The sequence below is a fragment of the Phragmites australis genome, chromosome 6 (genome assembly GCF_958298935.1).
Source record: "Phragmites australis chromosome 6, lpPhrAust1.1, whole genome shotgun sequence".
Classification (NCBI taxonomy): domain Eukaryota; kingdom Viridiplantae; phylum Streptophyta; class Magnoliopsida; order Poales; family Poaceae; genus Phragmites; species Phragmites australis.
In genome coordinates, this window is record NC_084926.1 from 24,323,865 (window position 1) to 24,395,953 (window position 72,089).

Below are 72,089 nucleotides of genomic sequence, written 5' to 3' on the forward strand. Positions count from 1 at the left end.
AGGGGATGAGAAGGTCATGGCCAATTACCTCTCCACATCCCTTGAATGGTCGTCTAGAACCTGGCTGACCAACCTACAGCCAGGCACAATCTACCCGTGGGAGCAGCTTTATGACCTATTCCGGACAATCTTCCAAGGTACATACGTTCGTCCTGGCAAGAAGAACGACCTTTTCAGACAGAGAAGGAGATTCTGAACAAGTTCGTTCAATGCTTCAGCAACACCTAGAACACCATCTCGAAGATAACTGATGCTGATGTCATCCCGGCATTTCCTCGAGGGGCCAAGAGTCGTTGGTGTGTTGAAGACGTCGCTACGGTCGATCCTCAAATGGTCTAAGAGCTGATGGACTTAGCCGACCAAACAACTAATGCATGAACAATCACATTGTCCTTACCATTCTTATGCTTTATCATATAAGGAAATGACTCGATAAATACTACCCATTTAGCTTGTCATTTATTCAGTTCAGCTTGACTCCTAATATGTTTCAGAGATTCATGATCAGAATGTATAACAAACTCTTTGGGCCATGAATAATGTTACCAAGTTTCAAGTATTCGAACTAAAGCATACAATTCTTTATCATAGGTAGAATAATTCAGACTTGATGCACTTAACTTCTCACTGAAATAAACAACTGGTTTACCTTCTTGAATTTAACACACCTCCAATTTCAATCCCACTAGCATCACATTCTAGTTCAAAGGTCTTACCAAAATCCGAAAGTTGGAGCAATGGAGTGTGGGTAAGATTCTCTTTCAACAACTTAAATGCTTTTTCTTGTGAGGGTTCCCATTTGAAAGTCACTCATTTCTTTTTCAACTCATTCAATGGAGCAGCAGTAGTGCTAAAATTCCTCACAAAACGCCGATAGAACCCTGCAAGACCATGAAAGCTTCTCACCTGTGTGATAGTCTTAGGAGTCGGTCAGGTCTTTATGGCTTCAATTTTTGCTTCATCCATCTCTATTCGTTGTGGAGTAACAACATAACTAAGAAAAAAAAGACTTGACTGGTGCAAAAGGTGCACTTTTTGAGGTTACCAAACAAAAGTCCATCTCTCAAAGCATTAAAAACAGCACAAGATGATTAAATGTAGTTCATGTGACTAGCTATAAATCAAGATATCATCAAAATATACCACCACAAATCTTCAAATGAAAGCATGTAAAACTTCGTTCATCAATTGCATGAAAGTACTTGGTGCATTAGTTAACCCAAAAGGCATAACTAACCACTCATACAAACCAAGCTTAGTTTTAATTATAGTTTTCCATTCATCTCCAAGTTTCATTCTAATCTAGTGGTATCCACTTCACAAATCAATTTTAGTGAAAATTATAGAACCACTTAACTCATCAAGCATATCATCTAGCCTAGATATAGAATGACAATATCTTATAGTAATATTATTGATGGCTCTGTAATCAACACACCAACTACCATATTCCTTAGGAACCAAAAGAACAGAAACAACATAAGGACTAAGGCTTTGTCGTATATACCCGCGGTCCAAAAGGTCTTGGACTTGTCGCTAAATTTCCTTAGTCTCTTCTAGGTTGGCCTTATATGCAACACGGTTTGGCAAGGGCGCTCCTGGAATCAAATCAATTTAATGTTCTATCCCTCGAATAGGTGGTAATCCTGGGGGTACTTCAGTTGGAAATACATCAATATACTCCTACAAAAGATTAGTCACAGCAGGAGGCAAAGAGCTAGATATGTCCTTGAGTGAAACTAAGGTATCTTTGCATATCAAAGCATAGCATTGCAGCTTATTGTCATAAATTGTAGCAAGATCAGATTTGGTAGTAACCATAACAAAACCTTTCAACTTTATTCCATCAGACTTAGAGTGTCTCATTGCTTTGTCCCTTTTAGGTGGGTTAACATGTTTTACTACTTGCTGATTTTCAGATTCAAGTTCAAGCTCTTTCTCTTATTTTCAGTTATATCTTTTTCACATTTCACAATTTCAGCAAGGGTTAAAGGTAGAAAGGTTATTTTCTTTCCTTTATGCATAAGGGTGTACTTATTACTTTGACCATAATATGTTGCATCAGTATCAAACTCCCATGGTCGACCTAACAAAAGAGAGCATGCTTGCATGGGCACTACATCAAAATCAGCACAATCATGGTATGAACCAATAGAAAAATGCACCCTAGCTATTTGCATTACCTTCACCTTACCACTGTTGTTGAACCATTGAATATGGTAGGGGTGAGGATAGGTCCTTGTTGGCAAAGCAAGCTTATGGATCAAATTTGAACTTACCAAGTTGTTGCAGCTCCCTCCATCAATAATGAATCAAAAACGGTAATCCTTGACTATGAGGAACATCTGAAATAAATTGTGCCATTATAGCTATTCTATTTGATCTATTTGAGTGCTTAACACTCATTGCACCATGAGGGTCCGATAATCCTACGTGACAACAACATCGAACACTTCCTCGTGTTTGATGTCTGGCTCATGTTCATCCTCATCACCTACATGGTTAACTGCAAGAGCATATTCATCTTCAACATCACTAGAACTTACATATCCATCGTCTTTTGGTTGCAATGTACGCTCACTGACTTGGGCAATCCTTCATGACATAGTCCATTCCCTTACATCGGTGGCAAATAATCCCAATCATCCGACTAGTCAAAACAACCAAAAAAGCTCTTGGCTGGGGCCTGTACACTTGCAGATTTACTTACCTTAGAAGCGTGTGATGGTGTCGAAGGTGCTACTGAACACGCCATACTCGAGAAGGGGATAGCATACCCTGTATCTAAATGTGGGGCTGTTTTTACTAATCTCGACGTTGATTTTGAAGTAATCGAGCTTCCAAAATTATTCCTTAACCTCTGTTGTCATCCCTGCAATTCTTTTTCTACCAAACATGCAAGTTGGAACAATCTAGGAACACTATTATATTCCTTGTAATCAACTATGTTCTGAATTTCACCCATTAACCCTCCATAAAAGCGTGTCATTGCAGCCTCTTCATCCTCAATAATATCACAACGCAATATACTAATTTGTATCTCATGATAATATTCTTCTACAGATCTATCACCTTAGTTAAGCGCTGCAATTTCTTACACAAATCATATTTGAAAGAGGGTGGAACAAATCTATTTCGCATCGCAACCTTTAAGCTATTTGATGTAGTAGGCGCTAATCCATCGATGCATACTCTATTCCACCAGATGATTGTAAAATCTTTATATTCACTACTGGCTTGCCTAACTCTATGCACTTCAGGAACTAAATGAGCATTAAACTGCTGTTCTACTGTCATCTCCTAATATAAATAAATTTCAGCATCATAAGTGCCCACAAAAGATGGTATAGTAAACTTAACCCTAGCAAATGGATCATCATCAACATGTGGGTTATGTTGCTAAAAATTAGTACCTCTCATACCTTGACGGTTTAAGTTCAATCGGTTCTGTTGTCGTGCACCAAAGGCTTCTTGTTCTTACCTCAAAATTTCATCATCCACGACGTACTCCTCATGCTCATGGGCTGCATTATGAGGATCCACTCGACCATTGTTGCGTAGTTGATTGACCAACCGACCAAAGAGTGTATTAAGCATTGGAATGCTATCGTTAAGCCATTGTAACACCCTGGTTTTTAGAATTTGCAACTCTTTTTAAAATTTTCCAACATTAGTAAGTAGCTTCATCAATAGAATAGGTTTAAAACCTATTTTCATAAACAATCAATCAATATAGTTTACTATTTTGTGTGCATTGCATGCTGAATTTTGCTAGGAGCCAGGTAAATGCATTAGAGTTCTTTTTCTTTTTCTTTCTATTTGGTGTTTTGAGTGAAAAATTTTTTGAAAAGGTTTTTTACAAAACTCAGTAGTAAATTTTTTAAGGACCTTAATGGTTGGAATTCAAAATCCTTGAATTAATCATCTATTCAATCTTTGATCATACCTGATTCTCTAGTTCAATTCAAATATTCTCCAAATCCTTGTTTAAAGCCAATCTCTCCTCTTTCTCAAATTCTACCCAAATCCAAATTCAAATTCCTTATCTACTCCCATTCTTGTTCAACCTCATTTTTTTGTTTCTCTCAAATTCACTCCAAACTCAATTCAAATTCAAACCCTATTCAAATTTCTCTGCAAAAGTTTTTTTTTCTAAAACCCTAGATATGCCTAATGTGTCATTGGACCCAATCCTATCCAAGCCCAAGCCATTGGTCGGCGCACAAGTCATCTAGAATGCCCAACACAAAAGATCCACGAAATCTGTGGATATTCGCGGAGTCCTGTATAACCTCATCTTCCCATGCAGTTTCAGAGTTCAAGATGACCTCAAATGTAAATCATAACAATACCAAAATTGTAGGTCTCGTAGAGAGCGTCGATTTAAACCTATGGATGTCCCCTTTTGGATAATGCAGCTAGGAGTTATAGCTCCCGAAATCAGTGCTACACAGATAAGTCTCAGTTCAAACAGTTTATCTTGTGACACATTTTTGGAAATTGAAATGATGTTTTCAGAAGTTCCAATGAATACAAAAGTTGTATATATTTTTGAGTGCTACAATTTAGGGTCCAGAAACTTCAAATTTGGAGTCCTATCAGTGGAAATATCATCCTCGGAATAGAGAGCTACAAAAAAGTAAATCCTAACCGACTCGAACTCGAATCCGAATCGTGTCCGGCTTGGACTCCAACCCAACCAGCTGCACCTAGCCCTATAAATAGGTGTTCAACATCCTCCCCTACCCCATTTACATCCCTCCATGCCCTGGCCACCACAGCAGCCCTGCTAGTGCGCCGCTGTTTGTCAGTGTCGCCGCCGTCGCCACCCGTGTAATGCTACGTCATCATCTCCGCGAATCCTCCTTCCCCGATCATCAAAGCAAGGTGAGGCCCCCTCCTTATCCTTACTTACCCCTGATTTACCATCATACTAAGTCCCTAGTCAAGCTCTAGCCCCGGCCAAAGCCCGATATATGCTGCCATGGTCATCGCCATCGTGGACAGCCGCACTGTCACCGATTGGCATCGATGTTTCTAGCTGATCAGAGGTCAAATCGCCATGCCCTTTCACCAGTGGATGACCCATGATGTTATCAACACTCTTACAAACCAGGTCGTCCATTAGATCAGCCAAACCACCAGGATCAAGGTTGGCATGCCTGCTGTCCGGTTTCTAAATGCGTTCTACATGAGCACCGAGTTTCCTGTCTCATTCCCCATCAATCCGGAAGCCATATTGATGTGTTATCTGTGTCACAGCATGTCCCATGAAGTCTTCTACGTGACACTAGGTGGTTTTCACCTGTTGTGCAGCAACTCCACCAGAACGTGTTTGCCAACCGCAGCATATCGCAACTGCCACCCATCTTATCTCTGTTGTTCATTCTTCCACTTAGGGGATTATATGCTCAAACGCATGTTGTAGTATTGTGTTCCTGGTATATATGAATGTCTCTTTTCAAATGGTTTTTCAAATTTCATAGACAATCTCCTTAAACACGAGCGTCTTCATTGCTACGTCTGTTCACGATCACCACCAAACCTAGTAGCAGTCATTGCTGTTTTGCCGCTACCTCGGATGACCCCTTCCAAAACTAACCATACCTTTGAGTTAGGCTTTCTGCGTTCTACGCTGTGGTTCCCTAGTTTTGGTGAAACACCACTAAAGCCCAACATCAATGTCAGTTGCCACGTGCCCGATCGTCATCCCCAACGAAACCCAAGCTGCTACCGCTACACAGAGTCATTGGCAGTATCTTTAGCCCAGAAGCGCAACCTCCAGCCTTTTTGATCCATCATAGGTGGTCGAGATTGGACCTCAGCGTACCTTTTCTTTAATCCAAATCGATGATTGCATAGCATGCTAAGTTAGCACCACATCATCCTCCTTAGCCTAGTTAGCCCTATACTTATTGAACCTTACATAAGGACGTTGTCAAGCCTGACGCAATGATTGCGTGATAATGCCTATTCCCATAGGAAGATAACTCCAGTAAACCAACCTTTCCTTTTCAACCTAATCCATCTTCCAAAAGTTCATTCTCTTTCATTCTAACTCTGATTTAGGCAATTCTTGCCTCTAAATTCTTTTAAAATCATGCTTATCCAACCATAGTATTTTTAAAGTATTTTAATAATGTTTGGTGTACTATTCTTAGTTAGTTTTGGTTGTGAATTCTTCTGGTGTGTTTCGAGAGCAGACAAAGAGTAGTTCGAGAATCTCCAAGACCAAGTCTTTGAAGAGTCTGAGCAGCAAGTTAGTAAAGGCAAGTGTCCTTGAACATTCTGATCCCAGTTTTTCAAATGCGTTCTTTATTTCAAACATGTATGTTGTTAATTCTGAATCCTATTTACTTATAGTACCATGTTCCATATATTCCTTGTCAGCTAGTTGTTAGTAATGGATGGGTAGTTATGCTTAGCTTCGCACAAGGGTATGGATGAGTAGTTAGTTAATCATGACTAATGAACTATGCAACTATGAGTTAGAAAATTTTGGTAATGATATAGCAACATGGAACCTTAGGCCTTGAGCAAAGAGGTGTTGATGATGATCATAGTTATGTTGTTGGTTTAGTGTTTGCTCAAGTGACCTAAGTGACGACCGGTTCCTGGAGCGACAACCCAAGAAATATCATACCAACCACGAGACCTAGTATGGGACAGGCTTGGCCTATTAATTAGTGGATTTCAGTTTTTATGCATGCCAAATGAAAGAGTGGATGTGTGGGGATAGCTAAGGCCAGAACCATTTGGTTAATAGTATGAGATATATAGTAGAAGGGAAGGGTGAAAACTTGCTGCAAACTTTGTAACGGCTTTGTAGTGATCTCCGGGTGACACACCATAGGCGTGTGTTATGTGCATGGCCGGCACGGCAACAAGGAAATCATGACTTATTGGGAAAGCTAGACAACCTCTGCAGAGTGTAAAATCTGATATATCAGTCATGTGAGGATCCAAGTCTCTCATAACCATGAGCATAGCTATTATAACAGTTTTTACACTCTGCAGAGGTTGTACAACTTTCCCAAGAGTCGTGATTTCATCACCTGCAAGCAGATGACTAAAGTCTCCATGTTGCAATGCTGGCCAAGAACTATACACACGCCAGTGGTGTGTTGCTAGGAGATCACTATGAAGCCTTTACAAAGAATCCACCCAGTATGTGTCACCAACACTCCAGGTTTCACTGCTAAGTGCTGCCACCTAGAAGCCCCCTCTTGTGCCATGTGGTTTCTTAGAATTAACTTCCCTCATCCACGCCTCCCATTTGGCCCACACAACACTGGAAGAACCCTAATTAATTGGCTAAGCCTACCCATATAAGTCTCGTGTTTGTACGGAACATCTCGGGTTGTCGCTCCACGAATCGGTCCTTACTTAGGTTACTTGAGCAAACACTAAACCAACATCATAACCATGACCACTATTACCAACATCCCTATACTCAAGGCCTAAGGTTCCATGTTGCTAGACCATTAAAAATTTAACCACCATTGTTGCATATGTTCATTAATCAAGCTTATGACACTTCCTAGTATCTCAAAGCATGGCTAAGCAATCTACCCAACAAAAATACCTAACGATAAACCATCTAGGTTCCAAGGGATGATAAGGGAAAATCTAGGGAAAACCCTAACATAGGTGATTACCCATCATATTGACAGACATTGCATGCAATTTGTAAAATAAAAATTTAATTACATAGGTTCAAGATGATCAAGGACACTTGCCTTTTACCCAATGCTGCTCAGTTTTGTTAAAATCTTGGTCTTGAAGTCCCTCGAACTGCTCTGGAATGTTATCGACTAATCGTGAGAACTACCGACAAACAACACAAAGAAAAACATTAAGAATAACATACAAAACATCATCAAAACACTTTAAAAATACTATGGTTGGATAGGGATGATTTTAGAAACATTTATACGCAAGAATCGCCTAAATCAGAGTTAAGATGAAAAGAGAACAGCTTTCGAGAGATGGATTAGACTGAAAAGGAAATGTTGATTTTCCAGAACTATCTTCCTATGGGAAAGGATTTATTGCACAATCATTGTGTCAGGCTTGACAACATTATTGCGCAAGATTCAAGAAGTATAGGGCAGACCAGACTTCACTGACTAGGCTAAGGAGAATGATGTGGCGCTGACTTGACATGCTATGCAAGTACCATCTTGGATTAAAGAGGGGATATACAGAGATCTAGTCTCGACCACCTATGATGGATCAAAAAGGCCAAAGGTTATGCTTCTAGGTTAAGGATACTACTGGTGACTCTATGTAGCGGTGGTGGTTCGGGTTTCGTCGGAGATGGCGATCGGGTGCGTGGCCACAGACATTGATGTTGGGCTTCAGTGGTGTGTCAGTGAAACGAGTGAAGCATAGCGTAGAACATGAAAAGAATAACTCATTGGTATGATTGGTTTTGGAAGGGGTCATCCAAGGTAGCAGCAAAACATCGATGACTGCTGCTAGGTTTGGTAGTGACCGCGAATAAATACAGGAACAAAAACACTCGTGTTCTCAGAGATTGGCTATGAAATTTGAGAAATCATTTGAACAGAGATGTTCGTATATCCTGGGAACACAATTGTACAGCATAGTTTTGGGTAGATCATCCACTAAGAGGAAGAACGATCAGCAGAGATGAGACGGGTGATGGCTGCGACGTGCTATGGTTGGCAATGGCGTCCTGGTCGTGTCGCTGCACAAACGGGGATGGGATCCTAGGGTCACATAGCAGACTCGATGGGACACGTTGTGACATGGTTGGTGCATCCATACGGCTTTCGGATTGATGGGGAACATGAATGCAAATCCGGTGCGCGAGCAGAACGCGTCCAGAAATCGGATAGCGGGTATGTCGACCTTGATTATGGTGGTTTGGCTACTCTATTGGCCGACCTAGTTGGTGAGGGCATGGGGAAGATCATGGGACATGCACCGGTGAAAGGGCTTGGCAAATGGTGCACTAGTTGTTCGGGAACGTCGATGCCAATCGACTATAGCGCAGCTGCCTGCGATGGCGAGACCATGGCAACGTAGATCGGGCTTTGGCCGAGGCTAGGGCTTGGCTAGGGACTTAGTATGATACTAGAACAATAGTAAGGGAGGAGAAGAAGGGGTCCTCACCTTGCTTTGATGGTCGAGGAAGGAGGATTCGCAGAGAAGACGACGAGGTAGCGCATCATGGGCGGCGGCGACGGTGGCTCCGGTGGGGCACGGACAGGGTAGTAGTGACTTCTAGGGTTTGGTGGCATGGAATAGGGGAAGGAGAGGGCGTGCAACTTATATTTATAGGGATAGGGACGGCTGATTGAGGTGGAGTTCAAGCCGAGCACGAATCGAATTCGAGTTTGAGTCGGTTACAGTTTCCTTTTTCGCAGTTCTCTATTCCGAGGATGATATCTTCATCGTCCGGACTCTAAATTGGATGCTTCTTGACTCTAAATTGTATTACTCGAAATGATATACAACTTTGGTATTTATTGGAACTTCTGAAAATGCCATCTTAATTTCCAAAAATGCACCACAATATAAATTGTTTGAACTCGAACTTATCTGCGGAGCGCTGATTCGGGGGCCATAACTCCTAGCTCCATTATCTGAAAGGGGACTTACATAGGTTCAAATTGAAATTCTCGATGAGACCTACAACTTTGGTATTTTCAAGATTTGCATTTGAGGCCGTTTTGAACTCCGAAACTTCATGGGAAGATGAGGTTGTCTAGGACTCCGTAAAAAATTACAGATTTCGTGGATCCTTTGTTGGGCCATCTAGAAGACTTGGCTAAGGGTTTGGACTTGAGCAAGATTGAGCCCAAAGACACTTTAGGTATATCTAGGGTTTAGACAAGAAAGTTTTGCAGAGAAATTTGAATAGAGTTTGAATTTGAATTGAGCTTGGAGTGAATTTAAGGGAAACAAAAAATGAGGTTGAACAAGAATAGGAGTAGATACGGAATTTGAATTTGGATTTGGGTAGAATTTGAGAATGAGAGATTGGCTTTAAACAAGAATTTGGATAAGATTTGAATTGAATTGGAGAAGGATCAGGTATGATCAAGGATTGAATAGATTATGAATTCAAATATTTTGAATTACAACCATTAAGATCCTTAACTTATTCACTACTGAGTTTTGTAAAAACCTTTTCAAAATATTTTTCACTCAAAACACCAAAGAGAAAGAAAAAAGAGAAAGAACTCTAATGCATTTACCTGGCTCCTAACAAAACTCAGCATGCAATGCACACAAAATAATAACCTATATTGATTGATTGATTAAGAAAATAGGTTTTAAACCTACACTACTATTGAAGCTATGCAATAATCTTGAAAAAATTTAAAAATTATAAATTCTAAAAATCAGGGTGTTACAAATCTACCCCCCTTAAAGGAATCTCACCCTCAAGATTCGGGCAGATTGGAAAAGAGGCAGGGGAACTTGGTCTTCAAAAATTTCTTCATGCTTTCCAAATTGCTTTTTTCTTCTGGGTGGTGACCTCATTGCGCTGACATGCTCTGATTACTTTTGCTGTCTAGCTATTTCAAAGATTGGGTAGAAAGTCTACCCCCTTAAATAGATTGGATCTATTTCACTTACTTTTCCAGTTCTTAAGAAGTAGACAACTAAGCGATAGAGCAGAGGAATATTAATGATTCTCAGGTAGAATGAGGGGCAACAAAACTTTCATTCAAGTCTTCACACAGATTGTACTTAAGCAACATGTTTTGATGATACAAAGAGATGACATTGGATCCACATTATTACAGGGTTGCATCGGACATGCATTAGAGTGATCATCCACTGAAAGGAAGAACGATCAGCAGAGATGAGACGGGTGATGGCTGCAACGTGCTGTGGTTGGCAATGGCGTCCTGGTTGTGTCGCTGCACAAATGGGTATGGGCTCCTAGGGTCACGTTGAAGACTCAGTGGGACACGCCGTGACGCGGTTGGTGCATCCATACGGCTTTCGGATTGACGAGGAACGTGAATGCAAATTCGGTGCGCGCACAAAACGCGTCCAGAAACCGCACAACGGGTATGTCGACCTTGATTACGGTGGTTTGGCTACTCTATTGGCCGACCTGGTTGGTGAGGGCGTGGGGAACATCATGGGACATGCATCGTGAAGGGCTTAGCGAACGGTGCACTAGTTGGCCGGGAACGTCGATGCCAATCGGCTACAGCGTAGCTGTCCGCGATGGCGATGACCGTGGCGGCATAGATCGGGCTTTGGTCGAGGCTAGGGATTGGCTAGGGACTTAGTATGATGCTAAAAAAATAGTAAGGGAGGAGAATAAGGGGTCCTCACCTTGCTTTGATGGTCGAGGAAGGTGGATTCGCGGAGAAGACGATGAGGTAGCGCTTCACAGGCGGCGGTGACGGCGGCTCCAGCGAACGGCGGCTCACGGATAGGGCAGCAGCGACTTCTAGGCTTTGGCGGCATGGAATAGGGGTAGGAGAGGGTGTGTAACTCATATTTATAGGGCTAGGGGCGGCTGATTGAGGTGGAGTCCAAGCCGAACACGAATCGGATTCGAGTTCGAGTGGGTTATAGTTTCCTTTTTTGCAGCTCTCTGTTCGTCTGAACTCCAAATTGGACGTTTATTGATTCTAAATTGTAGTACTCAAAAAGATCTACAACTTTGGTTTTCATTTGAACCTCTGAAAATGACATCTTGATTTCCAAAAATGCACCACAAGGTAAACTATTTGAACTCAGACTTATCTGTGCAGTGCTGATTTTGGGGCCATAACTCCTAACTCTATTATCCAAACGGAGACTTCCATATGTTCAAATTGAAGCTCTTGACGAGACCTACAACTTTGGTATATTCACGATTTGCATTTGAGACCGCTTTGAACTCCAAAACTTTATGGGAAAAAGAGGCTGTCTAGGACTCCGCAAAAATTTACAGATTTCATGGATCCTTTGTTGGGCCATCTTGAAGACTTGGCTAAGGGTTTGTACTTGAGCAAGATTGAGCCCAAAGACACTTTTGGTATATCTGAGGCGTTGTTGTCTAACCCTGTAAATACCAGCAAAGCACACAAACAACCACACTAATAACAGTACACAAAATAATCAAACAACAAGGTAAAACCTATCTAGAAAGATAGAGCTTTGAAAAATTAATCAAATGGTGCAAGAATCATCGAAAAATGAGTTAAAATGAAAAGGTTATAAGCTTTTTTACTAGATAGGGGGTTTCTGCAAAATTACACAAATTTAAGAGATTATTGTATTTATTTTTATACTAGAAAAAACATATTTCTTACACAAATGCCGATGTCATCATGGCTACTATTTGGTGGACTGGGTCTGTACCTGCAGACCAGGTGCTGACCTCGAGTCCATGGTCCATGATGGACCACCATAACCTGAAGGGGTATGTATCTAATCCTAGCTGTGGGCTTTGGATCTAACGGCTAGAAAAGTGGGGGTGGCTGGAGAGATGTGGAAGGGCTCGGGCATGGTGGGCCTTCACTGGAACTCACCGGATCAACGTCCCGGCTCGCCGACGGTGACGGTGAGCGGTGGAACACGGGAGGAGAGCTCGGTGATCTTACCTAGAGCATCGGTGACTTTGGGGAGGCCACAAGCTGGGCTAGCAGCGAAAGGGCGGTGAAGGCTCTCAGAACCTCATCGACGGTGGTGCTCTGGTAGCCAGGAAGGGAAGACGGGGGCACCAACGTGTTCGACGGTTGTAGATGAACCTCGAGGGTGGGTTGGTGATGGCAATGCGATGCTAGGGCTATGGATTGGCTAGCTAAACTGAGATGTGGCAATGGCAGATCGACATTGGGACATGGCGCTACAGAGTTGCTATTGCGTTGACTAGTTGGGGAAAAAGATTAGGGTGCTCTAGGGAGGGATTAAGGGCGGATATTTATAGGCGGAGTGGTGAGAGGAGGCCTGGCCGAGTTCGGTTAGGATTCAGCGATGGTGGGCTCAAATCCGACCTCGATTTCCTTGTTTAAACTTGGATTGGTTGGAGATAAGGCCGACAAATGTCATAGGGCTCACAGGGATTTGATAATGCGATCTTCCAGAGGATTTCCTGTCTAAATTGGGTGTTGATTGCACAATGGCACTCAGGCTTGAGTTAGACTCAGTGGTGCAGTAGTCTTCAGGTCGGAGCCAAATTCGACAAGCGGGGTCCACTTGGCAGCAGTGCAAAGCGGAGGTGAAATGACGCAGGGCGCGTTCGGCTGTAGGAGGCAGAAGCGGCTGGCAGGGCTAGTTGAGCTGGGCTAGGGTGCTACCCAGGCACAGAGAGGGCGGAGGGTAGGCCGCCTCGGGCTAGGCCAGGCCAAGGTGGGATATGTCGGGGTTAGGTTTGTATTTTTCTTTTATTTATTCTTTTCTTTTTCCGGGTTTTTCAATAAACCAAAACAAATCCAAATGAAAGCCATTGAATTCAAATAAAATCTAGAAAAATTAGAATAAATCCAACAACTCAAATAGAACCCTAAATGCCTATTTTTAGCATGAATGCATTTCTACCAAGGTATAACCTATGTCAAATGAAACTTGGATTTAGAAAATAGGCTTTATCTTATTCTATTTATTTAAACCCTTATTAAATTCTAGAAAATTTTAGGGAATCATAAAATTTAAAACCAGGGTGTTACAAACCTACCCCCTTGGAATAAATCTAGTCCTTGAGATTTAGACAGATCGGAAAAGAGGTGAGAAAACTCTGTATTTAGATCTTCTTCTCTTCCCTATGTCGCTGCATCTTCTATGTGATGACTCCATTGCACTATGCATATTGGTATTACTTTGGTTCTAATCACTATTTATGATCTTCCATCTTCCATAGGCGTCAACCGGTGGCACTCCAGTCTAGAACAGCAACTCTGGGTCGAAGTCGTCTTAAGCAAAGGTTGTAGCTTCATTGGTGGCTTCTGAACAATGGTAGAATGCAAGAGAAGGGGTAATGGGTGTGAATACAAAAATGTACTCCTTAAGTAAAGAGAAAACTTGCAATAGGGCTTAAGTCAAGGAAATGTTAGACACAGTTAACTACACTGAGCAAACTTTAACCTAATGACTCCAACAACAGGTATCCTATTTGCTAAGTGTGAAGACATCACTTAACAAAAAGGTTGACTCATCGGATTCCATCCGACTACAAAGACTCACTAGGTAATTCCATTACCCGGCTACCCAGCAAACCATACCTACCCTTATCCCATCTAATCCTGAAGAAGTCTAATTCTACTCTTGTCCATGAGCACGGTTGATCAACCAGATTGATACTCTGTAGAGTTTGCACATCTTTCCCCATGAGTCATGATTCCCATGCTGCTTCACACTTCCGGGGTGTGGAGTCAGGGCCTCACTACAAGGCCTTTACAAAGCTCCTGCCAACTTGCAGGCACACACTGAGGTTTTACCGCTAACAGATGATTACATCGCTGCAGAAGCCCCCTCTTGTGCCACTCAACCGTCCAACGGTGCCCATAGAGTGAGAGGGGTGGCTAATTAGTTGGCCAGGTAGTACCCATATAGGCCTCGTGGTTGTGCGGATTCACTTGGTTACATGTTCAAGAACCGGTCCTTAGTACCCCACACAAGAACAAACATAAGCCTATTGTATAGCACCACCTCAAACCAACTATCCTGTTAGGATCCCTATACCATATTTCTACAAAAGATTACCACTCCCGATTTATGTTGCATAGGCATTAATCAAGATTAACATTTTCCCCAACTATGACTGCACTAGCATATACTACCCATTTTAACCCATGGTTAAACAACGGTGCCAAGGAATAATCATACAAAGCTAGTAAACCCTAACATAGAATTCCAATTTAGACAAGCATGCATAGAAGGAATAAAACAGCTACACATGATTCCTAAAACAGGGGCAAAATATTCAAGGACACTTACCTTCAGCGGAGGATTGCTCAAAGTCTCCGAAAACTTGATCTTGTAGATTCCCGAACGGATCACCTTCTAAACGACACACCGAAAAGGCACACAAAGGAAACTACTAAGAATAGTACACTAAACAGTACTAAAACTAGGTAAAAATCGTATAAAAAGATTCTACACGTTGCTACGAACATTTGAGCGTGAAAATCGCCCAAATCGGAGATACAAGCAAAAAATTTATAAGCTTTTGAAGTTCCAAGGGCTTTTCTGCAAAAGTTTACTTAATTTCAGAGATTTTCTAGATTTATTTTAATTTTGAAAATCCTTTTTATTGCACCAGCTGACACCATAAATCGAAATTGAATTATTTTTATGCTAAAAGAGGAAAAAGGGATGGACCAGGTCCACGAGCTATGAGCCGAAGGGGAGGAGCTTGGTCCACCGGTCCACAATGGACCGAAGGCGCTGGTGGGCTTAGAACAGCGGGGGTGGCTGGAGAGCGGCCGGAATGGTGCTCTGGTGTCCGGCCTTTGCCGATGAGCAGTGGAAAACAGAGAGGAGCACACGGGGGTTCTCACTGTGGGGTTCTCAAAGGCGGAGAGGCTTGGAGGACGATAGGCGACGGCGAGGTAAGGTCGACGGAGCTCGGGCATGGCAGAGGGCAGTTTTCGGCGGTAGAGAGAGGTCGATGACCGATGCAACTGGGTCCTCGAGCACCTGCGCACACGATGATGGGATCGCCTTGGTCAAAGAAGGCTCGCTGGTGGAGAATTAGCGCGGTGGAGCTACTCACTAGAGGCAGAGAAGGTGATGGTGCCAGTGACATTTTGAGCGAGAATAGGAGCGACTGCATTTGGTATCCAGACTAACTCGGAGACTTCGGGCTCAGAAATAAGGCGAAACCGAGACTCTCTCTCGGAGTCTCACTTAGAGGCTCCGGAACACTTGCACAGTTTGGAGTATCCAGGCTATCCTGGAGACTCCGGGCTCAAAATAAAAGCCAAACCGAGAGCTCTTCTCGGAGTCTCACTCGGAGACTCCGAGGCACCTAACAGAGTCCGGAGTTTCCAGACCAACCCAAAGACTTTGGAACCAGACAACTCTGCCCTATTTTCCCGTTGTTCATGAGTGATGGTGTCTCTCAAAAATTGGTTTTCACAAAATACTTTGAGAACTGAGACACTACCAAGACTGCAAAAAGCATCCCTCTTTATAGTACGACATTCCTAAAACTCAAATTCAAAATTAAAAGGAATTGAACTCTATGAGTTTCTTCATGCCGCTTGTCCTTTCTTTTTGAGCGACATTGACTTCTTTTAACCTTTTTCAACAGGACTAAAACTTGTTCATACACTTGATAAACCCATTAGTCCCTTAATCTTTTGTCATCAATTAGCCAAAACCCACAAGGGGCCTAGATGCACTTTCAATCTCCCCTTTTTTGGTTATTGATGACAACCCGATTAAAGCTTATAAAAGATAATAGAATTTAAAGGTTTTGAATTTTAAGATATTTGGTGAGCTCTCCCTAAATGTGTGCATTGTCTTAAATAAGAAATTTAGATCAAATGCACATATTTAAAGAAAATTTTGCGAGAGCTCCCCCTATATCTTAGAATTCGTGGGGTGAAAAATGAGTGAACATTTATATACGTGATGCATATGAATTGATATTTCACAAAATCTAAGAATGAGAGAAACAAACATTACATCAACTAACTCATTGCATGACACTAGCACAAATATAGTCTTATGAATTTAAAAGGTTCTACTACAAGCACACCATATAGTTCATTATAATATTACATATGTCTCAATTAACCCACAGAAACGATGAAGGATTTAAGAAAGAAGATAGACATGACACATCGGATTTCTTTCCTCCTTTGGCATCAAGCACCAAAAAGAAAGAGAAGCAGAATAAAGAATTAGCTGCTGTCCTCTTGATAGTCATCATCATCACTATCATCGGATCCGTCTTCATTGCCATTTTCCCAAGAGCTTGCTTCGGCTTCTTCTATCTCCTCGTTGTTGTCGGTCTCCTCATCATCTTGAGCATGGGAGGGACCCTCAGGAGCTGTTTGGGCTTCATCATGCCAAGCCCAAGGGTTCTCAAATTATGGCTCACTAGCTTCTTCTTCATTGATAATTGGAGAGCAAGGTGGCTGAATACCAAGGTGAGTATGAATTTCCTTATGTCTTGCTTCAATTTTCTTCATTCTAATTTTGGTCTCTCGAATCTGAGTGGTATTGTGAGTGCAAACTCGAAATATTGCCTTGAGTGTACTCTTAATAAAAGATTGAGAGCCACGAGAGGATGGAACACGCTGAGGAGCCATTCGTTGTGCACTGGGAATTGCAGGTGAAGATCCTTTTGTGTTTCTTCCTCCTCACTGGATCTTCACCTGTTGAGAGTCACTTTTGTGTTTCTTCCTCCTCTCATACCCATATCCCTTGTTTCTATCCATCTCAAAAGTCCCGAGGAATACATGAAAGATATATAAGAGAAGGCACAAGGGTTGGTTGAGAAAGAATTTGGAATTGAAAGAATGCTGAAAAATTCTGACAGACCCGGAGTATCCAGGCCAACCCAGATACTCCTGGTAGCCCGACTTCGGGGCAAGAATTTGGGGATTGCGTGATTCTTCTTCCACATTGCAAAAACCCTTCTAGGGATTGATTCTAGGGACCATAAGGAACATCTTCACCTAAGGAATTTGATTCTAGACAAAGCTATTTAGAGATCGGGTGAAAAGTACCTTTTAGATTTAGATGAAGCATGGAGATTCAATCCGGAGGGAGGGTCGGAGATTCCGAGCTAGGGATGATGAAGAATCCAAGAACTTCACCAAAAATCCTTGACAAGTCTTGAAATCACTGGAGCTCTCTTCTCGTGGTGAGGGGAAGGAAAAAAGGAGTGAAAGGATGGAAGAGAAAGGAAAACTGATGGGGGTCTCTGTATAAGCTGGGTAACCCAGAGACTCCGGCCTGACCCGGAGACTTCGGGTGGAATTTGAAGTCCGAACTGAAAGCTTTTCCCGAAGGGTGACCCGGACCCTCCGAGTTGAGTGATAGAATATGGATACTCCTGGTGGACCCGAAGACTCCAGGTTCTGTCAACTCAACAGAACCAGAGGTTCACGAAACAGTGTCAGATTCGGGATACTCCGGCATAGTCTGGACATTCTGGGGTCTGTAGATTTTGCATATTGAACTAGGAGCTGAGATTCGATGGGGAGAAGATTATTGGACAATTGAGACATATTTTTGCCACTTGTGATCAGCCAACAAACAACATTACATAACTATGATCACAAGTAGCAAATTATGATCCAAAGATCAAAGAGTCAAAATTTTCAAATATTGCACACAAGAGTTTTGAAAACCTATATCTATAAAAACTATAAATCTAAAACAATCAATTGTAAGAAATATATCAAGCCACGTTGCGAGAATCTAGGATATTAAGCTCACATCTCAAATCGCAAAACCGTCGCTTATCTAAAGGCTTTTTGAGGATATCGGCTAGTTGTTACTCGGTTCTCACATGGCGAATATTGATATCCCCTTTGGTTGAGTGGTCCCTTAAGAAGTGGTGACGTATATCTATGTGTTTAGTTCTTGAGTGTTGTACGGAGTTTTTGGCAATTTTGACGGCACTCTCATTGTCACACAAAAGTGGGACTTTGGTCATGTTGTAGCCGTAATCTCTCAAGGTTTGCCTCATCCAAAGTAGTTGAGCACGACAATCGCCCGCAGCAACATACTCGGCTTCAGCGGTGGATAGGACTACAGAATTTTGTTTCTTTGATGACCAAGACACCACGGACCTACCCAAGAATTGGTAAGTCCTGGATGTACTCTTTCTATTCACTTTACAACCAGCATAATCGGAGTTCGCATAGCCGATAAGTTTGAAGGATGAACCTTTGGGGTACCATAAGCCAAGGTATAGAGTATGAACTAAATATCTAAGAATTCTCTTAACAGCCATTAAATGGCACTCTTTTGGAGAGGCTTGAAATCTTGCATACATGTACACACTAAGCATTATATCGGGCCTAGATGCACAAAGGTAAAGTAAAGAACCAATCATGAAACGATATACCTTTTGATCTACGGCCTTGCCTTCTTCATTTAGGTCGAGATGCCCATTTGATTGCATTGGAGTCTTGATGGGCTTTGCATTCTCCATATCAAACTTCTTAAGCATATCCTTGATATACTTCGTTTGACAAATACAAGTTTCTTTCTTTAGTTGTTTGATTTAAAATCCTAGGAAGAACTTTAATTCACCCATCATTGACATCTCGAACATCTTGGTCATAATCCTACTAAACTCTTCACAAAATATCTTGTTAGTAGAACCAAATATAATGTCATCGACATATATTTTGCAACAAATAAATCATTATCAATATTTTTAGTGAAAAAGGTAGAATCGGCTTTGCCTATTTTAAAGCCTTTCTTGATGAGAAAATCCCTAAGGCATTCATACCATGCTCTAGGTGCTTGCTTAAGCCCATAGAGCATCTTATGGAGTTTATACACATGATGAGGACATTTGGGATCTTCAAATCCGGGAGGTTGCTCTACGTACACCAATTCGGAGATTGGTCCATTTAGAAAAATGCTCTTCACGTCCATTTGATATAGCTTGAAATCATAGTGAGTAGAATAGGCAAGCAATATATGAATTGATTCAAGCTTAGCTACGGGAGCATAAGTTTCACCAAAATCCAAACCTTCTATTTGCGTGAAGCCTTGAGCAACCAACCTTGCTTTGTTTCTTGTCACGATCCCTTTATCATCTTGTTTGTTGCGGAAGACCCATGTGGTGCCAACTACATTTTGGTTTGGTCTTTCCACCAATATCCAAACTTCATTCCTCTTGAAATTATTCAATTCTTCTTGCATAGCCATCACCCAATCCGGGTCTCCAAGTGTGTCCTCCACCTTCAATGGTTCCAATGAGGAAACAAAAAAGTAACAATCACAAAAATTTGTAATTCTAGAATGAGTGGTTGCCCCATTTTGTATATCACCAAGTATGTTGTCCACGGGGTGATCTCTTTGGATGCTTTGATGAACTCTTGGGTGTGGCATTTGAGATTGGGGTTGAATGTCTTCTCCCTCATCATCAAGAAACTTGTTGTAATCATCATGAGCTTGATCTTGACCTTGTTCTTGATTTTGATCTTTCATAGGAGTTGATGTCGATGGATCTACTTGAATTGATGAAGATGGTTGACTTGGGTCATTATTAGCAAAATGTTGCTCTTGTGATTCTTGAGGCTTGATTTCTCCAATTGCCATCTTCTTAATTGTTTCGCTTGGAATTTCTTCATCACCTAGAACATGAGGATCAACTTGCTCTACTTGGGAGCCGTTAGATTTATCAAATGTCACGTCCCGTACAATTTCAACACAACCGAAGGTTTTGTTGGAAACACGATAGGTGTTGGCATTTGATCCATAACCAAGCATAAAACCTTCATCTACTTTAGGGGCAAATTTAAAATTTTTTTTCTTCTTATTAAGAATAAAACATTTGCTACCAAAGACTCTAAAGTAGAATACGTTTGGTTTGTTACCGGTTAGGAGTTTTAGGCAGTCTTCTTCAAGATCTTGTGGAGATACAATCAGTTGATTGCATGGCAAGCAGTATTGACGGCCTCCGCCCAAAATTGATCCGATATCTTGTATTCATCAAACATGGTTCTTGCCGACTCTATGAGAGTTCTATTCTTCCTCTTGATAACTCCATTTTGTTGAGGGGAGTAGGGTGCCGAGAATTCATGCTTTATTCCTTCTTTATCAAGAAATTCTTCAATTAAGTGTTCTTGAATTCGCTTCCATTGTCACTTCTCACTCTCTTGATCTTCACATCGAAATCATTTTGAGCTCTCCTCACAAACTTCTTGAATATGGCTTTTGTTTCACTTTTGTCATGCAAAAAGAATACCCAAGTGAAATAAGAATAATCATCAACAATTACTAAGCCATATTTATTACCGTCAATGCTTATGTAGACGGTTGGTCCAAATAGATCCATGTGAAGGAGTTCCAATGGCCTTGTTGTCGTCATCACATTTTTAGTGGGGTGAGGAGATCCAATTTGTTTTCCCGCTTGAAAAGCACTACAAATTCTATCTTCCTCAAAAGAAACATTTGTTAGTCCTAGGATGTGCTCCCCTCTAGGAGTTTAAACAAATTCTTCATGCCAACATGTGCTAGTTGGCGATGCCATAGCCAACCCATGCTAGACTTAGCAATCAAGCAAGTTTTAGGCCTCATTTCATCCGTTGAAAAATCAACAAGATAAAGTTTACCCTTCAACTTACCCGTAAAAGCTATTGAGGCGTCCTTCCTTCTAAAGATGGTCACACCCTCATTAGTAAAAAGACAATTGTAACCCATCTCATATAATTGTGACACGGATAACAAATTGTAACTAAGAGATTTAACTAACAAAACATTAGAGATAGAATGATCATTTGAGATAGCAATTTTACCTAGACCTATTACCTCTCCTTTTCCATCATCACCAAAAATGATTTAATGTTAGTAGCACAAGCATTTATATCTATGTTATAGCACCGAGAACAACCATTGCTTGTGAAAACACTAGAGACCAAGATTGCATTATTAGAGTGGGATGAGCTATTTTTGAGGATATTAATTTGTGCTTCAAGAGTTTTATAACTCTCATCTTAACTTGACAATTTTTCTTGAAGCATAGAATTATCATTCTCAAAACTAGCAATTGACCTATTGGCCAAATTTAGGTCTTTGGTCAATTTCTCAACCTTCTCCTTTCTTTAGCAAGAAGTTCCTCGAGTTTCAGGTTTCTCTCCTTTTCAAGGATGAGCACATCTTCTTGCTTCTCGAGGATCTCCTCTTAACCCTCTATTGTTTCCATAAGTTCTTTCAATTTAGACATAGCATTCTTACTAAGACCTTTAAACATGCTTTCATTACAACTATCACTATCACTAACTAGAAGCTTAGGATGTGATTTTACCTTTCGCCCTTTTGCCATGAAGCATGTGGGGGTGTCATCGTCGCTCATTTCGCCAAATAGTGATTTTGTTGGTGTAGGAGCTTGGATGGCGATGGTGGCGACTCCTTCATCATCGGATTCCGAGTCGGAGTTTGAATCCCACTCCTCACCAATATGAGCGTGACCGGAATACTTCTTCTTATATGCCTTGCTCTTATCTTTCTTGAATGGTTTGCCCTTCTTTTCTTCTTTGTCTTTGCCCTTCTTCTTGTTAGGACAATTGGCTATGAAGTGGCCAACTTCGCCACACTCATAGCATGCCCTCTTGGAAGTTCTTCTTTTGGGCATGACTCTTTTGTATTTGCTATATCCACCCTTCCTCGTGAATTTCTTGAATTTCCTCAGAGCGAAAGCTATTTCTTCATCATCGGAGCTTTCATCTTCACTTGAACAAGACTCTTCAACTTATTTGCTCTTGCTTGCCTTGAAAGCTATTCTTTGTTCTTGGAAGTGGAGCTTTGCTTGGACACGTTCTTCACCTCATTTGCTTCCTCTTCCATGTGCTCATGAGCAAGTATTCTCTCAAGAACATCACTTGGGGTGAGCCTTTTATAATCTCTCCTTTCCCGGATGAGGATGACTAAAGTTGGATTTCTTGGAGCAAAGGCTCTAAGCAACCTCCTCACAACCTTGTGGTCATCAAGTTCTTCACTATCAAGTCCTCTATTCTTGTTCACAAGCACCATCATCCGATCATACATGGCTTGTGGAGTCTCATCATCCTCCATGATAAACCTTCCCAATTTGCCTTCAAGTAATTCAATCTTGGATTCCCTCACACTAGTTGTACCTTCACGAAACACTTGAAGTGTATCCCAAATTGATTTAGCTTCCTCAAGCCCATCCACCATGTTGAACTCTTCGGGGCTTAAGGCACTAAGTAGGACACTTGTTGCTTGGGCATTTCTATGTATGGCTTGTTCTTGTTCGGGTGTAAGCTCCATGTCTTCGGCCGGAAAATCAAGACCTACACACACAATTTTCCAAATGCTCGGATAGAGTGATATTAAATGCATCTTCATCTTGTGCCTCCAAGTGATGTAGTGAGTACCATCAAAAAATGTTGCACGCCCGAAAGGCACGAAGATAAAGTTGTTAGAAGGGGAATTTAATTTGCTATAATCAAAATTAATTTCAACTCCCTTTCTATCTTTGGAGCCATCGGCTGTTGAAGCATCTCCTAAATCCATTTGTCATCTCGAACCACCACCCGAGGTTTCACCTTTAGGTCTTCTCGGGCTTTTCTCTCCGAATGCCAACATCTTTAATTCCTCCAAGCGGTTAAGCCTTGTAGGAGGTTAGACTCTGATACCAATTGAAAGTCCTTGATGTCGACTAGAGGGGAGTTGTTTCTGAAATTTAAAACTTAGTAACGGATTAGACAGTGTCCGGAGTTCACCCGGATTATCCGGACTATACAGGAACTCGAAATCAAAGTAAGTTTAAGTGAATCTACTAAAGTCAACGAGTTACCAATGTATCTATAAGATGGATATGTTCTTCTCAACAATAATCTTGCACTCAAATACTCGCAAGCAACAATATTAAAGCAAATCCTCAAATAAAAATTTGAACGAATAACTTGCAAGAAATTAAATGGAGACAAGATTTGATTCCAAAGTTCTGCCACCTCACAAAGAAGTGCCTACGTCTCCGTTGAGGAGCTCACAAAAAGCTGGGTCTTTTTCAACCCTATCCTCACCTAAGCAACCATAAAGATCGAGCTAGGGTTCTTACTCAATTCGTGGGTGCTACAAACTCCCCATGGCACTCCACAACGATTGGGTGCTCTACGGGTGACCTCTTGCTGTCTAGAAGCACATTGCTTCAAGAGAAAAAGATTGCAAATCGCAGCTTCGCAAGAACACAAAATGCTCAAAGATTTTCTTGTTGCTCTCTTGCTCCAAATCTCACTCCCCAAACCAAACTCACAAATCTTAGCAAAGATTAGGAACTAGAGGGGTTTGGGAGGGCTATTGAATGCTCTAAAATGTGTTTGTGCACTGATGGTTTAGCAGCAATAAATGAAAGGGGGGTGAAGAGGTATTTATACCCTTCCCCTAAAAACTACTCGTTACCGTACTATTCAGACAGACTCAGAGTATCCGGGTTCTCTGGGTAGCACAGAAACTCACTCACCTAACTTGTCAGAACTAGCTGTTACACTGATCCGGAGTATCTGGGTTCACCTAGAGACTCCGGGTAACACTTTGAGAAAAACCGGCTAGGATACTAGTTCGGTACCGACGTGTTGTCATTTCATGTAATTGGCAACTTTCAACAAAATTTGAAATTATTTGCTAATTTAACTGACATTTGATGCCGGTGTGTTGTCATTTCATGTAATTGATAACTTTCAACAATATTTAAAATTATTTGCTAATTTAACAGTCATTTGATGCCAGTATGTTGTCATTTCATGTAATTGCCAACTTTCAACAAAAATTTGAAATTATTTGCTAATTTAACCGTTATTTGATGCCGGTGTGTTGTCATTTCATGTAATTGCCAACTTTCAACAAACTTTGAAATTATTGCTAATTTAAATGTACATTTCAAAATTCGTAATTTACCATACATGTAGTCTCTAAGGTGGTGGGCACCCTTAACACTTAGGTATGTTTGAACATGCATAATTTAAAATATAGTAGTGACAACATTCTCGTTTGTATCATTGATCATCTCAAGATGGCGGTGGAAAGTGACGACGTAAATTAGTGGAAGAATGTTAATTGTGCCAGTCAAAGCTATCAAGGTAAGATGGTTGTCGTCTCTGAGGTGGTGGATGAAAGTTGTGAGGACGGGATTACAAGCAAATCCACCATCATCTTCACAGTCATCAGTGTCCTCCGAAGATGGAGGCCTCGAAGGGAGGGGTCGTTGTGGCATGAAATCGTCGTCCTCGTTGTCATCTTGAGCTATCACGGTAGGAGCACATTCTATTTCGTTGTTGGTTGGACGCCATGTCGATGTGGTGTGTGAACGTTCTCTTGCAGTGCTCATTGAACCTTCTCCTATATGGCTGCTGGAACGTCGAGGCATCGGTGGCATTACATCATCGTCCTCATCGGCCTCGTTATTTTTAGGTTGAATAGTAGAGGTCGCCCTTGTACCCCTTAGGTTCGCTGATCTTCGTCGTCTTGTACGTGAACCAGGCATCACACCCCCACCGAAGAGCATATGCATCACCAAGAAATGTGGGGTTTCTTTGTTGATCAACTCTGCATCTTCCGGGAACACCTAATGCTCTAGGTAGGCATCTACTGTGTGCAGTCAATGACGTCCTCGTGATAAGTTGATACTATAGGTGGAGGTGTCATCGTAGTCTGAGGTTGTGTCCACTGAGGGGGCTGTGAATCCAGTGTACACTGCTCAGGCTCAAGAGCCTCCGTGCACTCCTCGGCTTCAGCACCAAAACGTGGCACATGATGCTCTGCAGACAAAGGAGACTCTTGTGATGGTGCCTCATAGGCACTGGACGAGCACCTGCTATGGGAGGCACAGGACGAGTCCATGGCTGGTAGGTCGTACCCCCATGAATGCGGGACACAACCACCTAGACCACGTAACGCGGACAACAAGCGAGACCCTCTCGTCCTCATGTAGTCCCGGAGAGGGTTCCGATCCCTCCGCATTGATGACCCATTAGCTTCCCCGCAAGCTTGCTCCGCCTGCGTATGCATTTTGTATCCCGCTTCGGTCTGTATAAAATGAGGGTCATGTCAGTAATATAGATATGTAACTAATAAAAATCGTTAGAAGTACCGCATCACTTACCACCACATGAAGAAGGTGGGCACGATCCTCGGGGAAGGGTCCAGGGGCCGGCTGTACAAGTTCGCTAAGTAAGGTGGCACGCGTGCGGGAACGGTACCACAAAAGGTACTCCTAGTACGTGCCCTCTTCATACTGTCTAGCATGAACGATGACATCCACTACGGCTGACTCTGTTCACCTATTTATGTGCTCATCATTAATCACACACCAGTCCTGTATGCTTACGTTCCCCTGTGCGCTCCTCCTGTACTTGACATAAACAATTATAATTTCTTAACATAGATCACCTAACGTAATAATGGTATGTACAATAACACACTTACTCGTGTGCCCGTCCAGTGTCTCGTGAATGTGGTACTGGCACCAACTGTCGGTGCCCGAACTGCCTCTGTACACACTCAGGAGAATATACTTTCACACTGTTCATGTACAACAAGAAGCATCTGATCATACGTAAGTCTGAGTCACGCAAACAAGAGGGTGTGATGAGGCCTCCAGTCGCACTTTTGGCCACTCGTGCCATACGCCATGGATCCCATTCCACAAGATCAATGCTGAGGACGTCCAGATCACTTATCACCCAGTTACCATTATCTTGCTGGTGAGTCCATCTCAGCTTGCATGAAACCACCGATACCTCATCATAGACCTCATGTCATCTGCAAGGCCATCAGAGATGGGGACTGCATTGTAGCTCTTCCTCACCCACGATTGACAAACTGGGAGGTACTCCTAGCTCTATAGGTGTAAAAGGTGTAGGCACCCTGAAACAGACCTCGTCTTCTTTGATCGCTGGGTTGCGGCACACGATCTTTTGTACGTAGCAGCTAGCACAGTAGATCCCCAACTGTAAGATGTCGGCTCATAAGGACGTAACACGAGCTGACCCGCTAACCATACAATATGAGGTAGGACATAATCGCCTACCGTGTTGCAGAACATGATACCTCCCAGCATGATATACAGGTACACCTCATAACGCTGCATAATTGTAGTCTCGTCTGCATTTGGTGGGCACAAACCTAACTACGGTAGCCCGCTAACCATACAATATGAGGTAGGACATAATCGTCTGCCGTGTTGTAGAACATAATATCTTCCAGCATGATGTATAGGTACACCTCATAATGCTGCATAATTGTAGTCTCGTCTGCATCCGGTGGGCACAGATTGAACTACGGTAGCACATGAATCCAGGACATAGAGAGGCCAACATCCTTCATGTCATATTGCACACCAAACCAAAATGATGCAGAGACTCCATGAAGCATGAAGAACACTAGAACATATGAAGTGCATTACATAACAAATAATTACTTGGCTTGAATGCAACTCTTCCACTGCTCCTTTGCTGGTTGCGAAAGAACTAATGGGGTGCCCCTGATCGGTAGCCCGAACAGCATGGTCACGTCCCTCAAAGTTACGGCCATCTCGCTAAAAGAAAAGTGGAACGTGTGCATCTCAGGACGCCAGCGATCGACGAGACCTATGAGCAGTGACGCCTCAATCGGCAGGAGGGGAATCCTGCCACCGCCCGCCATGGGAGCTTCGGCCATCATGAGAGCGAACGGTAGTAGTCCTGCCCGTGAGAGTGGCTCGTCGAATCAAGGGTCTAACTCCTTAATCTTACGCACACTCTGGCACGCAATGGAACCAACTACAAATGTATCCAATACATGTATTGAGTAAGTAACATGTTATTTTGGCAATTGAAATGCACGTATAATCGTTGTACCTGATGCCCTATGAAAATCATTCTTCCCCTGTGGTTCTCATCGTACCGCAGCTGAAGAAGCTCGGGAAGACGACTGTGAGCCATGACAATGACTTCAAGCTTCATGGTTCAATAAAAAATAACGTAAGACAACAGCTATTACATGTATCGTATATTACATGAACATGTATGTGATGCCAGTACCCTTACGATATATTACAAAATAGGTAGAACAAATAATAAGTGAATAACGATTTACAATACAAACCATATCTGTGATTAACTTCATAAAACAAACTAAATTGCAACAATTCTAATACAATACGGTTTGCCTGATAGTTTACTGTGGGGTTGGACAAGTCCTCCTGTCATGGCCAGATTATTTGCAAATTTTGCACTTACGTAGGCCGTCAACAGCATCTGTTGCATCCATGTCACCTTGCAGCCTCGAGGCTCTAGGCCTTCTAGGATACGTGTGTCATGCTCGGGGATAGGGTACCTACTTAGGCTTCCGGATCGCTTTGTACCTGCTTCTCCTCGCGTTGCTACTCATCCTGGCTATTGCTGCTCCTCCTCGCTGCTCCGCTGCTACTATTCGTCGAACGCTGCTACTACTCCTCTCCTTGCGCTGCTACTCCTCGCCGCGCTGCTGCTTCGATGCTGCTAATCGTCGAAAGCTGCTACTACTCCTCTCCTTGCATTGCTACTCCTCGCTGTGCTACTACTCCGCTGCTGCTAATCGCCGAACGCCGCTGTCCTTTTATAGGCTGCATGCAACGAAAACTAAATTGCAGAAGCTTGCATGCGCGTGACACGACCAAAAGCAATCTAGCCTACCGGCCATCCATGCCCAAAGCAAAGCTCCGAATCCAAAAAAACGACGTACCAAAAGCACCAAAAGCAACCACAACGTAAGTTGACGTGACCGTACGGTAGGCAAATGCCATATTTGGCATACTGTGTGTCGAATACGGCACTGTAACCCATATTCAACACACCGTGTGTTGAATACGGTTGATATTCTCCCACCAAACATATGATAAATACTTAAACCAACAGCACCAACTATTGGTGCTTAATCGGTTTAAACATGTCTATGGTATTCAAAATCCTCTTCCAAACTATCCCTAACATCCTCTCAAATCTCGTCTCAACAATAGTATTATCATCCCAACTCATTATCTGTTCATCTGAACAATAGTATTTATCATCCCAACTCATTAACTCATGAAACAATTTAGTAAAAGAATCTGATTGTTTAAGAAATTCATTGTGCAATAAATTTAGGGATTGAGGAAGCGCATAGTAGTTATCTGTAACAAACCTGAGAATGTATACAATGTTAAAACATAGGTCAAGCTATATCTAGGTAATTTACACAAAATATAAAAAGGGTTCTGATTGATCAGGAAATCGATTAATTAGTAGTTAGTACAGATCTTTGACACACCTCCTCCAGTATGCGAGCTCTAAACCACGTGCGTATCTGGTGCTACCTAGTGGATGTGCCTAGCACCCCTGCCATGATGGGGTACACCATGCGCCCGACATCTCAATGTTTCACTCTACATGGTTTCATTGGCAATGTTTCCTATGAGTTTACCCTGTGCATCAACCACATAATCTGCAACCTAACTAATGTGCAGGTGTTGGGCGAGTTGCGCTCCAAGGTGTGGCTTTGGGACAACTCTTCCTCACCATGCCAGGAGGACAAGATCGGCTAGAGCATGGATGCCTAACGCGAGAATTCGGCTCGCCCAACAAAGAAGCGGTGACAGCCAGGGCTAGGGCTACCGTTGTCCTCTACTGTGTGTGGAAGACGTAGGCGCCCAAGGCTGGCCGTCGCAGCCACATCATCATCAAGATCAAGTTGTCATCAAGTCATTTTTAGATTAGGAAATAAATATATCTTAAATAGGAATAGTTTATATATATATATATATATATATATATATATATATATATATAAGGAACAATTTGGATTTTAATTAGGAAAGAGATCGTAGTTTGCTTGGGAGTCAAGTTAAGTCAACTATATATAATGAGAGGTATTGTATCATTTGGAATTAAGAAATAAAAGAGATATTGCATCTCTTATCTCTCTCCCTATCCACCTGTGGGTACTGTTCATGTCAAACAGTACCTCACATCATCACGACCACCAGCCGCATGCTGCCATCTACCTTCCTCCGTGCCACCAGCCACCACGGGATGCACGAAGGACCCCAAGCCACACCCTTCAACCTTCTTTGGCTATGATCTCCACTACCCCTCCCACAAATCAGCGCCCACTACAACATCTGACAATAAAACCTACACAGCTCGGAGTTAAGAACTTTGATACACACATGTCAATTACTACTCAAATTTCTCAAAATGATAGGAGTTGTTTCCATTTAAAATTGGAAGAAACATATGAAATAAATAATCTTATCTGCAGGTGACATGATACTGACAAGTAAAGAGAGCACTTTAAGTTAACAGTACAATTTACATATACGAAAAACATCTGAATTTCAAAATGGGTCAATACCCACCTTGGCCTCCACGAGGCTCCACAACTGTGATGCTTCACGATTTTAGCTGATATGTTGCCAGAAATGGAGATTCTTGTAGATTGTGCTAGTGTGAAGCTTACATAGGATCAAAATATATTAATAAACAAGGCAAACATACAAAGTTTATTATAGACTACAACCCAACAATGGCGGGATAAAGTCCCCGGCAATTTTGGTCTTGCAATAGTACTTAACAACACAACAGCAGGACTATCACCCAAAGCTGCAACACAGTTTATTAATCCATGTGGTGCTGAACTCGGCGCCAAAACGAATGGTGTTGCGGCACGGTAACTCAAACAACACTATTTGTGTGCCACTTACAAAACTCATCGCTACCGAAATGAGGATGGATGTCGAGGTCAACCCAGAAAACCTAACACTCTTCTTTGCCATTCCCACCCAAAAATACAAAACTTGAATCCCTATGCGTAAATGTCAGAGCACCTAAGTGGAATCCTCAAAAGTGAGGAGAGAAGTGCCACTCTTGGCTTCCAAGGTCATTGTGAAGTATCTCTCCGCGTCTTGCATCGAGATTTGCAGTTAGTTCAGCTTAGTCACATTACTCGGTGTCAGCATCTTCTTGAACATCTTCTCCAACTGAATCACCTGCGTGTTCCTTTTCCTGCCTGGCTGCCTCCATGCAGAGCTGATGCCCTATGGCTATTGCTCATGATGCAGACCTGGATGCCTATAGGGAGACTATACTTAGGGGATGAGATGGGGTTTACTATAAGGAAGGGCTTTCACGTGATGGAGCCTTCTCCTCTTGCACCCGCATCCACCTTGAAAGCCTTCTCGCCAAGAAATATCCATAAATTTGGACTAGTAAGAGGCAGGGTCAGCAATAAATTTAGGGTAGTAAGAGTTAGGCACACATACAGATTTGGCGACTGAATGATGAATGGCAGAACAACATAGAACATTAACATATAACTTGTTATGTTCATTAAATTTTCGGTGATATCCGGGAAAGTGGCTTTAGTGTTTTTGGGTGTACAATAAAAATAAACCGCCGTTCTCCATGGGAAGAGTAGGGAGGTTTCCTGAGAGCTTTTTGTATCTGCTCAGTTTGTTGTCCTTATCTTTTTTTCCTCCCTTATTCTCTATTTTCTGTTATGGTAAAGCATGGACAGATCTGGCAATGGGTTGATGAATTGTTGAACAAAATAGTGTCTCAAAATATTGCTTATTGTGTCTATTAATTTTATTTTGTTGACATGCATGAAAGTGGCTTTAGTAATTTTGGTAGTACATTGAAATATGTGGTTCTCTCACGGGAAGAGTAGGGACGATTTCGGAGAGCTTGTTGTACTTGCATAGTTTTGTGTGGTCCTTCTTTTTTTCCTTATTTTTTGTTATCGCAAAGCTTGAAACACACTCATGTTGCGTGAGCATGTTTAACTTATGACATGATTCTTGGTTATAAATTTAAAGCGGTAAAAGATAAGCATTATTTCAACAATGTGAAATGATGACATACTGATGAGGAAGAGTATCAGCGGGACATACATATGGACCCTTTTTAGTACATACAGGCATTTGTCGAGACATCCTAGAAAGTGCCTTAGACTGTAGTAGCTGCTAACCCACCGCTTAATCCACAAGTCAATGGTAGAGACATTTTAGAAACTGCCTTAGGATTTTTCCTTTAGAGAAGTAAGATTTGTAGAACGTGAAAAGAAGAATCATCACTAGACTACTAGAGGCGTCTTCTCAATGCTTCAGAAAGCGTCCCATCTAGGATTAGATAAGAGTTATTTCTAAATAGTAAAAATGCTACGTCGCCTGGGTTCGAATCTCAGATTTTGTGCCAGTATTTTCGTGTTTCTGTTTTGCAGACAAGAGTCTCCATTGAACTAGGGTGAATTTCAAAAAATTAATTATTTTATGCCAATTTTTCGTATTTTTGCTTTACTAACAAGTAAAGCAAAAATAAAATTGATTCGAACCGACAAATGAACTCCGAATGTCATGCTTATGAAGTTGCGAACTTGACAAGAGACCACAAGTAGCAATAGAACTATAAAGAAGGTGATTTTCTATCTATCCATTTATTATTTTTCAAAATACAAATTGTTGAATAATCTGAACAAAATTAAAAAATACAAAAAAAGAATTTCAAACTATAATACAAATCCCTAGGTGACTATTGTTGCCACGGTCATCACAGATGTAATATTTCGACGGTCATCATAGTTTCCCAATAAATAAAAGTAGCAGTTGCTATAGACTAGGTAGTAACTTAAAATATCCACATCGCAGCAAACAGCAACCAATAAATCGTCACTCTGTGGAAATCTGAAAAAGAAGCACGAAGCAATTAGCACAGACTTCAGATTTTGGAAATAAATCAACGAGCAACTAGCTATTCCCTCGCATCAAACTAACACGTACCTAATGTTAGCTATTCCAATTTCGAGGCGAGCTGTCTGGCTCACCTACGAAGTCAACCATATTAATTCATTGTCTTCAGTTTTAGCACAAAATTCAGATGAAAAATGAAAGGATGCAGAGCTGAACATCATACCAAAATATCGGTGACCTTGTATTGCGCTCAGGGGATTACGACATTGTTGTCAAGAACAGTATCAACAGGTACCTCACCATGGAAGATCCTTGTATTATAATCCCTGAACAAATCCATAAAAAAGTAAGTGTTCGTGCACAATATTTTCCTCTAACCAATACTGATTCATACATTTCTAGAGGGACAATGTATTTTGTTGCCCCTTGCTGATTTGGAGAAAGCAAAATAATTAAACTTCCTGAGACCTTTTCGATAGTCAGCAGTGCACCTATTGCAGGACATTATACGTAGTTACTCCTGAGAAGATTAAATTTGACCAAAATTTGTGGTACTGAGGTTTAATTACCTTAATGATTGCATCCAGTGTTTGTCCATTCTTGCTAATTTGGAGGTATTGTTACGCAATCATGAGCAATGTTTAAAATGAAATGTTTTGGTACGGCATCATATAGACAAGGAAAAACACATACATATGTAGACCACCTGAATCAAAATTGCCATCTCTAGAGTGTCGAGTGAGGGAGGGGAGCATTTCGTATGCAAAAAACAGCAAGAACCATACAAAAATCAACTACTGTATAATCTTATAATAGTTGGGCTAGAGAGGTGCACGAGCCTAGTAATACTGAAGATGATACAGTAGTCAAGTCTGACAGCATGTTGATTAAACTCTCCTATTATTAAAAAAATCAGACTTCAATCTGCACTGACTGAAACAACAGGAACTATGAAATTACAGAGTTGACTTGTGCTTAACAATGAACATACCTTCATTGAAATTTTAGCTAGCTGCCTAGTGGTGATTGGTGAACTAGTACACACAAATGAACCAATTACCCCACATAAGCAATACCAAATAGGGTAATCTTGCTCTGCCGTATCACCAGCATATCAAAAAAGTAATCTGCGGCGAGGTCACGGAGGCCATGTCTAGAGGGTGCTGGACGGCTGCTGCACGTGCTTTTGCGCCCACTTGCTGCCTCCAGTCGCGCCGCCAGAATCACGCGCACAGGAGAATGGAGAATCAACAGATTAAGTCAGGGGATAACCTCGGCATGGAGTGGAGAAGAGCATCGCTACTTTACGAAGGAGTCGTTGTGCTAGAGCCGAAACGGCCGACGTCGCTTCTGGCGAATGACCTTGACGAGGTGATCGCTCCTGAATCCCATTCGTTGCACAAAAAGTTAACAAGGCAGCAGCATCTCTTCTCCTATACACTTACAGGTGGGCACATTCTTATCCTTTCCTTCCTCATTTTCCAAATCAAGTTTAGATAAGAAAATAGAGTACGCTCTGAAGCCTCCTCCAACAGAAGGTGCTGCATGCCGTCTCTGCGGGCCACCAAGGCACTAATCTTCTGCATCATCTCCACCCTGCCGCCACACCATGGTTAGGCTTAACGCCGCCAGCCTTTCAGATTTTGCTATTCAGGAAGCCTATTGAGGTAATATATCTTCATTTACTCACATGACTGAATTTGGTAGACATCTAATGCAACAATCTCCAATCAGGCAGCTCAGGCAATAGAGAAGATCCTTCATACTATCAAGAAGAAAGCTACCCTGTGGGTGCAGATGGGCGCACATCTGTCAATGCTACATCCAGTTTCTGGGTAAGGCCCCTCAAACAACTGGTAAATATAATTGATCAGTAGTTCTTGTACAGATGTTGATTTATCTCCTTTCTTTTCATTCGTTTGAAATTCCCACTTTACTATGTAAACAACCATTGTACATTCCATACTAAATATGAAGATTAGGCACTCTCTTTTATTATTGAAAAAACTTGAAGCAAAAGCAACCAAGAGATGTTTTCTATTACCACTATTTGGCCTACGAAATGCTTCGTTGAAGATCAATTTATTCAATATCTTTAGTTTGTTTGGGGTTAGTTACTAACAGAGGTTGTCATCCCTGTCGTTGAGATTCACGAGGATAGCATTTCCTGTTGTTGTTACCTTGTGACTCCTTTTTTATTTTTCAATGGGAGGGAATATGCATTTTTATGAATGAGAAAGAATAGGAAACGAGTAGAATGCAAGTATGAAGGCATCGCACCCTCAACAATTGAGCTAGTATTGCCTTGATAAGTCAGAAGACACGTGCAGATTTTTATTGTGGCTAATACATTAGGCTCTACCTTAAGTTAAATGTAATCAGTCGGTAGAGTTTTTGCATTAAGTAGAAATTTAGGTAGTAACATTTCGACCTTTCTGTTTCAGCTGCTTCACTCAATGATGGATAGAAGCTAGACTAGATGAGTAAAGTGAGAACTAGTGAAGAATACATGTTGACTTAATCCTGACCGTTCCAGGTCTAGAGACAAATGTGTGTAAGCTTGTATTAGATGGTTCACGAATGTTGTACTGTGAGCTGTCAAAACAGAGTGTTGTGCTGTAAGTTCTAGTAGCACACGTTTAAGCTAATGGAGAGTGTTCTTAATGGTTCCTTGTTCTCTAAAAGGAACCTTATGTTTCTTGTAAAAAAATTTAAGCCTTTGTAAAAGGAGAAAAGTTGGAACAAAAGTTCTGCTGCTCTTCCATGACAAAAACTCTCTGCCTTCTTCTCTGATTGATTCAATACTAACACCTGGTCTTAGAGCCTGGTGCTAGTCTTAGTTCGCTTCAATGACGCTCGTTCTTCAGCAAGGAGTGAAGGATACCGGCAGTGTGTCATATCTGATGTTGACGCCATCCAACTACATCACGTGGGTGATCAAGGTGGAGGCAATTTTGGATGCCCAGGGAGTCTGGGAAGCCATTGAATCGGAGGCCGGTGTGGCCGTGGAGGTAAAGAAGGATAAGAAGGCAAGGGCGTTTCCAGAGGATGTTCTCCTCCAGGTGGCGAAGGCCTATTAGGTGAAGAGAGGTCGTGGGTTTTAGTCCCATTTTTTAGTAGAGATAGAGGGAGACCAACCTAAAAAGAGTTGTGTTCTCCATCCCACTAGCACATGTGGATGAGAGAACTAGAGAACGCTCACGAGTGCTAGCTCACCCTGCCTCGTCAGGCTGAGCTGTTGTTGTGGTTGGGGTGGGGGTGAAGGCGGCAGGCGCATGACACCTGTGTGAATGGTCTATTGAAATTAGGTCCAGTTGCTTGCATATGTGTGGCCTCCTTTTCTAGTTTTATTCTTTTGCTACGTGAAAAAATGGTCCACTGTTATCTACAAAAATCGTGTCAGTTAAATTCAGATTGTGACACGTAATCGAGTCCGATCATGACACGTCGCAACCACATAGTTTCCTCTACATATACCTACCGGTCGCCGCCATAAAGGATATACACAATTAGGGTTTTGCCTCTCCTCTTTGCTACATCGCCACAGGTAGTCTACTCAGTCCTACTGTGCTTGGGTGCCCCGACGATTGGGAGGGTAAGTCTCCATAATCCACCGTCCTTGCAATCCTGAATTCAGAGAGGACAAATAAGGTTCTTGCGAAGTCCTCTGCATGGCTACCGTATTTTGCTTCCTCTTCACCATCGACTACACGTGGTCTGCTTCTTATTCACCAGTGTCTGGTGCATCAACATCACAGGGGCTTCTGCGTCTCCCACTCCTTCATGCTAAGCAGTACTTTAATGTTCCTGTTAGCATGTGCATTTGATATTTACATGTGTATTTTTATTATATACAAGTTTATATACTGTACTGTCGCTACATCATGAAGTTAGTTTATCAATTTTTATATATGTTCTATTTAGAAATTAAATTAAATCTAAAAATACACTTTTATCCAATATCTCTTCCCCTTCTCCTTTGCCTCTATGGTGATCCTCAACTCCTGCACCAGAATGATTGAGATCTAAGTTGCCACCATCACATTCCATATCACGATGTCCTCGCGCTTCTAAGTGTCGATGACATCTAGCCTCCACACCGGCCATGCATCCCACCTCCCCCCGCGGCCCTTGAGGGGCGGTGCTAATCCGCGCATGTGCGCTACTTCCCAACACGCGGGCAATTTCGGACAGCTAAACGACAGTGTCCCGCCGTCTTGCTCTTCCGCCTCCGCCTATATCTCCCCCGATGGCGCCCTGCTCCTCGCCTCGGCCCCATCCTCCCACCACCGCCGCACCAACCCGCCATCCACTAACCCCGCCCAGTCCTCACCCCTACCGCGGATGCCGCCCATCGGTGGTCCTCCATCGCCCGACCTCAGCCCCCCCCGCCACCTCCACCTCATCGGCCGCCGCCCTTGAACCTCCCTCTTGGCCTACCGGGCAATGGAGCCTAACTCAATCCCAAACCCTAACCTGACCACTAAATGATAGGATCGGGCTAGGCCGTGACTTATCAAGTCACGCGTGCATAACAGGATTTTCAGCCTCGGAGCTGGTAGCAAGATGGAGCCATTGCCCGGTAGGAGTGTTTGCAAAAAATAGCAATCCAGAAGATTGGAGTGTTTGCAAATGAGTCCAAAATAGTATTGCCTCTAGTCACAAATAAGTGTCATTTTGAACATAACATAGTCCTTAAAATATATCTTTGATTACTATTTTTTGTATAATATGTTTATAAAATACAGTAAAATTATGCTATTATAAAACTACTTTTCAAGACAAATATACTTTATCATTTTCAATTATTCAAACTCAATACTCCATCCGTCTCAAAATTGATAACGTTTTAGCCTTTTCTACAATATTCAAAATACTTGACGTTCTACGATTTTAGGTTAACTTTAGTCTAAGTTTTCTAATCTTACTCCCTTCATTAAGTAACTTACTTTTCAATGTAAATCTCATTTTCCACATAATAAATGGTATTAAAAGAGGATAAGATGGTTATTTTATCGTTCACTTAATACTTAGACTTAACTCTAAAAATATTATCTGTTTTGAGACAGAGGGAGTACATAAAAGAGTAATTTATAGTTAAAATTTGAAAATATTAACTGCATTCCAAAACGATACTTATAACGGGAGGAAGAAGTTCCCTAAGCAGTTTTGCTTTAACTTTTTTTATACCTATTCACACTTCCTCTGCTTTTTATTTACTTAATGTGGTCCTACTCCTCGTGTGTTACAATCGCTCTAAGCCTATCCTCTCAGGCGGGTTCTGTATGTCGAAGTAGAGTGTTGGTTTATCATCAGGTGGCTGGTGGTGTAATGACAATGTTAAATGGAAAAATAAGACAGCGCCACCTGGTCGCCGGTGACTAATTATAACCATAGGCATATTTTGTTCGCAAAACAAAGCGCTAAAATATATTGTGGAAATAGCATGCAGTACTAACTACGCAATGATGTTCTGCAATATTTACCAGCATGTTTAGTTCTAGTTTTCTAGTCGTATGACGGCAGCGTTGACAAGAAAACCCACACAAATTGCGCTTAGAATTGCAATACACAGAAGTATTGCTACCAGGTCATTAACTGGATTGTGCAAAATGGTAGAAAACATACGACACTACACAAATCACACTATTACATATAGTTTTTAACGTATATCATAGACCAAGAATAAAGGCGTCTGTTCGAAAGTGTGTGATATTATTTTTTGAACAATAACAATATTTTTAACATAGGAAAAACAAAAAATATTTTGCACCCGAAGCACACCCAAAGTCACACGTCATGCAATTTTTCACTTGCGTGCTGTTTGTAGGTGTCAAATGTATCTTCTTTAGCATCTCATCTGTACATCATTGCTAATAGTAATAGAATATTTTATCCTTTTAATCTTTGTTGTCTAAAACTTTGGATAATTATTTGTGTATCTAAATAACTTTAAACAAGAAAATTTATAACTATAAAGGTATAGATCTTGTCAAAAACTACATATTTCATATAAATTTTTTCTTCATCCGTCTTTGTATAAATTTTCAAATGTATACTGTAGATAGATAATTATAAAAAAATTGTCTGTGTAGTGTTGAATGACACAGACGACTTCGTATGAAAAACCATCTGTGTCTAATAGCCATTTACACACAGATGATCTTTTAGTAAAATTGTCTATATGTTCTCGCTCTCCTAGATGGCTAGAAAGATCACTGATACTTTTCTTGTTAACCATCTATGCATAATTTATTAGTAGCAGTTTTTAAGTAATCGTGTGATGTTGTTTCTGCTATTGCTGTTTTTGTGATAGTGTGATTTAAAAAATAATATCCTGCAGGAGGTATGATACTGTTATTTCACAAGAAAAAGAACACTTAAATTAATAGTGCAACACGTATAAAGAGCTGATAAAATAGTAAGGGGGCTACCACCCGCCTTGGCCTCCATGTACGATTTTACCTGAAATGTTGCGACAAATGGATTCTATACCATATTGCTACTGTGAATGTGAAGCTCCATCCATAGTATCTAAATAGATCAACAAACATAGCAGAACACACAAAGTTTATTACAGATTATAAACCCGGAAACGAGGCGATAAAGCCACCAGCAGTTTGGTTTTACAGCAGTACTAAACACATGAGCAGCAGCAGCAAGGACAACACCAAGAGCTGCAGCGTTATTTATTCATGTGGGCAGGTGCAGGACTTGGCGCCAACCGAAACACAAACGGTGCTGCCGCCCACCCCCACAGGAACTCAAGCAGCACTGCCTGGATCAGGGATAACGAGGTTGACACCGAAAAGCCGCACACGCTTCTCTGCCACCGCCTTGCCATTGCCAAGCGTCGCCGATTCAGGAGCTATGGGTGGCTGCGGCACTTGCGTCCCTGCAGATCCATAGCACAGAGGGTGCTGCCTTGCTGGTCCGGATCCGTAGATGCTCCTGCGCCTGCGGAAGCGGAGGCCCTGACGCAGCGGCTGGTCGACGTATGGCGTGCTGGGTGCTGGAGTGAGGCCGCGGAGCACCGCAGCTGGAGTGGGATGTGGCGCGGAGACGCCAGCGCGTTTCCTGCATCGAATGAATCGGCGGTTGCCTGCAGCCTCACCGGCGCCGCGGTAGATGGACACCAAGTCCCCGGCGTTGAGCTCCTTGATCCGGACGAAGGCCTTCCAGCACTTGGTCAGGACGTAGCCGCGGCTGCTGCTCCAGAAGCAGTAGCGGAAGTGCCACAGCTTCCCAGTGGAGCAGTCCTCGAAGGTGAGGAAAGAGACACGGTTGCTCTTGGGTCTTGAGGCGGCCATAGGGAAGTACTTCTCCGCGTTTCGCCGAGGGATCAGGAAACGGTTCAGCTTACCGATGTCGCTTGGCGTCAGGATCTTGCTGAACAGGTGCTCCACCTCGATCACCTCCGTGTCCATGTTGTTACTTCCACGCAGAGCCGACGCTGACAGGGATGCCGATGCGGAAGCGGCCCAAGCGGAGACGTACCTTTGGGACGAGACGGGGTTTAGCGCAAGGAAGGGGACCTCCCGCGATGGAGCCTTCTCCTTCTCATGCAGTTCCATCTCCGAAAGCTTTCTCATCAAGAACTCCATAGATCTGGTGTGTACTATAAGGCAGGTGTAAGATGGATCTGAGTGTGGTAAGAGAATAAGGGTAAGATAGATCTGAGTGTGGTAAGCGACTAAGGGTAATAGACAGATTTGAAAAAAGGATGGATGAACCGTCGAACATAATAGTACATTAATATACTTCTTGTCATATCTATTAATTTATTTTGTTGACATGCAGAAAAGTGACTTTAGCGATTTGGTAGCACATTGAAAATATCTGTTTTCCTGTAGGAAGAGTAGGAGGATACTAGAACTTATCACATTTGCATAGTTATGTTTGTCTACATCTTTTTCTTTTCCTTCTCTCTATTTTCTTTAATCACATAATATAGAGTATACTATGTTTCTCGTATGAGAAGTAGAGAGGATTTTCAACATATGTTTTCTATATGTCTGGTGTAATAAGAGGCGGGGCAAAGATAGATCTAAGTATAGTTAGAGGCGAGGAGCAATAGACAGATATAAAGAAAAGTTGGTGAATCGACGAACACAATAATATATTAAAATGCTTCTTGCTGTATCTATTTATTTTTTTGACATGTCGGAAAACGACTTTAGCGATTTTGGTAGCATATTGAAAACATATGTTTTTGCACAGGAAGAGTAGGAGTAATACTTGTCATATTTGCATAGTTATGTGTGTCAGCATCTTTTTCTATTGCTTCTTTCTATTTTCTGTTATCACAAAACATGGAGCATACTATGTTTCTCACATGAAAAGTAAGAGGATTTCCATCATAACAATTTCATAGGTCTAGTGTACTTAGGGGGGATAAAGATAAATCTAAGTAAAGTAAGAGACGAATGATGGGAAAAAGATAGATATGAGTGTAGTAAGAGGCGAGGGGGCAATAGATAGATCTGAAAAAGGATGGATAAATCATGGAACATAATAGTGTATTAACATACTTCTTGTCGTATCTATTGATTTTTTTTGGACATGCATGAAAGTGACGTTAGCGATTTTGGTAGCATATTGGACATTTGTTTTCCAACATGAAGAGTAGGGTCATTATGAGAACTTATCGTATTTGAATAGTTATATGTGTCTGTACCATTTTCTTTTCCTTCTCTCTGTTTTCTATTATTACAGAACATGGAGTGTACACTGTTTCCCACATAAAGAGTAGGAGGATTTCCAACAGGTAATCATATTTACATTCATATAACAAGCCATTGGAAATCCTTTAACTCTTCATGTGGGAAAATTATGGTTTTCAATATACTAACAAAATCTCTAAAGCCACTTCCCTACATGTCACAGTAGCCTAATAGTATGGTAAAGCACTATATTGTTGACCATTCATCAATCCATCACGAGATCTATCTCTGCCCTCTGTTACTTACTATGCAAGATTATTTCTACCCCACAACTTAGTATGCTAGATCATCCTTTTATGATCCTCTCACCACAATTACACTTATTTTAGGCGTGCAATATTACCATCAACTCATCCTCCCATTATGGCAACCCCACCCTAGTATATTATTAACTTTTTGTTACCATAAACTTATACATAGTATTATATCACAATTTCAATACGTTCACTTAATATTGTACTTCAAGAAAATAGGGAAAGAGAAAAAAGATAGTAAAAACTAAATTCCAAATATGCATACGTATGTCACGTGGCATACAAGCCGGATCGGCCATCCGCAGTGTATCCGGCCATCCCCACGCGTTGAAGTTTCAACACAATTCGTGTTCACATAGCAGCGACACTGGCATCCTCTCTGTGGCTAGGCCCATGCGACGATAGGCTTTTCAAATCTCGGGAGCCATGCCAGTTCATTTCATCCTCCTCCTCCTCTCTCTCTCTCCAAGTTCTGCCGCCCACCCGTTCGCCATAGAAGCTTGCTTGGTGAGGAACCACGCTAGGTGAGCAGGGCCCACTCCCCTCCCTCTCACCAAAATATCCTCCCTTGACTTCTCTGTTCGTTCAGATCAGGAATAGCAATGACACAACTCCCTCATCCACCCATCTCTCTCTCTCTTTGGGCGTTGAGGATTCGGTGTTCAGTATGGGAGGCCGGTCTCCACACTGCCGGATCGAAGCACATGGCACCAGATCGGGGAGGGGATGGTGCAACGACGCCTAGATCGGCGAGAGGTGACCTTGCGGACTGCCGGAGACACCGCACGAGATGTTGGGCACACGTTGGGATGCCATGCATGGCGCCAGTGACTCAGTGGGATCACCACGTGCAACACCACACTCCACCGTGCGGCACCTCGACCTCCAACGTGGGCATTCAGATATGTGGCCACTGAGGCTTGCAGACGTTGAGCTCCATTGTGGGGAGGGGGGCTTGTTGGTGTATCAGGAACCGGGGGTCCCTGAGTCCCGAGGCCCGGTCAGCCATCCGCCACATGGCGCCATTCCACGAGGTCCCACCTAAAGGATGAGAAAAGCTCAAGTCCCGGGAGAAGGTGCTCGGGGCCACAGTCAGTGGTCCCCGAGCACCCCAGTTCCCCGATGATCCACGGAGTCTAAGTACCGGGAAGAAAGTGCTCGGGGAGGTGTCCGCTCACCCCCGAGCACCCTAGTCCCCCGACGATCAAAAGAGCCAAGTTCCGGGAGAGAGTGCTCAGGGCTGCGCGCGGCAGTTCCCGAGCGCTCGGTTCCCCGAAGATCCATATAAGAGTGCTCGGGAGAGAGTGCTCGGGGCTGCACGTGGCAGCCCCCGAGCACTCGGTTCCCCGAAGGTTCGTGCACGAGTGCTTGGGAGAGAGTGCTCGGGGAGGTGAATAGTACCCCCGAACACCCGGTACCCCGAGGACAAGGATAGGCGTTCTCGGGAGAGAGTGCTCGGGGAGGTGAACAGTACCCCAGAGCACTCGATGCCCCAACGACCCAGAAAGGCCCCCGAGGGGCCCGTCGATGAGGTGTCCACCAGTCAGAGGTCCGAGGCCGCATTTAATGAGCGTGCGTGGCCTGACATCTCCAACTGCTCCCGCCGCGGCGTCAGTTCCTGCCATGTTTTGGCAGAGATGCATGGGGCTATTAATTGCATGGGTCTCGTCCCGTATCATCCGGCTTGTCTTGGGATAACATCGCGAGGATCAAGGCATTCCGTCTGCCGCCCTGCCGTGGCAGAGGAACAAGACAGGACGGGCACGCCGGGTTGCTCTGCGGCTGCCGGGTGGGCCCTCTCCACGGCGCCCCGTTGCCAGGGCGTTTATGGTGACAGGTGACCGGGCGTGCGACGCATTTTCCACCCCCGGTCACTTCACCCAGAAGAAATGATGACGCTTTTCCCAGTCATGGCGTCTTGAAACTTGTGCCCCCTCCTTCCCGTTCGGGGTATGTCTCGGCCGGCGGATACTTAAAACAGCCGGCAACACGGAAGAGAGCGAGGAACACAAAAACCAACACAGGCAATAGGCAACGGACTCACACACATACGAACTCGAGCTCTCTCGGAGAAGACCAGGCACAGTCCCAACCGAAGAACAAGGAGCCTCAGGCTCTTAGTTAGGCCAATATTCTTGTAACCAGCAACATCCTTGAGGGACTTCCTCAGGACAGTTATTGCATCCATACAGGAGTAGGGTATTACGCCCCCGTGCGGCCCGAACCTGTCTAAATTCCGGTGCATTTACTTCTTTTTGCACTAGGTCATCACCCCCACCACCGGCCGTTGCATTCATTCCATTTATTTCTCCGATGAACTTATTCAAGATCAACCCCCCGGCTGAATCTCTAAAAAGGGGTCTCTCGGGATCCCTGCGACAGGAGTTAATCCTCCGACAGGGCTGCTAGCTTCCTTGCTTTTGTTACTTCACCTATGTTGTCCTTATGTGTGTAAAACTTTCTGGACACATATAAGCCGCACTTGGTTTTGTTCGTTAACACCGGATTTGACAAGAACTCGGTTAGATGCATCATCCTAATCGGGAACTTGAATCTTACTTGATGAAATGGTCGGACAAAATGCTTACATTTGCTAGCCACGTACTTGATCTGTCGAAGCCTCATTTCACGTACTAATGGGGGCTTGACTATTACTACTAGATAACTACCATATCAAGGCACCCTAGTATTTCCCATAATTCTCAAGGCATATCTCTATCTCCGAGAAGGGGACCCTGGATGAAAGAAAACTACCCGTAGGTACCTAGGGTGTATCATAAATAGGAAAGTTTATCTCAAGAACGGGAAAGAAGACTCTAGAAAATGTAAGATGCCCCTATATACGGAACTTGGGCCCTTGCGAAGGACAACTGGAACAAGCCATTACAAGCCATCGAGAGCCAAAAGACACAACTTGAGCAAGGAAGTCACCGACTAGGTTTAGAACCATCAAGGTTAGCCATACACCCCCTTTGTACAAGCTCATATAAATACAAGACAAACAGAATGAAGGGTTATTATCCTAAGGAATGTTTGAACCTTTCTAAAAACCCCTCTATGTGTTCCTATGATTCTTCTACTCGAAGCATCTCCTTTTATTCTACAAGTTTGTAAGATTAGCGGTTCACTAATCGTCGACAAATGTACTCCTTAACAAGTTGGATATTAAATGTCCTTCAGGCTTTGCTGATCACTCCGAAAGCTTTCCTCATCACAAGGTCCCTCATATTATGCAATACCTCCAAATAATTCTCAAGGCACGCAAACTATGCCTCCGCCTCTAAATGAAAAAGGAGCTTCCATTGCTTAAGGACCAAGGGCACCCTCTCCCAAGCAATCAGGCATTAAACGCATAAAAAATGGTTCTTCGCCGTAAGGGGGTTGTAGTTAGCCCCGTGACGTTGATTTCTATGACGGCAATTTTGTCTGTAGGTCACTTGGTGTCTGTCCTAGCATGCTGAGCTAGCTCCTTGAGGTGGTTATATCTTCGTGACATCCTACATCTGAGAGGGGATGTTCGCGAGAGGATGACAGTGAAGATTGACCGCTTGATGCCATCTTGTTGAACTGCATTAGCAAAAGACCTTTACATTAGTGCATTAATGAAAAAGAAACAAATAAACTAAAAAAAAGGATAGAAATAATATGAAGGAAACAACAACACTGATTTGGCAAAATTTGGAAACATTGTAATAAAATCAGGACTGTGCTATAATTAAAAAAGCATGCAAAATAGCATATAAGATGGTATGAATGGAAACTTTACTGATATAATTCTGAAAAGTTCATATGCATGAACATGATCATTTTTCTCTTTTTAGCCTTGCATTCTTGCATTCTGACTAAATAATATGGACTAAAAAAAATTAAAGATTTAGCAAACATGCAAATAACCTACTTGAGTCTGAACTAGTTGTACATGAACTCACTAGTAGAGTTCATGCTAGAGTTAGGCATACATAACTAAACCTAGAGAAAAAAATGCAAAAAAATAGCGCAAACCCAGCTGAACTCCATAGAAAAAATATAATACTGCATAAATGAACAAGAGCATTTTAAATATGGCAATCAATAGAATATGGTGGGATAACACAAGGAACATATCAACAAGTTCACTGAACAGTGTAATAACATTAAACACAAGTTCTAGATTGAGCACAGTTCTAAATTGTCACATACGGTGTTTTTCATTTTCTTATACAACTTTTAACCACATATTCTCATTTTCATTATATATATAATAGACATGTCATATTCTAGAAATTAAATTTAGGACTTCTATGAAAACTAATGATTTTAGGTTGGTTTTTAAAATCAGAGAGGACTAATCTAATCATCTAGATGTAATTAACCCTAAAAGCTAATGATGTCCACATGGTACATGGTAATATTTTCAACTTAAGAGAAAGAAAAGAACAAAGGAAAGGCACACTGCAAGAAAACTAGCAAACCCTAGCTCTGTAGAGGAGGAAGAGGAGGAGGAGGAGGATGAGAGCCCGAGCAATACCTGATGAGTGTCGAAGGAGGATCGGTGCACCGTCGGAGGGGAGGTGGAGGGATGGGTCACCGACGCAGTGGAGGAAGAGGACCCGAGCACCGCGGCACTGGAGAGGATGATGACAAGGAGGAGTGCCTGAGTGCCGCCGCAGTGGAGAGGATGAAGAGAAGGGCCCAAGCGCCGTTGCAGTGCAGAGGCGAGGAGGACTGCCTATGCGCTGCCATAGTGGAGAGTGCCCAAGCACCACCACAATGAAGAGGACAAGTAGGAGAATGTGAAGTGCGTGCTAGATCTGTTTGAGTGAATGAACAATAGAATACATTGCTAGATTAAAATACAGAGTACAGATGGTTTTTTAATGTCCGTTTGTTTCTTAGCACATCACAGACGGTGTTTCTTAATGTCCATCTGTGCCTTGTCCCATGCCCTGTGGAGCCACACTAACAGCCACAGATGGTTTTTCTTAATGTCTGTCTATGCCCAATCCCGTGCCTTGTGGAGCCACACTAATAGTCACAGATGGTTTTCTTTTAATGTTCGTCTATGACCAAGTACAAAGACTTCCACGGAGAGCCAATGCTCACATATAGTTTTTTCTTGATGTCTACCTATGTTGTATGAACACAAATGGTTTATTACTTGATGTCTGTCTGTGTCTTCTTACTATCACATGTGTCTCTAGAATTGCTATATGTTGTCAGAGAGGATATAAATTTTAACACAGATGATATAAATTTGAATATAGGAATTTTCAATGCTGGAATTTCAACACATATATGATAGAAATTAATTTCATCACAGACAGTACTTTAGCATTAACACATATTCACATCACTTCATCAATATGGTGTGCAATTTACAAAAAATGGTATAATATCAGCAAAATGGGGAGCTTCATCATATTGATATTACTCCTCGTCAATGACATTTTCAACTCCAGCGATCTGCCTTTTTCCATTGAGAACTACATGTCAGTTATATTATGATGTATCACGCACATAAAACACTTGGATAATATGCTTACAAGAATGAATGAATCGTCCTTATATCCGACACGTTGCATGTCAATGGTAGTGATCCCATACTTGTCCATCTTCATGCCCTTTGGGCCTTGAATCCAACAGCATAGAAACATTTCTTATGGCCCTCTTTGTGCCAAGGAAGCAATTTGGCCTCTCTTTTTTTTGCAAACAAATGTTTCGACCAAGGAATTACAGGAAGATACCACATCACATTCGTAGGAGGTCCTTTGTTCCTATGGGAGTCCTCCTATCGTTATGATGCTTGTATCAAGGGGTTCCACATATAAGGCACTCATGCAAGTCTACATACTCTCCATGCTAAATAATACAGTCTTGCTTGCAAGCATAGATTCTTTCTAGCTTCAATCCCAACAGAGAAATTATCTTCTTTGCTTCATATGTGGATGTGGGTAGTAGGTTCCCATTGGGAAGCAATGCTGCTAATAGCCGTGACAAGGTAGTGAAACTCTTATCAAACCACCCATTGCTTACCTTCAATTTGAAAAGTAGGAGTACCACATGCAGCAACGTGTGTTGCTCCTCATAGTCCGAATATAAAGGTTCCTCCGACTGTCGCACAAATTCTTGAAATCTAGCAAACTCTCTATCATTGTATTTATCATTCCCCTCGGCATTGTAGACCATATGCTCCAAATATTCAAGAATATCATCACCTCAGTCCATGAAATCATCAACAATCTCTTTGACATCCATATCTGCAATAACTTCATACACATCAGACTCAAGATTCCTTGCTTCATGCATATCGCCATCAGGGTCATTCACGCCTTCTTCTCCATGCTTGGTCCAACATGTATAGTTCGGTGTGAATCCACGCATAATCAAGTGTGCATGTATATTATATGCCTTTGGAAATTTTCTCTCATTTCTGTAGTCAATGCATGGATAAGACATAAATTTCTCATTATTGTTCAACATATCTACCTCAGCAACATGCATGAATCCAGATATGCCATTAAGGAACTCATCACAAGTATGATTCTCGAGGTACATCCAATTTCGATTCGCCATGTATGATTTCTAGAAGTTAACAGTTATTGAATTTTCAACCTAAAGTCTTTTTTTAAGTGCACATTTTAGAGGTAACATAATGGTCCTGAATTAGAAAAAGACAACATATGTATATATACTAAATCTTTTATAGAACCTCAAATATTTCTAAGCTATATATGGTTATGTGAATGTATCAATTTGGAGCTAAATAAAGTTAATACTAGCCTCTAGGAATTCCAACAGAGAAAGCTCCAAACAAATCACTCGACAAAGGATGAAGCTCCAAACAAATCACCCGACAAAGGAAGGTAGCACTGCAGAGTTCAATAGAAGCTCACATATCTGGACACAATGGTTCTCAAAATGTAGCTACCAATTCGAAGCTTTGATTTTTCCTACTTGATGGATGTCCAAGCATTTTTATTGAGCACTTACTCGAGCTTAGTTGATCGGCCATGGCTGCCACACGAAGGGACGATATCGATTGGAGGTGGGTGAAAATGATCAGGTACATGCAGATGCCAGAGAGCTAGCTGGTTTGGGCTGGCTTTAGAGCACATGTGGGCCGTCATGCTAGCAATCCAACGTGATGCAAGGTTGATGGCTTGACACTGATTTGGAGCCACAGTCTAGAGAGAAAAATATTGAGGAAAAGCAGTGCACGATGGGTTGGATCAAAAGGATGCGAGATGAGATTGTCCAAGGAGGATTTTTGGATAATGTTGGGAAAAATGGAACAAGGATTTATCCAACCTTGAAATTCCTTAACCTATTCTAACATTTTTATAAATACATTTTTCCTCACACAAAACAAATTCTTTTTAAACTCTAAACAAAATTTGAGAAAAGCTTTCAAATTTTAGGAAAAATGTTATTTTATTGTTTTCAAATGCTAACAACCAAAAATAGGAATTTTGGGGTGTGACACTTGTCAATGTCGTCGTTAGTAGTTTATCGATGATCATCCAACAACGTTGTAAATTCGTCCCTCAAAATACACTCTTTGGTATCCAATATTTCGCCTACCATGGTTAGTAGAAGACAAAAGATAACAAAAGATATTATTTGTATTGACTACTAGGTGGTGGAAAGTGAAATGGAGTCACACACTGTAACACCCTGATTTCAGATTTCTCAAATTTCTCAAATTTTTCAAGATTATTGAATAGCTTCATTAGTAATATAGGTTTAAAACCTATTTTCTTAATCAATCAATTATTATAGGTTATTATTTTATGTGCATTGCATGCTGAGTTTTGTTAGGAGCCAAGTAAATGCATTAGAGTTCCTTTTCTTTTTCTTTCTTTTTGGTGTTTTGAGTGAAAAAGATTTTGAAAAGGATCTTACAAAACTCAGTAGTGAATAAGTTAAGGATCTTAATAGTTGGAACTCAAAATCCTTGAATTCATCATCTATTCAATCCTTGATCATACCTAGTCCTTCTCTAGTTCAATTCAAATCTTATCCAAATCCTTGTTTAAAGTCAATATCTCCTCTTTCTCAAATTCTAGCCAAATCCAAATTCAAATTCCTTACCTACTCCTATTCTTGTTCAACCTCAATTTTTCGTTTCTCTTAAATTCACTCCAAACTCAATTCAAATTCAAACCCTATTCAAATTTCTCTGCAAAAGTTTCTTTTCTATACCCTATATATACCTAAAGTGTCTTTGGGCTCAATCTTGCTCAAGTCCAAACCCTTAGCCAAGTCTTCTATATGGCCCAACAAAGGATTCACATAATCTGTAAATTTTCACGAAGTCCTGGACAGCCTCATCTTCTCATAACATTTCGGAGTTCAAAACGGCCTCAAATGCAAATCTTGACAATACCAAAGTTGTAGGTCGCGTCGAGAGCTTCGATTTGAATCTATGGAAGTCCACTTTTGGATAATGGACCTAAGAGTTATGGCCCCCAAAATCAGTACTGCGTAGATAAGTCTGAGTTCAAACAGCTTATCTTGTGGCATATTTTTGGAAATCAAGATGATATTTTCAGAAGTTCCAATGACTACCAAAGTTGTATATTTTTTCGAGTACTACAATTTAGAATCAAGAAACATCCAATTTGGAGTACGAACGATGGAGATATCATCCTCGGAATACAGAGCTACAAAAAAGGAAACCGTAACCGACTCGAACTCGAATCCGATTCGCGTTCAGTTTGGACTCCAGCTGAACCAGCCGCCCCTAGCCCTATATATATGAGTTGCATGCCCTGTCCTACCCCTATTCCACGTCCCCAAGCCCTAGAAGTTGCTACTGCCATGCCCGTGCGTCACCGGAGCGCCACCGTTCGCTGGAGTCGTCGCCGTCGCCGCCCATGATGCGCTATATCGTCTTCTCTGTGAATCCTCCCTCCTCGACCATCAAAGTAAGGTGAGGACCCCTTCTTCTCATCCCTTACTACTGTTTTAGCATCATACTAAGTCCCTAGCTAAACCTTAGCCCCGGCCAAAGCCCGATCAACACCACCACGGTCGTCACTGTCGCGGACAACCGTAAGACAGCCGCGCTGTAGCCAATTGGCATCGATGTTCACGACCGACCAGAGGTCAAATCACCAAGCCCTTTCACCGGTGCATGTCCCATGATGTTCCCCACGCCATCACCAACCAGGTCGGCTAGTAGAGCAGCCAAACTATCGAAATCAAGGTTGACATACCCGTTGTCTGGTTTCTGGACGCGTTCTGCACGCGCACCGGATTTGCATTCGCATTCCCCATCAATCCAAAAGCCGTATGGTTGCACCAACCATGTCACGGCATGTCCCATGGAGTCTTGTACGTGACCCTAGGAGCCCATCCACGTTTGTGCAGCGACACGACCAGGACGCCATTGCCAACCACAGCATGTCGCAGCCATCACCCGTCTCATCTCCGTTGATTGTTCTTTCTCTCAGTGGATGATCTACCCAAAACTATGCCATAGCATTGTGTTCCCGGGTTATATGAACATCTCTATTTAAACGGTTTCTCAAATTTTATAGCCAATCTCCTATAACGTGAGCGTCTTCATTCTTGCATCTGTTCGCGGTCACCACGAAACCTAGAAGCAGTCATCACTATTTTGCCGCTACCTTGAATGACCCCTTCCAAAATCAACCATACCGCTGAGTTAGTCTTTCCGTGTTCTATGCTATGCTTCCCTCGTTTCACTGAAACACCACTGAAGTTGACATCGATGTCTGTGGCCATGTACCCATTTGTAATCTCCGACAAAACCCGAACCACCACCGCTACATAGAGTCACCAGTAGTATATTTAACCTAGAAGCACAACCTTCGGCCTTGTTGATCCATCATAGGTGGTCGAGACTAGATCTCAGCATATCCTTTTTAGTCTAATCCATCTCTCGAAAGCTGTTCTCTTTTCATCTTAACTCCGATTTAGGCGATTCTTGCATCTAAATGTTTCTAAAATCATCCCTATCCAACCATAGTGTTTTTAATGTGTTTTGATGATGATGGTATGTTGTTCTTAGTGTTTTCTTTGTGTTTTTTGTCGGTAGTTCTCGCGATTAGTCGATAACGTTCCGGAGCAGTTCGAGGGACTTCAAGACCATGATTTCGACAAAACTGAGCATCATTGGGAAAAAGACAAGTATCCTTGATCATTTTGAACCTATGTTTTTAAATGTTTTGTTTTACAAATATGCATGCAGTGTCAATATGATAGGTAGATACCTATGTTAGGGTTTTCCCTAGATTTTCCCTTATCATCCCTTGGAACCTAGATGATTTATGGTTAGGTGTCTTTGTGGGTAGATTGCTTAGCCATGCTTTTGAGATATTGGGAAGTGTCATAATCTTGACTAATGAACATATACAACATTGATGGTTAATTTGTTAATGGTCTAGCAACATGAAACCTTAGGCTTTGAGCATAGCGATGTTGGTGATAGTGGTCATGTTATGATGTTGGTTTAGTATTTGCTCAAGTAACCTAAGTAAGGATCGGTTCGTGGAGCGACAACCCAAGAAGTAACGTACCAACCACGAGGCTGATATGGGTAACGCGTGACATACTGATTAGAGTCTATCTAGTGTGTGTTGGGTCAGCACAAAAGGGGGCTTCTGGGTAGGAGCTTAGCTTGTGTAAAGCTTGGCGGTGAAACCTAGTGGGCAGACACATACTAGATTAGTCTCTGGTTAGTGGCAAATGTTATGCATTGATTGTTGGCGGCACACCACTGGCGTGTGTTAAGTGTTTCGCGAACACGGCAACATGGAATTCACTGGCTCGTGGGGAAAGCTGGACAACCTCTGCAGAGTGTAAAACTATTGTAACAACCGTGCTCACGGATACGAGAGACTTGGATCCTCATATGATTAGTGGGTTGTGGTTATGAGTTTGGTTGTGGTTATGGTTCTGGTACAGGGAGTACTAGATGGTTGTGGTTATGGTTCTGGTACAGGGAGTACTAGATGGTTATGGTTTTGGTTCTGGTACAGGGAGTACTGGACGGTTATAGTGTGCAAGGTGGGGAGCCTTGTATGCTGTGTGTTGGACTGTATGGGTTACATTCACTTAATAATTGCTTAATGCTTTTGAGTCCAAATATGTTTCATTACTCGTATTTACGCAAATATACCATTTGTTAGCCTATTCTTGATATAAGTCTGCATATCATTATTTTTTCCACATTTGCTGAGTACGTCATGTGCTCACACTTGTTGTTTTCCCTATACCATGCGACATGTATGCTGCTGCTCAGTGAGTGAAGATGTTGAAGATTATCAAGATGAGGTTGTGACGTTCTAGGCGTGTGTCTCCCGGTCGGTTGCCTGCGGTGTTGTTGGGCATCAGTGCTTCTGTTCTGCTGTAGATATCTTCATAGAAGACAATATATGTCAATTGCTATAAGAGTTTAAAGTTTATTTAATAGAAGTATTGCTTTTGTTACTTCACCTGTGGCGTCTTTATGTGTGTTGAACATCCTAGGCACACATAAGCCGCATCTTGTTTTGGCCGTTAAAATCGGAAGTGACAGAGGTGGTATCAGAGCTATACTGACCGTAGGATGCAAGCCTAGATAGAATGGTCGTGCCATAAGGTCATATTTTAAAATCCTATTTTGAAAAACTTATCCCCGTGATTTTCTGACCTCTCGGTTTCTCTCTCTACTTACCTATTTCACTCTTTTGAGAAAAATGAATTTCCAACACTCCTCTTTTCAAACTTTTAGTTGTTGAACCATCCCTGTTACTCTGTTTGAGGAGGATGCACTTGAAGATCTCTCTTGGCGCTCCTACCTTGCGTAAAGATTTATATGATAAAGATGAAGATTCATCATGACAAGGAAGATTCATCTACCACAACACTGAAGATATGAAGATCTACCTCCGCGCTACTCCCGGTTTTAGTTCTTTGAGTTATATGAGGATTTTCCCTAGTCTTCGGAAACATTAGAGCGCTGTTAGTAGTGTGTGCTTGTGTTGTGTGCCTTGTGTGATTTGGGTTTTCTGTTTGAGTGCTAGAATACGTTGAGGGATGCTTTAGCATCTGATAACAGCGACATTCCTTATAGTTGATAGTATAGTTTGGTTTTCTCCTTCTAGCCTCCTCTCTTCATGCCCCAACCTTCCTCCTAAATCCCAATCAGATGGTGAACTCGAAAGAAGGTCAGCCCGATCAAGGTACCAACAACAACAACAACAACAACCAGCAGATGCCACCTCAATTCAACAACACAGACTCAGATCCTTCAAAGCATAGCTCAGAATATGGAAAGTCTACTACAAATCACTAAAACTCTGAGTGCAAGAGTCGAGCATAGACAACATAGTAGTAACGAGAAGATGATGATGCCCCTCCCACAGCAGCAATCAGGAAGCAATTCTCATCTTCAGACAATAACACCCCTGCAGTGTAAAGATAAAACCCAATACGTTGATGATCAAGGACAGAACTTCCAAGACCAACATAACACCCAGACGCAAAGCAGTCCTCAGTATCTCAACATTAGTGATTGGGTGATTACCTACAACGAATTTCAACCGAACAGGGCCAAACATTTCAAGAAGACCAAAAATCAAGTTGGATCAGTGCAACAAGGCAATCCTATCAGTCAAGTTCCAAAGAGACAGAAGAAGAGAAAGAAGTCAATCCAAGGACAAGGAAGCAACATACTTCCCGTATGTCAAAACAAGCTCCTCAGCAAGGACCTATGTTTCATCCCAACAATCAGTACATGACTCAGTCTCAGATGCCTGTTCAGAGCCCCAGCTATTAGACACCTCGTTCAACTCCACCAGCCACTCCTCAGGTTAAAAATAGCCCAGTTACTCTCGCCAAAGGCAAAAGATGTTTTCATTGTGGAAAGGAAGGATACTATGTGAATCGATGTCCTAAGAAGTATCCAAGATTGGCCAACATTAATACTCCAAAGTATACTCAGTTTCAATCCCAAGCGCGTAATGGAAATCAAGCCCCCGTTCAGAACAACCGTGAGCAGTAGAACTTCGTCCGTGGGAAGGTCCACCATGTTACCACAGGAGAAGCTCAAGATGCTCAGGATATAGAGTTCGATATGTCCCCTGACAACTCCCGACCCGCATCAGTTTGATTTGATTACGGAGCTTCGCATTCTTTCATAGCCACAAAGTATATGCATCATAAATGAGTCTTAAAATAAGGGGGTAGACTTTTCAGCAAATCTTATAGTTTTGGAATCTAAGGGTAAAGATGTCATCCTTGGAATAGACTGGTTAGCCAAGTTCGATGGAGTAACTAAGGTGAGCTCAAGGAAGAACAGTATTCAAAAGTTATACCCCGAAAGAATTGCTCATTCAAGACAGGAAAGTTAGGCGGATAACAGACTTAGAGAATTAACACTCAAAATTGGAGATTTTGTCTATCTCAAGATTTCACCCGTTAGAAGTCCTCGAAGATTCAAGGTCAAGAGAAAGTTACCACTAAAAAGAAAAAAAAACAAACAATTTGGAAAGCAAGAAGATAATTTGAAGACCAGATTTCCCTTGTCTCTTTTCCGATCTGCCCGAATCTCGAGGGAGAGATTCTTTGAAGGGGGTAGATTTGTAACACCCTGATTTTGAGATTTCTCAAATTTCTAAAATTTTCAGAGATTATTGAATAGCTTCACTAGTAATATAGGTTTAAAACCTATTTTCTTAATCAATCAATTAATATAGGTTATTATTTTGTGAGTATTGCATGCTGAGTTTTGTTAGGAGCCAGGTAAATGCATTAGAGTTCCTTTTCTTTTTCTTTCTTTTTGGTGTTTTGACTGAAAAAGATTTTGAAAAGGTTTTACAAAACTCAGTAGTGAATAAGTTAAGGATCTTAATGGTTGGAATTCAAAATCCTTGAATTCATCATCTATTCAATCCTTGATCATACCTAGTCCATCTCTAGTTCAATTCAAATCTTATCCAAATCCTTGTTTAAACTCAATCTCTCCTCTTTCTCAAATTCTACCCAAATCCAAATTCAAATTCCTTACCTACTCCTATTCTTGTTCAACCTCAATTTTTCGTTTCTCTTAAATTCACTCCAAACTCAATTCAAATTCAAACTCTATTCAAATTTCTCTGCAAAAGTTTCTTTTCTAGACTCTAGATATACCTAAAGTATCTTTGGGCTCAATCTTGCTCAAGTCCAAACCCTTAGCCAAGTCTTCTAGATGGCCCAACAAAGGATCCATGGAATCTGTAAATTTTCGCAAAGTCCTAGACAACCTCATCTTCTCATGATGTTTCGGAGTTCAAAACGGCCTCAAATGCAAATCTTTAAAATACCAAAGTTGTAGGTCACGTCGAGAGCTTCGATTTGAACTTATGGAAGTCCTCTTTTGGATAATGTACCTAAGAGTTATAGCCCCCGAAATCAGTGCTGCACAGATAAGTACGAGTTCAAATAGTTTATCTTGTGGTGCATTTTTGGAAATCAAGATTGCGTTTTCAGAAGTTCCAATGCCTACCAAAGTTGTATATTTTTTCTAGTACTACAATTTAGAATCAAGAAACATTCAATTTGGAGTACGGACGATGGAGATATCATCCTCGGAATACAGAGCTGCGAAAAAGGAAACCGTAACCGACTCGAACTCGAATCTGATTCGTGTTCGGTTTGGACTCCAGCTGAACCAGCCGCCCCTAGCCCTATATATATGAGTTGCACGCCCTCTCCTACCCCTATTCTACATCCCCAAGCCCTAGAAGTAGCTGCTACCCTGCCCGTGCGTCGCCGGAGCGCTGCCGTTCGCTGGAGCCGCCGCCGCCGCCCATGATGCGCTACGTCGTCTTCTCTGTGAATCCTTCCTCCTTGACCATCAAAGAAAGGTGAGGATCCCTTCTTTTCATCCCTTACTACTGTTTTAGTATCATACTAAGTCCCTAGCTAAGCCTTAGCCCCGGCCAATGCCCGATCAACACCACCACGGTCGTCGCCGTCGCGGACAGCCACGAGACAGCCGCGTTGTAGCCAATTAGCATCGATGTTCCCAACCGTCCAGTTATCAAATCACCGAGCCCTTTCACCGGTGCATGTCCCATGATGTTCCCCATGCCCTCAGCAACTAGTTTGGCCAGTAGGGCAGCCAAACTATCGAAATTAAGGTTGATATACCCGCTGTCCGGTTTCTGGACGCGTTCTGCACGTGCACTGGATTTGCATTCGCGTTCCCCGTCAATCCGAAAGCCGTATGGATGCACCAACCTTGTCACGGCGTGTCCCATGGAGTCTTGTACGTGACCCTAGGAGCCCATCCTCGTTTGTGCAGCGACATGACCAGGACGACATTGCCAACCACAGCATGTCGCAGCCATCACCCGTCTCATCTCCGTTGATCGTTCTTCCTCTCAGTGGATGATCTACCCAAAACTATGCCATAGCATTGTTTTCCCGGGTTATATGAACATCTCTATTGAAACGGTTTCTCAAATTTTATAGTCAATCTCCTAGAACACGAGTGTCTTCGTTCTTGCATCTGTTCACGATCACCACGAAACCTAGAAGTAGTCATCGCTATTTTGCCGCTACCTCAAATCCGAGCCGCCCCCGTCCGTTTCTCTCTAATCAATCGCCACTCCCACGATTCCCGCCCCGCAATCAAGCATCCCCCTTCAATTCCCCTCTCTAATGCGGAAAACCGACACCATCATAGGCCATGGCCACCGGCCATATCCTCCTAAATCCGGCCGATTGCCTTCACCTATCACGTATATAAGCCTCCTATCCCCTCTGTTGCGATGTTCCTCACCCATTCCACTTGTTTCCCCTCTTTTTCCCACTTGATTTTGTCCTCGGTGCCAATTCTTCCCCAATGCTGGTGAGTTAGCTCCGCCGCCTCAATTCATTGCTAGCAAACTTCCATTGATCAATCCGGTCCCGTTCCCTTGTGCGCAGGTGTCCAAGGTTCCGTTTGCGCCGCTCCTCAATGCCTCTCCCGCCGCCAGACGCCGCCGCACTGAGCTCCAAGCGCCGCGGACCTTCTTCTCTATCGTCGCCCACCCCCGAGTCTCCTCCGCCATCGTGAAGCCGCGGTAAAGAACCCCCGTGACGTCCTCTCTCTTTTGAGCCGCTCCCCATCGTGAACTGTGGCCGGTAGCGCGTACTTGCGCTACTCTAGTGAGGATTCCGGCCGCCCGCCGCTGTTGGCCGCTGCCTCCCTCGTCTAGCACCGCCCAGCCGAGTCCGGCCATGCCCCTTTGAACCTCAGCCGTTGGATCTCTATCCGACGGTCCAAAACTCGTACCCCTTCAAACTCATAACTGGCCCACTATGGACTCGTGCACCATTCCACATCCAAGCCATGGTCCACGGGCTCTTTCATAAGGAGAAAGCAACAACAACTTCTAAGTCCCATGGAATTAGACTAAAAGGGTGTGTTATGCTTGCTACTAAATCTAATCTTGCTGAAATTTATGCTAATAAGCTCTCATGTTATGCTTTGATATGCAAAGAGGCCTTAGTTTCATTCGAGAATATAACTAGCTCTTTGCCTCCTGCTTTTGCTAACCTTTTGCAGGAGTATTTGGATGTATTTTCAGCTGAAGTTCCCTCGGGATTACAACCAATTCGAGGGATAGAACATCAAATTGATTTTATTTTGGGAGCAACTTTGCCAAACCGTGCTGCATATAGGACCAACCCAAAAGAGACTAAGGAAATTCAGCGACAAGTCCAAGACCTTTTGGATCATGGGCATCTACGAGAAATTCTTAGTCCTTGTGTTGTTCCTGTTGTTTTGGTTCCTAATAAATATGGTAGTTGGCGTATGTGTGTTGATTGTAGAGCTATTAATAATATTACTATAAGATATCATCACCCTATCCCTGTGTTAGATGATTTGCTTGATGAGTTGAGTGGTTCTATAATTTTCGCTAAAATTGACTTGCGAAGTGGATACCACCAAATTAGGATGAAACTTGGAGATGAATGGCTGCGTTTAAAACTAAATTGGCTTGAATGAGTGATTAATAGTGCCTTTTGGGTTAACTAATGCACCTAATACTTTCAAGCGATTGATGAATGAAGTTTTACGTGCTTTCATTGGAAGATTTGTGGTGGTATACTTTGATGATATCTTGATTTATAGCCAGTCACATGAGTCACACTTTGATCATCTATGTTCTGTTTTTAATGCTTTGAGATGCACGTTTGTTCAGTAACCTCAAAAAGTCCATCTTTTGCACAGATCAAGTCTCTTTTTTTGGCTATGTTGTTACTCCACAGGAAATAGATGTGGATGAAGCAAAAATTGAAGCCATAAAGAGCTAGTAAACCCCTAATACTATTACTCAAGTGCGAAGATTTCATAGTCTTGTGGGTTTCTATCGGTGCTTTGTGCGGGATTTCAGCACCATTGCTGCCCTATTGAATGAATTGACGAAGAAAGAAGTGGTTTTCAAATGCGGAGCTACACAAGAAAAACCATTCAAGTTGTTGAAAGAGAAACGTATCCATGCTCCTTTACTCCAACTCCCTGATTTTGGTAAGACCTTTGAGCTAGAGTGATACTAGCGGGATTGGAATTGGAGGTGTGTTAATTCAAGAAGGTAAACCTGTTGCTTATTTCAGCGAGAAATTAAGTGGGCCAAGTCTAAATTATTCTACCTATGATAAAGAATTGTATGCTTTAGTTCGTATGCTTGAAACTTAGCAATATTTTCTATGGCCTAAAGAATTTGTTATACATTCTGATCATGAATCGGTGAAACATATTAGGAGTCCAGCTAAATTGAATAAACCACATGCTAAATGGGTTGAATCTATTGAGTCTTTTCCATATGTCATAAAACATAAGAAAGGAAAGGACAATGTGATTGCTGATGCGCTTTCTAGGCATTATACCATGTTATCTCAACTTGATCATAAGTTTTTTGGTTTAGAGACCATTAAGGACTTATATGTTGATGATTTAGATTTTGAAGAAGTGCTTGAACATTTTAAAGAAGGGAAAACATGGAATAAATAGGTGTTGAATGATGGATTGCTCTATCGTGATAACAAGCTATGCATTCCAGCTAGTTCCGTTCGTCTTTTGTTGATACAGGAGGCGCATGGATTAGGATTGATGGCACATTTTGGAGCAAAGAAGATTAAAGATGTGTTGGCCATCCACTTCTTTTGACCAAAGATGAGATGAGATATCGAATGCTACATGTCCTGATGCACCACTTGCAATAAACTAAGTGTCGCTTGAATCCACATGGTCTTTGCATACCTCTTCCTGTTCCTAGTGCACCATGGGAAGATATTCCTATGGATTTTGTTTTAGGACTGCCTAGGACAATGAGGGGGAGGGATAGAATATTTGTAGTTGTGAATAGATTTTCTAAAATGGCACATTTTGTACCTTGTCACAAGAGCGATGATGCTACAAACATTGCTGATTTGTTTTTCAGGGAAATCGTTTGACTACATAGAGTGCCTAATACTATCGTCTTGGGTCGTGACACAAAGTTTTTGAGTCACTTTTGGAGATCACTTTGGAATAATTGGGGACGAAGCTATTGTTTTCTACTACGTGTCATCCCAAGACCGAGGGTCAAACAGAGGTTGTCAACCGTACATTATCGACCATGTTATGGGCTGTTTAAAGAAAAATTTGAGGATGTGGGAAGAGTGTTTACCGCATATTGAATTTCCTTACAATAGGTCGGTACACTCCACCACCAAAGTAAGTCCGTTCCAGGTACTGTATGGATTTAATCCCCGTGCTCCTATTGATTTACTACCTTTGTCTACTTTTGAAAGACTTACTTTAGATGCCAAGAAACATGCTGAATTTATTCTTAAGTTGCACGAAACAACTAAAAAGAATATAGAGAGCATGAAAGAAAAGTATAGGATTGCTAGAAGTAAAGGTAGGAAGGAAATAAAATTTGAACCGGATGATTTAGTTGTTCATGTTTCCTTGGATGGATTACTACTAAATTCTTGTGATATTTTATTGCTTAGGAACATGGGAGAAGCACTACAACCTTACTCCGACGTCACCCCTCGAAGGCCAAATCTACTCGGACTCGAGGTTGAGCTCTAGTCAAAGTCGTGGATGTGGTCAAAGTCGTGGTCATAGTCGAGTCTCAAGATAGCACATCAATAAAATGGGCATAACTCTCTCATACGAAGTCCGTTTTAGGCGTTCTTCGACTTGCTGGAAAGCTTTGTCGATCCCTTTCCAACGGATCTATGCTTGACCAAATATTCCTTATAGTTTAGTTAGAGTCGAAGGAATAAAGTGTTGTGTCACCAATCTGCACCCTGTCAGGTTTTGTAATCATATCAAGGTCAGAGTCCAGGTTGTGCACGCCTCTTTCCATGACTGCACAACCCTAGGTTGACCCCCTGATCTCCCCGTATAAATATACGGTAGATGTCATAGTTTAGGCTTGGTTTTAGTTTAAATTATTCTGTTTTAGATAGTTTCACCGTTTATCAGTTTGTTGAACCCCAAACTCGAGTACTTCTTTGGTAATTAGGAATATTCAGATTGCATCTACCTATTCTTGCTTGTGTTCTCGATTCACTTGTATGATTAGCCTTCCTGGTGAGGTCAACCGCGTCTTGGCACGGTTGATAATCACAGAGTAGTGGTGTCATAGTTGTGAGGGTTCTCGATCTATTCTAGTCAGAGCCTTTGGATCATCAACGTCAAAACTCTACAAATCGACTTATCATATTACCTTCGGAAGATCGGGCAAACGCGCATCAACACTTTTCTTTGATGGATCGCTCACACTTCAAGGCTCAGGGGCTGGCATCGTACTCAAATCTCTAATGGGCGATGAACTCAAGTACGTCATTCAATTAGAAATTAAAGCTTCCAACAATGTTACATAATACGAGGGACCATAAATAGGCTCCGCATAGCTATGCCATATGGAATCAGGTGACTACTCATGAAAGAGGACTCACAGCTAGTCGTAAACTAAGTGCACAAGGAGTATTAGTGCCTGGACGACAACACGGCGGCTTATCAAAATGAGGTACAAAAGCTCGAGCAAAAGTTCAAAGGGTTGGAAGTCATGCACATCCAGAAACTCCGTCGCCGATGAACTCACCAGGCTTGCTTCCTCTCGTTCACCAACACCTGTGGGAGTTTTCATTGAGAAACTCCTCAAACCATCTGTCTTGATAGCCTCGAGTACAAATGCTACCCAACCCAACCAGTAGTGTAGTCAGGTTAGTGAGGTAGAACCCACAGACACGGAAGATGCACTACTCGAATGAGACTTGAGTTGGATGATGCCATTCTGAGTCTATCTCAAAGGTGGAGAGATCCCTATGATGATGTATCTGCAGAGAAAATTGTTCATAAGTCCAATCTGTATGTTTTGGTAGATGGCAAGCTCTACCAAAAGGGGAGTAACAAAATATTAATGAACATCACTCAGTAAGAGGGCAAGAAATATTGCTTGATGTCCATGGAGGCACGTTTGATAATCATGTGTCGTACCACACCTTGGTCGAAAAGGTTTTTCGCAAAGGTTTCTATTGGCTGACCGCCCTCCAAGATGCTTGTGAGCTGGTAAAAAAGTGTGAGAGCTACCAATTTTTCGGAAGGCAAACCACTCCACCAGCTCAAGCTCTACAAACAACTTTGCTTTCTTGGTCATTCTCCATCTGGGGCTTGGATATCCTGGGACTGTTCCCAAGGGCCCAATATGGTTATAAGTTCTGATATGTGTCTATCAGCACATTCACTAAGTGGATCAAAGCCGAACCCAAAGGAAAGATAACTGTAGAAGTAGCAAGAAGTTCATGATGAGCATAATTATTCAATACGGCATCCCACATAAAATAATTACAAACAACGTTAGCCAGTTCAGAAGTAGAACCTTTACTACGTTCTGTGAATAATTCGGCATCATAACTTGATTTGCTTTAGTAGATCATGCCCAGAGTAATGGTCAGGTCGAGTGCGCCAGTGGTATAGTCTTGCAGGGTATCAAAACTTGGATCTTTGATAGGTTGAAAGCCTACTCAAAACGCTGGGTGAAGGAACTTCCTTTGGTACTATGGGTCATCCGCACCTCGACTAATAGAGGCAGAGGCAGAGGTAGTGTTCTCGATTGAGTTGTACTATGGATCGCCACAAATGGAAATTTATTTGGAAGAAGGTCAATAGTAGTTGCGGGCAGGCGATATCAACCTCCTCAAGGAGTATCGTTATCGACCATCCACACGAGCAGCTAAGTATCAACAAGCATTATGTAGATATCATAGTTAGAAGATCTAACCTAGGAAACTCACTAATGGGGACCTTATTCTACAAAAGGTGCAGAAACAGGCTAGGTGCCACAAGTTATCACCTAAGTGGGAAGGGCCCTACATAATAATCGAAGTCACTCGACCTGGATCAGTTCAATTATCTACTACAAATGGTGAGGCACTCAAAAACTTGTGGAATCTCAATCAATTTTGATAGTTTCATTCATAGATAAGGTAAATTGAAGCTTAGTCAGTCACATTTAATTAGACCAACTTTTCCATTGCATACTACCACAACTTAAGAAACCAACAAAGGTGACACAACATTAGTGATGACAACTCATTACTCGTCACTAATGTCCTATTAGTGACAGGTACTATGAGGACGCGTCACTAATAACAACTCTGGGTCAAACCTGCCACTAATGACAAATTGGCAACGGGTGAGAAAATCACCCGTCACTAATGTTAACAGTGATAGGTCACTTTACAAGCCATCACTAACGACTCTATCAATAGCGATGGGAAGTAACAACAGTTATGGGTTATAAAGACACACATCACTAATGACTCGATCATTACTGATAGCTATCCATTATCACCCATCACTAATGATCAAAGCTACTCAGGAACCAGCACTCCAGCATTCTGGGCTAGCCTTTAGGTTGGCTCTTTGCGCTAGCCTTGCCCTGTATCCTGCCTCCGACCCATGGCCTGTCCGATGAGAAAAAATGGCAGTGCAAAGGTTTCCCGAACCAATACCCTAGCCAACCCTCATTCATTGTCTCTCTTCTCTTTCTCCCTTTCTCGTGGTGCTTAGAGAAGATGGCCATGATGGTGTGGTATGAAGGCAACCGCCCCTCATTTGCAAGCCTCACCGGGGAGGAGGCGGCCTGGGGGTGTCGGCCACGTGCGACGTGGGGTCAACCATAGCACGTGAGGAGACTGCGGTTTGGGTTGATGCACTTCTTGATCCAGCTGATTTGGGGGTCATGCTGTCACTGGCTACCTCAATGTCGACATGGAGGAGGAAGATGGCATCGGGGCTGTGATGGAGGAGCTCATCGGTGGCATCCTCATGGGCCTGCTTGAGCACCTACGCCTGCCGAAGAGCCATACTAGGGGCTCATGTATGCGCCACCATCATAGTGGCATAGGAAGCAGCGCAGACTCGACACAAAGTAGAGCAGCGCATACGTGACGAGGAGGTGTGTGCATTGGGTGGGGCCATCCCTATGAGGAAAGAGATGCAGGCATCAGCAGTGACTTGTGCGGTGCGATGGTGTGTGATGGAGGCACGTGGGACCTTGTGGTGGCCCCTGCGTGGATGTGGTCATGAACAAGGCGGGTCTCACCATCCAGTTGCGGGGCTCCTAGATCGGGTTGCGAAAGTCCACCACTGAGCTCGCTATGTGTCCCTGGCCTTTTGGTAGCTAGAAGCGAAGGAGAAGGCGATGGAGGCCTCGCTGGCCCTCTGCACGTGAAGAAGGCCGCTATATCTTGCTAGATCCGTCGATCTATATTATGGATCTTAGCAGATCTAGGCTGGATCCATTGAGATCTCATGTTCTGTGGCGCCGGCCTTCATGCTGTGCGCGCGTGTGTTGTCAGCTCTAGCAATGACGATATGGGCAAGGGCCTAGATGATGGAGCATGGCTTGGGGAGTCTAGAAGGAGCACGATGTTGGGAGAGGCGGACCATGGTGATGGACAAGGAGAAACAACCAGCTGTGGGATCGAACATCATTGAAGACAACGTAGAAGCATCCAGACTAGAGTAGTTTTTTTACCGTAGCAATTTTTTACCAGTGTGGGAGTGCACCCACATTTAGATTCTAATAATTTAGTACATGATTGGTGTTCATATATTTGCTTATTAAGTGCAGGAGGAAAAAAAGATGGGGCATTTCCTTTTTTTTGTTCTCAAGTGCTTATCAGTGATGGGTCTGGACATGACCCATCACTAATGTATACCATTAGTGGTGGCTCTAGATCCAACTCGTCACTGATGTATAGCCATTAGTGATAGATCTGGATAAGACCCATCACTGATGTATAGCCATTAGTGATGAGTCTGGACACAACCCATCATTGATGTACAACCATTAGTGATAGGTCTGGACCAGACCCATTACTGATGTAGAGCCATTGATGACAAGTCTGGACCCAACCCATCAATGTATAGCCATTAGTGACAGGTCTGGATCCAAACCTGTAACTCATATATGTCATTAGTAACAGGTGCAGACCCGTCACTAATGTTTCCACATTAGTGACACGTTCGTGGTGATGAGGATTTTACTCATGACTAGCGAGGGTTATCACCCGTCACTAATAAGCTATTCTGACCGATGAGGACATCACTCATTTAGATACACGCGCTACAAGTGATCCTCCGGTGATTGATCCATTGCAAGGACCGATTACACGGGCTCGTGCACGTCGTTTAACTCATGAGGTGAATTCGTTACTCGCTGTCCATACTACTAATTATAAGGATAGGATGCTACTCAATTTTTGTGAATTTTTTATGCTTAGGAATATGGGAGAAGCACCTATGAAACAGCCAAGTCAGACGGGGCTCAAGCCAACTTCAAGTCAGAGTCGGAACTCGGTTCGGATTCAGCAGACAGCGCTGCACTAAAACGGACATAACTACTTCATATGGAGTCCAAATAAGGTGTTCTTTGATGCGTTGGAAAGCTAAGGATGATAGCATTATTTTGTGTCATCAAAACAATATGCTGTGTCACAATTTTGGGCCATATCGGGCCTTGTAAACATGTTCAGGTCTATGACCAAGTTGTGGATGCCCCCCTGGTCACCCAAAACCCTAGCACGCCACTCTTCATATATCTAGTAACTGTCATCATAGACTTTTTGGGTTTTGCTTAGATTAATCTGTCATTGAACAGTTTCACCGTCGTTCGGTTTGTGAAACCCCAACTCATGAGCTTAATCATATTTGTAATTTCAGATTGTGTTCTTCCGTGTTCTTGCTTGTGTTCTCGATTCGCTTGCAGGAATTAGCCTTCTTGGCGAGGTCAATTGTGCCGCGCGCGATTGATAACCAACGGAGTAGTGGTGTAGTGATTGCAAGGGTTGCATTCTATCCTGATCGGAAGCCTTGGATTGTCAACGTCGAGTCTCCACCAATCGACTTACCATTACCTAACGGAAGATCGGGCCTAATCCTCTCGTCATTGACATAGTGTCCCGAAGACAATATCTGAGGCCTTGCCCCGTACTAAGAAGTGGTGGCCCTCATGGGACCCAATAAGGTAGTCTTATTGCCTCCAATCCTGTGTGGCTAGTGCAAAGTTTACAGAAAGGATTCGCCTAGCCCTTGTAAATAGTGAAGATCCACAACTTCCAAGAGTTCAGAAGTGTGTGTGGAAGAGCACAGGAAGTGGAACCCTACTTGCCCTCGAACGAATCGAGGAACCTCTTCTGCTCCTCCTTGGTGCGACAAATGATTGCTCCAAGGACTAGACGCAGTCCAGTGAAAGGGCAAGGGAAAGTGGCCAAGGCGAAGACTCTACCAGTGCTGGAGCTACTGACCAGTGTTGACGATGCCAAAGGACACTCTGCGGGATACAGATATGATGTACTTTCTTCACCACCGGAGGCTTAGGGGCTCCATCGCCGAAGACCTCATCGGCAACCTAGTCGATGATCTCATCAAGATATCACCATCTCCATCCCCATCTTGCGCAGCATGCGTCACTTGCTCCCTCACTACTCGCTTTGCGGCATCAGCGTTAAGGAAGCACTGGAGGTGTCGAGTGAAGGTTTAATGACCTCCAACGAACATTCTACATCTTCTTCTCTGAGGTCCCTCACTCAAATCCTCATCGGAGGAGATGATGCTAGTTCCTTGCGGAACCATGGAGAGGGGCTTTGGGAAAATAGGTACTACTTCTTTGGTTTCCTGGAATTGCTTGGGAGACGATAGTGGAGCGGAGGCCATGGACAATGCGCAAGGAAGAACAGAAGGAGATTGAGGTGAACACGAATGGCCTTGGGTTCCCTCCATTTATAGTCATGGGAATGGGTCGAACTGTATATGCGAAACTGTAAAGATTCGATAATGTTGGTTGTGATTTTGAGGTCACCTTGGTTGCACAGTACTCATAGGTTGGTGCATCAGGTGGAAGCCAAAACATCACCAAAACATTATGGCGTGTTCAATACCTGCACAGCGGGATGCTACATCATTATGGAACATCAAATCTAGAGTTCTGGTGAAAACGAGTGTGAATGGGAGTTGATTTTTAATGTTCACCAACCCAGCCGTTCGACTTCACTCGATGACCATGACATAATTGTAGTCATATGCTTGGTACTGGTGCCTTCGAGCATGTGGTCAAAAGTAATGAGTTGATGCTTATGCTTTACCCTCTGTCTTGATTATCACATCAACTAGAGAGTCAGGGGCAACATCGCATAATGTCAGTGCTTATGCTCCATTTTCTATTCAATCTAGGCATTAAGCAAAGAGTCCGGGGCCACGCCGGGTACTTCTTGATGCTATAGCTCTACTCTCTCTCTTGATTATCACATCAAACAAGGAGTCGATGCCTACATCACACACTTTTGATGCTATGACTTTACTCTCCACTCGACCTAGTCATTGAGAAGAGAGTTGGGGATTACATCATATATTTTTTATGCTACATTTATGTTCTTTCTTACTTTCTTATCGGGAAATCTTCTCCTCAACCAGGGAGTCAGGGGCTACACAGTAACACCTGATTTCCTAAATACATGGTTTTTGCAAAAAAAAAAAAAACCAAATAGAACCAACAGAGGCATGTGTTGGGTCAATGACAAACAACTACACCTCATAAGGCATAACATCATCAGGGATTGGCATACATCTCATTCCTAACTACTCACAAGGTTCTAAAGTCCTAGTCGGTCCCAAATGTGTTATCTGTCGAGTCCATGTTTGCATGCTGTCTAAGTATGCAAGTCAGTTAAAGTTTACAAAAACCATCATGTTATCTCTTTTTCTAGTTTTGCACTAGTTTTCTTTTCCTTACCTTTTTGGCTACTTGGAGTGTTTACTCGAGGGCAAATGCATTTAATAATGTGTCTAGTTGAGCTTTCAGGTGTCAACAAATATGCAATTAGTCAATTTTGAGGATGGTCATAACATGTACTAATCAGTATTGCATCTACTTATGCTAGCTCTATTTTATCGACAAGGAAATAGTAGGCAATAACATGCTAGACAAGCTAAATAGCAGTAATGTTACAAACAACCCCAAATCACAGGGCAAGTTTCAAATGTTTCAAGTTGACAACTACAGAAATCAGCTAGAAGGACTACCCTCACTTTCAATGTCACATAGTCTACGCACTAAAGACTCAACAAAGATCGGGATTAGGGGTCTGACGCATTAAAAAATGTCTACTGCCTCCTCTGTAGGGCACCCAAATACCTCTGTCACTACCGATGTGTCGAGGTTAGGGTAGTATCCCTTGAGGAGACTAAGAATAGTCTCGGCATTGATGGATGCCGACTGGTTCATACGGTTGAGTGTCTGCTCCCTCAAATTTTGAAGCGCTGCAACCGCAGAATCTTGACTAGCAATCATGGTTTCCCGATCAGTTTTCGCCTTCTTCAAAGCACCCCTGAGTTCTTCCAGCCCTTTATCCTTCTTCTTGATGACTTTTATTGTCTCATTGAGAGCATCAAGATTAATCTTCAAGTAGGCTTCGAGGGCTAAAATAGCAAAAGAAAACAATTCAACATCGGTTGCTTAACGTTCAAATCATATATTAGTGATTTTTAGGTAAACCAACCAGTGATATTCTCCTGGTGAGCGGCTAGCATGACATCATTCTCCTTGAGGGCCTTCTAGTGGCCAGAGTGGTTGATCACCAAATGATGATCTTGGCAATCGCTACCAGGGCACTTACAGTTGTAAGCACGCCAGCCCACGCCTCAATTTTCACCTTCATGGCCTTGATAAAAAAAATGGGGCAAAGTTAACAAGGTCAAAAGGTGAAGCATGGGTTGTATAATGAATGCACAAAGGTGGATTACCTTGACTTAAGCTTCTATTGCTACCCAAGGATCAATAGCTGGTGGAGTCATAAGGACCTCAGTTGTTTTCAGCTTTGAGTCCAGCTCGGGTGCATCCACGGGAGACTACTCTGTTCAAGAAGGTGGAGGCGGCGCAACAAGGGAAGCTAGAACCAATTGACTGGCTGAACCACTCATCATCTATTCCTCTAATTTCTCTAGATGAGATGACCTGCAATCAAGAGAGTAAGTGATGCGGGGATGCTCGATCTTCCGTAGGTAATATGATAAGTTGATTTGATGGAGTTTTGATGTTGATGATCCAAAGGCTCTGATCAAAATAGATCAAGAACCCTAGCAACCACAACACCAATACTCCATGGTTATCAACTGTGCCAAGACATAGTTGACCTCACCAAGAAGTCATTTCCTACCAGCGAATCGAAAACACAAGGAAGAACATGTAGATGCAATATAAATATTGTTGATTATCAATAAAGTACTCGAGTTGGGGTTCAACAAACTGATAAATGGCGAAATTGTCAAAAACAGAATAATGTAAACTAAACTAGAGCCTAAACTATGATGGCTATTGTATATTTATAAGGGGACATGAGGAGGTTGACCTAGGGTTGTGCAGCTGTGGAAAGAGACATACACAACCTGGACCCCAACCCCAACATGATTACAAGACCCAACTAGGTCCAAAATGGTGGTGCAACACCTTATTTCCTTAACTCTAACTAAGCTATAAGGAATATTTGGTCGAGCTCATATCCATTGGAAAGGGCTCATCGTAAGCTCATATCCATTGGAAAGGACTTCGTATGAGAGAGTTATACCCGTTTTACTGACGTGTTGTCCTGAGACTCGACCACAACCACGACCACGACTTCGACTACGACCACGACTAGAGCGCAGCCTTGATACAGTAATCCTTCATTTATCACATATTTTTTCAATGTTTTTTCTTCTTTACAATGTTCAAGCACTTCTTTAAAGTCGAAATCAGTAGCATATATGTCCTTAATAGTCTCTAAACCAAAAATGTTATGATCAAGTTGAGACCACATGGTATAACTAATAGAAAGTGCATAAGCAATCACATTGTCCTTTCCTTTCTTATGCTTTATGACATATGGAAAAGACTCAATAAATTCGATTCGTTTAGAATGTCATCTATTCAATTTAGTGTGACTCCTAATATGTTTCAGCGATTCATCATCAGAATGTATAACAAATTATTTGGGCCATAGATAATGTTGCCAAGTTTCAAGCACACGAACTAAAGCATACAATTCTTTATCATAGGTAGAATAATTCAGACTTAGCCCACTTAATTTCTCACTGAAATAAGCAACAGGTTTACCTTCTTAAATTAACACACCTCTATTCCCTGTGGAGTAACAACATAGCCAAAAAAAGAGACTTGATCTGTGCAAAAGATGCACTTTTTGATGTTACCGAACAAATGTGCATCTCAAAGCATTAAAAACAGAACATAGATGATCAAAGTGTGACTCATGTGACTGGCTATAAATCAAGATATCATCAAAGTATACCACCACAAATCTTCCAATGAAAGCACGTAAAACTTCGTTCATCAATCGCATGAAAGCACTAGGTGTATTAGTTAACCCAAAAGGCATTACTAACCAATCATACAAGTTCAACTTAGTTTTAAACGCGGTTTTCTATAATCACCAAGTTTCAATCTAATCTGGTGGTAACCAATTCGCAAGTTAATTGTAGTGAAAATTATAGAACAACTCAACTCATCAAGCATGTCATCTAGCTTATGAATAGGATGATGATATATTATAGTAATATTGTTGATGGCTCTACAATCAACATGCATACGCCAACTACCGTCTTTCTTAGGTACCAAAAGAACAGGAACAGCACAAGGGCTATAGTTTTCTCGTACGTACCTAAGATCCAAAAAGACTTGGACTTGTCGTTGAATTTCCTTAGTCTCTTCCGGGTTGGTCCTATATGCAGCACGGTTTGGCAAAGTTGCTCCCGAAATCAAGTCGATTTGATGTTCTATTCCTCAAATTGGTGGTAATCTTGGGGGTATTTTAGCTAGAAAAACATCCAAGAACTCCTTTAAAAGGTTAGCAACAGCAGGACGCAAAGAGCTAGATACATCATCTAGTGAAACTAAAGCATATCTGCATATCAAAGCATAGTATGGCAGCTCATTGTCATAAATTTCAGCATGATCAGATTTTGTAGCAAACATAACAAGCCCTTTCAATTTAATTCCATCAGACTTAAAAGTTGTTGTCACCTTCTTATTTTGGGTGGAAAATTTTGTTTTGCTACTTGCTGATTTTCAGTTTCATGCTTATGCTCTTTTCTCTCTTTTTTTCGCTTTCTATTTTTCACGTTTCACAATTTCAGTAGGGGTTAAAGGTAGAAAGGTTATTTTTTCTGTTATACATACTGATGAGCCCATGGATCCTTCGGATATGATTAATACCACCAATAATCCTCATATCATACAAGGTCTAATTACAAGAGCACGTGTACGACAATTAGACCACCAAATGAACTTGTTCCTTGCTGTTCACGTTTCCTTGGATGGATTACTACTAAATTCTTGTGATATTTTATTGCATAGGAACATGGGAGAAGCACCACAACCTTACTCGGATGTCACACCTCGAAAGCCAAGTCTACTCGGACTCAAGGCTGAGCTCTAGTCGTGGTCATGACCATGGTCGAAGTCGTGGTCATGGTCGAATGTCACACCTGGTTTTAACAGCCAAAACTAGATGCGGCTTATGTGTGCCCAGGATGTTCAACACACATAAGAACGTCACTGGTGAAGTAACAAAAGTAATACTTTTATTAAATAAACGTTAAACTCTTAAAACAATTGACATATATTATCTTCTATGAAGATATCTGTAGCAGAACAGAAGCACTGGTGTCCAACAACACCGGAGGCAACCGACCGGGAGACACGAGCCTAGAACGTCACAACCTCGTCTTGATAGTCTTCAACATCTTCACTCACCGAGTAGCAGCACACATGTCGCATGGTCTAGGGAAAATAGCAAGTGTGAGCACATGACGCGCTCAGTAAGTATGGGAAAGATAATGATATGCAGGCTTATATCAAGAATAGGTTAACACATGGTATATTTGCGTAAATGAGAGTAATGAAAATATATTTGAACTTAAAAAGCATTAAAAATTTATTAAGTGAATGTAACCCAAGTAGTCTAACACCCAGCATACAAGGCTCCTCACATTGCATACCATAACCGTCTAGTACTCCCTGTACTATAACCAAAACTAGAACCAAACTCATAACCACAACCCATAATCATAACCCACTAATCATGTGAGGATCCAAGTCTCTCATAACCGTGAGCACAGCCGATATATCAGATTTTACACTCTCTAGAGGTTGTCCAACTTTCCCCACAAGTCTTGATTTCTATGTTATCGTGTTAGCTAGACACTTAAAACAGGCAAGTGGTGTGTCGCCCAGAAAGTCACTTCAAAGCCGTTACAAAGTTTCATCCAGTATG

General features: G+C 42.3%; 1 protein-coding gene and 2 long non-coding RNA genes across 5 annotated transcripts; 1 reads left to right on the forward strand and 2 right to left on the reverse strand.

Annotated features, from left to right (window-relative positions):
• Nucleotides 1–32,042: 32,042 nt before the first annotated feature.
• LOC133920562 (uncharacterized) lies at nucleotides 32,043–33,769 on the reverse strand. Of its 3 annotated transcripts, none has more exons than XR_009910123.1 (3): nucleotides 33,596–33,769; nucleotides 32,547–32,649; nucleotides 32,043–32,317 (listed from the first exon to the last, which is right to left on the reverse strand). It is a non-coding gene; the product is annotated as an uncharacterized LOC133920562 (long non-coding RNA). The 3 variants fall into 3 exon arrangements; XR_009910122.1 differs by adding an exon at nucleotides 32,414–32,457 and having other exon boundaries at nucleotides 32,547–33,769; XR_009910121.1 differs by having other exon boundaries at nucleotides 32,547–33,769.
• An 11-nt stretch (nucleotides 33,770–33,780) lies between these two features.
• On the forward strand, nucleotides 33,781–35,607 carry LOC133920561 (uncharacterized). Its single transcript, XR_009910120.1, has 3 exons — nucleotides 33,781–33,990; nucleotides 34,058–34,158; nucleotides 34,768–35,607. It is a non-coding gene; the product is annotated as an uncharacterized LOC133920561 (long non-coding RNA).
• Nucleotides 35,608–39,087: 3,480 nt separating this feature from the next.
• LOC133923087 (B3 domain-containing protein Os02g0683500-like) lies at nucleotides 39,088–39,897 on the reverse strand. The gene has a single exon (XM_062368540.1). The coding sequence runs from the start codon at nucleotides 39,895–39,897 to the stop codon at nucleotides 39,088–39,090; it is 810 nt and encodes a 269-aa protein (XP_062224524.1).
• Between the last annotated feature and the right edge of the window lie 32,192 nt (nucleotides 39,898–72,089).

Coding starts and splice junctions, on each gene's coding strand:
- LOC133923087 (XM_062368540.1), bottom strand. CDS start 39,897: ATGGAACTGCATGAGAAGGAGAAGGCTCCATCGCGGGAGGTCCCCTTC.